General features: G+C 50.0%; 1 protein-coding gene and 1 long non-coding RNA gene across 22 annotated transcripts; one reads left to right on the forward strand and one right to left on the reverse strand.

The window, feature by feature from the left end:
- The first annotated feature begins 8,164 nt into the window (after positions 1-8,164).
- LOC119250095 (uncharacterized) lies at positions 8,165-49,054 on the forward strand. 13 transcript variants are annotated; one of them, XR_008552613.1, is made up of 5 exons: positions 8,166-8,202; positions 8,647-8,749; positions 9,260-9,409; positions 29,081-29,133; positions 30,810-36,301. XR_008552613.1 is itself a non-coding variant. In XM_037517798.2 (5 exons), exons 1-5 carry the CDS (start codon positions 8,701-8,703, stop codon positions 42,320-42,322), a joined length of 384 nt encoding a protein of 127 aa, XP_037373695.1. In that variant the 5' UTR covers positions 8,308-8,700; the 3' UTR covers positions 42,323-44,311. The 13 variants fall into 13 exon arrangements, 5 of the variants coding, with proteins under 5 accessions (XP_037373695.1, XP_037373691.1, XP_037373692.1 ...); XR_005126225.2 differs by lacking the exons at positions 8,166-8,202; positions 30,810-36,301 and adding exons at positions 41,960-42,372; positions 48,734-49,054 and having other exon boundaries at positions 8,308-8,749; XM_037517798.2 differs by lacking the exons at positions 8,166-8,202; positions 30,810-36,301 and adding exons at positions 41,960-42,086; positions 42,318-44,311 and having other exon boundaries at positions 8,308-8,749.
- Positions 41,613-57,799, reverse strand: LOC119250125 (uncharacterized). Of its 9 annotated transcripts, none has more exons than XR_008552622.1 (7): positions 57,608-57,799; positions 56,531-56,753; positions 50,795-52,068; positions 49,752-49,852; positions 49,604-49,659; positions 48,869-49,060; positions 41,613-42,539 (listed from the first exon to the last, which is right to left on the reverse strand). It is a non-coding gene; the product is annotated as an uncharacterized LOC119250125 (long non-coding RNA). The 9 variants fall into 9 exon arrangements; XR_008552620.1 differs by having other exon boundaries at positions 56,531-56,788; XR_008552624.1 differs by lacking the exon at positions 57,608-57,799 and having other exon boundaries at positions 50,795-51,582; positions 51,876-52,068; positions 56,531-57,597.
- Between the last annotated feature and the right edge of the window lie 12,851 nt (positions 57,800-70,650).

Here is a 70,650-nt window from a genome sequence, read left to right on the forward strand (position 1 = left end):
ACAATGTGGATAAAAGTCCAGAGCTTACAGTGTATTTATTAGTGTATTCAACAAAAGAGGCAGTAGGTGGCCAAGCATGAGCAAAAGAATCAAGAAAACATGCACACGCAATCACTAATAAAATTACCTGCAGCTACAACTTGTCATAACAGACACCAAGCCAGCTGCAGGTGCACACTGAGGTGAGGTACAATATTGGTTGGTGACAGGGGCTCTGAGCCACCTGATTGTGATGCATTGTGCCCCCTGCACCTTCCTGTGTCCTTTATCCTTGGTGTAGGACCTCCATCTTAGGGTGTCACCTGACTATGTGTCTTCATGGAATTGACAGGACCTGGCTAGTTAGCATAATTTCTACCTGCCTTGCAATGTGGTGTCCTATGTCCTATGTCAAACATCGTATTTTTGACATAGGATATAAGTTAAGGAAGCTCAACTCTAAGGTCTCTGATATGTCTCTCCCAGTAAGTCTTATAATAAATATCACACTGCAGGGCCTCCCTGGTGGCACAAGGAATTAGGACGCAACCTACGAAGCTTTGCGCAGCCACTGCAGCACGAGTTTGATCCCCGGCCAGGGAGCTACCCACATGGCACAGCAGACCTCTCCTGACTCACCCGCTGCTCCCCTCAGCAGTGTATTTTAGACAGTCTGCCTGTTCTGTTCCCCACTCTGCCTCTGGTGAATCCTCTCACTCTCCACATCTCTGGCCTGAACCCCAGCCCTTGTATGCATAAATAAATAAATCTTTAAAATAAATAAATAAATATCACACCACATTTTCTCCTACTCCTGGTACCCCTCATACCACAGGGTGTTCCTAGCAGTAAGATCCAAATAATTGCTTCTGCAGCAGCCTGAACCTGCTGTAAGTCTCTCCCACCGTGTGAGACCTGATCGTTAGTGGCCATCTTTCATGCAGACAGCAAAACAGCTGGAGCAGAATACACAAGCATGGGAGACACTGCCTCTTGCGGCGAGGAGTCCTACCGGGCGGTGTACTTCCTTTTTTGAGGAGGAGATTCAACCTCCCGTACTCTGCAGGTTACGCGACAACATGCCCCAACTCTCTGTATTTCTAAAAGCATCCTTGATGTGTGGCTCCTTAATCTTTGTAGTTTATCTCCCTGAGTCAGCATCACATGTGTCTTGCCAGGGCCTCCCACGCAGCTGCCAATTCTAGACCATCTACTCTGATGAATAGCATATCGTTGGTATTGAGGGCCAGTGAATGTTTTTAGGACCAGCAGGAGCAGAGAAGATCACTTACAGCGTATTTATAGAGAAGATGCAGAAACAAAACAAAGATATTATTTGACTGACTATAGCTTAAGCGGATGCCTTTATTTGGGTAAGTCTAGTTGGCAGTTCCTGACTGGTTGCTATAAAGTTTCATTTTCTCAGATTTGAGTACATTTACAATCTACTCCAGGTCTAGTTGGTTTGCTTACCTCGTAGACTGCAAAGCATTAACATCACCTCAGTCAAATGGTCTCCTGTTTAATCACTTTAACATTCTCAACCAGGTGAACACAGCTCAGGGCTTTTAGACTGAGGATAGGGCAGAAGAGCCTTGCGGCACAAGTGTCACTGTACACACCATATCATGTGAACGTGACCTGCTTATAGTTCTCATTCTTTTTTTTTAAAAAAAAAGATTTATTTATTCATACATACAAGAACCGGGATACAGGTCAGATGCACGGGAGGGTGAGAGAATTCACCAGAGACAGAGAAGGGAACAGAACAGGCAGATTGACTGAAATACACTGCTGAGGGGAGCAGCGGTGAGACAGGAGAGGTCGGCCGTGCCATGTGGGTTTCTCGCTGGCCGGCTGGGATAAAACCTGTGCTGCAGAGGCTGTGGACAGCTTCACAGTGCTGTGCCACCAGGGGAGGCCCACAGTTCTCATTCTTTTTTTTTTAATTATTTTATTTTATATAATTCTTACATCTTTTTCCATTTTTGCGCAATGTATGCATTTTCATTTTGGTTATATTCCCCATACAATTCCCACCCCACTTTATTCTGACCTGAATCCCTTTTCTCCCCCTCCTTCCCCCGCCCCCACTGTAGTGTGTCTCTGGTCTATAGTTGCTTGCAAATGAGACAATAATCAAAACAAAGAGAAACCCCACCGACTGGGAGAAAATTTTTGTACACGACCCTAATGATAAGGGACTGATCACAAAAACCTACAAAGAGCTGATGAGACTCAACAAAAACAAAGAAAATAATCCAGTCCAAAATATGGGCAGAAGAGCTAAAAAGACACTTCTCCAGAGAGGAAATACAAGTGGCCAACAGGCATATGAAAAAATGTTCAACATCACTTGTAATCAGGGCTATGCAAATCAAAACTACAATGAGATACCATCTTACACCAGTGAGAATGGCACATATTAGAAAAAACTAGCAACAACAAATGTTGGCGCGAATGTGGAGAAAAAGGAACTTTCCTGCACTGCTGGTGGGAGTGCAAACTGGTCCAACCACTATGGAGAGCTGTGTGGAGATTCCTCAGCCTACTAAAGATAGAGCTTCCATATGATCCAGCAGCTCCACTCCTAGGTATTTACCCAAAGGACACAGAAACATAATTCCAAAGAGCACCTGCACCCCTATGTTTATAGCAGCACTATTTACAACAGCTAAGCTTTGGAAACAACCCAAATGCCAAAAAATAGATGACTGGATTAAGAAGATGTGGTACATATACACAATGGAATATTACCCAGCAATCAAAAAAGACAAACTCATGCAATTAAAATTTTTTTAATTAATATTTTATTTTATATAACTCTTACATCATTTTTCATTTTTTGCACAATGTATGCATTATCATTTTGGTTATATTCCCCATACAATTGCACCCCCCCCCTTATTTTGACCATAGTCCTTCCGATCCCCCCCCCATGCTGTGTCTCTGGTTTATAGTTGCTTGTTGATTTTGATTTTTACTTTGTATTAATTAGTCTTTTTCCTGGTCCCTTATTAAGGTTTTCTAAATTCCTGCTATGAGTGAGACCACCTGGTATTTTTCTTTTTCTTTCTGACTTATTTCGCTGAGCATGATCCCTTCTAGCTCCATCCATGTTGCTGCAAACTGCATGTGCTTATCTTTTTTGATTGCTGACTAATATTCCATTGTGTTTATGTGCCACATCTTCTTGATCCAATCATCTATTTTTGGGCATTTGGGTTGTTTCCATAGCTTAGCTGTTGTAAATAGTGCTGCTATAAACATAGGGGTGCAGGTGCCCTTTGGAATTAATGTTTCTGTGTCATTTGGGTAAATACCTAGGAGTGGAATTGCTAGGTCATATGGAAGCTCTATCTTTAGTAGGTAAATAAATCTCCCCACAGCTCTCCATAGTGGTTGGACCAGTTTGCACTCCCACCAGCAATGCAGGAGAGTTCCTTTTTCTCCACAACCTCACCGACATTTGCTGTTGCTAGTTTTTTCTAATATGTGCCATTCTCACTGGTGTAAGATGGTATCTCTTATAGTTTTGATTTGCATTTCCCTGATGACAAGTGATGTTGAACATTTTTTCATATGCCTGTTGGCCATTTGCATTTCCTCTTTGGAGAAGTGTCTTTAGTTCTTCTGCCCATTTTTTGGCTGGATTATTTTTTTTGTTTTTGTTGAGTCTCATTAGCTCTTTGTAGATTTTTGTTATCAGTCCTTTATCATTGGTGTTGTGTGCAAAATTTTTCTCCCAGTCGGTGGGGTTTCTCTTTGTTTTGGTTATTGTCTCTTTTGCTGTGCAGAAGCTCTTTAATTTGATGTAGTCCCAGCTGTTTATCTTTGCCTTCACTATCACTGCTTTGGGCGATGTGTCTATAAAGATTTCTTTGAGGTGCATTTAATGTAGTGTTTCACCTATATTTTCTTCTATGTATTTTATGGTTTCAGGTCTTATGTCTAGTTCTTTAATCCATTTTGAGTTGGTTTTTGTGCATGGTGTGAGGTAGCAGTCAAGCTTCATTCTTTTGCATGTAGCTACCCAGTTTTCCCAGCACCATTTATTGAACAGATTTTCTTTGCTCCAGTGCATATTCTTTGCTCCTTTGTCAAAGATTAGTTAACCACAAATCTGTGGGTTTATTTCTGGTTTTCCTATTCGGTTCCATGGGTCCGTGTGTCTGTTCTTGTTCCAATACCATGCAGTTTTGATTATTATGGCTTTGTAGTATAGTTTGAAGTCTGGGAGTGTGATGTGTCCATTCCCTTCTTCTTTTTTTTTTTTTCAGGAGAGCTTTGGCTATTCAGGGTTTTTGGTGCATCCATATGAATTTCATCAATAATTATTCTATTTCTTTGAAGAATGTCATTGAAATTTTTATTGGAACAGCATTGAATCTGTAAATTGCTTTTGGTAGGATGGCCATTTTAATAATGTTAATTCTTCCAATCCATGAACAAGGGATGATTTTCCATTTCTTTGTGTCTTCTTCTATTTCTTTTAACAATGCTTTATAGTTTTCTTTGTACAGGTCCTTTACCTCTTTTGTTATGTTTATTCTTATGTATTTGATTTTTTTGTTTGAATAATAAAAGGATTTTTTTTTTATTTCTCCTTCAGATTTATTGTTTGTGTATAGGAAGGCTACTGATTTTTGCGTGTTGATTTTGTGTCCTGCCACTTTACTAAACTGATTGATTAGTTGAATTAGTTTTTCTGTGGATAAACTCATGCAATTTGCAGCAACATGGATGGACCTGGAAGAGATCATTCTCTGCGAAATAAGGCAGAAAGAAAAAGAAAAATACCGGAATGAAAAATACTGGTCTCACTCATAGCAGGAATTTAGAAAACCTAAATAAGGGACCATGAAAAAGACTAATTGTAATAAAGTAAAAATCAGCTGTCATTCTTAAGTAGAATTTACACCCGGTGGTTTGACTGTTAGGAGGGCTATCTACAGGGTCAATTTCCAACAAAGACCATCTTGGCATTGCGGTGTCGGCACTACCACAGACAGACACTAGGTGGCGCCACAGTACCGTGATTTAGGGCATCACCAGCGAGGACTCAGCAGATAGAAACCCTCAAGTTGGAGATTACATGCAATAAACTAGAACAGGACTTTCCAATTAATTTGCAGAGTAGCAAAATTAAAAAAGAAAAAGGAACAGAACCTAAGGAACTCAGAGGACATCAAGCAGAACAATACATACATTATGGGAGACCCAGATGAAGAAGAGAGATGGGGAAGATAGCCTCTTAGAAATGATAATGGATGGCAGCCAAGTGAAGGGCAGCTCGCCTTCTCCATATACTCACAGCTAAATTGCAGGCGAACAAAGAAAACATTACGTAAACTCTGTTTATAGTGATATCAGGACAGGACAACCCCCAAGAAGGAGAGGTGTCTCATGTTTTAGAGACCCCTACTGGGGTCCTTTGAATCAGGCATATGTCAATATGGGACTGGGACTCCTGAGACCCAGTACTTCAGTGTTGTTAATTTCACTCTTTTTTATTTGGGCCATTCTCAAGGGGTGAGGTGGCATCTCAATGTGGTTTTAATTGACATTTCACTTACAATAAATTAAGAGGAACATTCCTATGTCTGTTGGACCTCAGAATTTCCTCTTTAGCAAAGTGTTTATTTAGTTCCTTTGCCCATTTTTAATTGACTGTTGGTTGGTTTCTTGGATTGGGTGGGAACTTTATAAATTTTGTTTTTTTTTAAATTTATTTTTATTTTAATTTTTGTTATTTAAAGAATTATTTGTTGATGTATACAAAAGCTGGGGTGCAGGCCAGAGATGCAGGAGTGAGAGTATTCACCAGAGACAGAGTAGAGAGCAGAACAGTCAGATGTACTGAAATACACTGCTGAGGGGAGCAGCGGGTGAGATAGGAGAGGTCTGGCCAGGGATCAAACTCATGCTGCAGTGGCTGGGAATAGCCTCCTTGTGTTGTGTCTTAACCCCTTGCGCCACAAGGGAGCCCTGGGAACATTATAAATTTTGGAATGAACTCCTTGTCAGATGTGTGACGTGCAAATATTTTTTATATTCTATAGGATGCCTTTCTGTTTTCTGTGCTGGTTTCTTTTGAGTTCCAAAAGCTTTTAGATTTGGTGTTGTCCCACTTGTTGAAGTTTGCTTTTCTTTCCCTTGGTGTTGGGGTCATGTTCCCTAATACATTTTGTTGCAGTTGTCCTATGGTGTACCCCTTATTTGCTTTCAGCACTTCATGCTTTGGGCTCTTATGTCCAAACATTTAATCCATTTGGAATTAGGTTCTGTATGGAGTTTTGAATGGGTCTTGCTTCTTAGTTTTGCAAGTCACTATACATGTTTCCCAACACCATTTTTTGGGGAAGATGTATTTATGCATGGAAGAACTGGCATGTGGACCAGATGTTCAGGGGTTGAGAGGGTTCATCAGAAAGAAAGTAAGGAGCAGAACAGATAGATCCACTGAAATACACTGCTGAGGGAAGCAGTCCGGGGGACAGGAGCAGTCTTCTGTGCCACATGAGAAGTCTATGGCATAGCCTTTAAACATAAGTCAAAACTTACTCAAGATCAGAGAATTCATATTGAAGTAAAACATTAAAATGTGAAGAAAGTGGCCATGTCTTTAACCAGAAGTCAAATCACTCTAAATATCAGAGAATGTATACTGGGAAGAAACCTACAAATGTAAAGTGATGCGTGGTTTGTACTCATAGACATTTTGACATTCATAGAAATATGAAATATGAAACCATCATATTTTCATACTAGAATGACACTTTGAAGAAGTGAAAAAAAAGTGAGAAAGTAATAATAACATGAATACGTATCTAAAAATTGTAATACAGTAATGTCATTAACTTCTCAGATATTTGTTTAAATCAATATTTTTTGGAGTATAAACTAACATTAAAACACTAAGTATGTATTAGTGTAATTTAAATGTTAAAGGTGATGGTTTCAGGACAGATATATTTGTTTTCCATCTACTTTTTATCAGATATACTTGAGGTATTATGAACTGGGGATGAATGTCATTCAGCTCTAATTCAATCCATTCTCTGGCTTTCTCGCCTTGTGTATATGAAGCCATGTGTTTGCTTTATTGTTGCTTCAGACATCTGAGAGACCCTCCTAGTAGAGGGATTTGTTCATATCTAACTTGCAGTGTAAATTTAGGACAGTAATGTGCCATGTCTCCAGAAAATCTAAATGGATATGCTGCTTCTGGTTGACTCAAGATTGATCTGAATCACCAAGAATTATGGGCTACATTGTTGGCATAAAAGTCAGACAGAGGAACATGCTGAAGTTGAAATCATTTTCTCCTTAAGGGAAACACAGTTGATTAAAATTATGATGTTTCTTCACGGTAGTAATAGATGTCATGAATATTATTTGATGTTGTTGTGAAAAAAGTTCTTTACAGGCACGTGATGACGTTTCCATGACAGGGAATAGAATTCTGTGCATGCACATTAGCTAAGTAATGTTTCTCTCTGTTGACCACCAACTCTGAGATCCCTGTATCAGAAGAACAAGAATGTTTATTACATGCCTGCCTCTTGATTTTGACCAAGCAGCATACAGTGGTATCTGTATATTTAGAGTATATGTCAACTTGATATATGTGCTAATAAAGCTGATTTTTAAAAAGGATTTATTTATGCATACACGGACTGGGGTACAGGCCAGAGGTTTTTTTTGGGGGGGTGAGCGAATTCACCAGAGACAGAGTGGGGAACGGAACAGACAGATCAACTGAAATACACTGCTGCAGGGAGCAGCGGAGAGTCAGGAGAGGTCTGCTGCGCCATGTGGGTATCTCCCTGTCCGGGGATCGAACTTGTGCTGCAGAGGTTGTGGATAGCTTCATATGCTGTGTCTTAACCTCTTGCACTACCAGGGAGGCCCAATAAATCTGATTTCTTGATGTGGAAATCCTCATGTATATTTGATCAGTGTTTTTGTTGTTCATGGAAGAAATGCAGTGTAGGCCAGAGGTGGAGTGGGTGAGAGGATTCACGAGAGACAGAGTGGGAAGCAGACTAGGAGGAGGTTTACCTCACGAACTGCTGAGGGATCAGCCCCTGAGACAGGGGAGCACGCGCGGAGCCGCCCAGGGCTCCGGCATTGGGCTTCCGGGCTCGTCTGCGCAGGCGCGGCCCGGCCCGGCGCCCTCTTCCCGGAAGTCCGGCCTCCGCTCTCGCCGCCGCCCCGCGGGTGAGTGGACCTTGTCTCTGGAGGGTGGGGCTGGGGCGACGCGGAGGAGCCGCGGGGTGTGGGGAGAAGGGGAGGTGGGGTTTGCGGACAGTGTGGAGAGAGGAGCTTCCGGCGGGGACCTGCGGGCAGCTGTCGGGGAGGAGCCGCGGGCCTGTGACCGGGCGCCTGGGAAGGGGCGGACCGTGACTGGGTGTCGGGGGGCCCTGAGGGTAACGCAGGGTGAGCCCCTCCAGTTGACGGCCTTTAGTGTTTTCAGGAGTTCTCAGTGGGAATGTGAGGTTCTGTTGGTGGTTGTCATGGAAGTTAACAAGTCCTCGCCCACGGGGACTGTTAGAAACATGGAGTGCGGCGGGTTTACGTGGATCCCTGAGCGTTTTCTGTGTCAAGATCCACCCGCGTTCACTGCCTTTCACAAAACACGCCTGACCATTTTGTTTCTGGAAGTCGGGCGGTTCTGCATTTTGGGCTTTTCCCTCCACTGATGCTGGTGCTGCCGGGATGACGCAGGAGGCTGCAGTTCCCTGGTGCCCTGATGAGGCGGGTTGGGGTAAGAATTTCACTCTCTGCTCGGTGGGTTTATCGTGGCTCTCACTTGGCCATGTGCCCCTGACAGGCCGGCCGCGGGTGTCTTCCCAGGACGACGGCGGCCCAGAAGGGAAGCCCCCCTGGAAAGAGGTTTTCATTCTCCGCGCGTGCACTGATTCCCTTTGGCCCAACATCCCAGGGCAAACCCACCTCATTGTCAGAGGGGGGTGCACAAGGAAATGAATCCGGGGAGCAAGGCTCTCGGAACCATTTCTGGGAATGAGCCATTTCATTTCCTTTGAAATTGTGTCCAAAATTTTTTTGAGTGATTAATCATCCCTGAAGGTTTTTTTTTTTTTTTTTTTTTAGTTCTTAGCATGAACTGTTATTCAATCAGTAGAAAGTATCAGTTTTTATTAACTTATGGTAAATTGTTAACCTAAATTCTACTAATAAGGGACTTGGTCCTTTCCTGCCCCTTCTAGAAGTGTAACACAGCTGTCACATGAAGTGACTTTCTGGTCTCTCCCAGGCAGTGTGTTGAGGGCTCTGGAGAGGAGACTGGACAGGGCCCAGGTGCCAGCTGCCTCAGTCCTCTCATGCTGGACCCTTCTACCTCTCCCAGTGCCACTCCAGAGTCCTTATGCATTTCTGAGAGCAGCAGACAATGAATCAATCTCGGGTGAGTGAATTGCTTTTCTTTAGCTTGTGGTCTGTACACTGACTTTATGCACTTTATGAGAGTTCATAAACTGAAATGCAAAAGTAGAAAGGTATAAAGTTTTCTCCAAGGAAACATACATCAGCAAGACAGAGATGTCATGGAGATACATGCACGGAAATTGGCCTTTTCCATGATGCCGTGTCATAGAGTGAGATGCGTGCTCCCTGATGAGACCAGACCCCTGGGGGACACTGTGCTGATTGTGGTGGGACCTGAGCACTTGCAGAGCAGAATCTGACACTGGTTCTTTATTGACTGAGTAGGTGATGACGTGGACTGTGGCTCTTCACCTGTCTGGAAATACACACTTACCTTGTTCTGCACTTGTCATGGTTACCTCTTAGATGCTAGGTAAAGGCCCAGTGAGAGGAAAGGTGGGTGCAGACCTGAATGCAGGTGTGGGTGCTCTCTTTAAACAGACACTGAAAAAACATAGTGTGTCCCAGACAACTGTTGGTGGCCCTTTCATGCCGGGATCAGTTTTGGATTGTGTGACAGTTGAATTCAATGGGGGGGGGCTTCAATAACTCCCCATGCTTTTTCTCAGGTTGTCTGTGCACCCACACAAGTTGCCCAGTGGACTGTTCAAAGTCACATTATCTGACAGTTGTTTTCACTGTTCCTTTGCATTTCTCCTTGATGCAGTCTCAAGTTGGACTTGTACTCCAGCCCAGTTACACGTCACTAACCTTTGCATTCCTCAAATTTCCTGCCACATTGATAATACTGTCTATGACCTTCTGGAAATTTTTTTTCAATTGTTTAAAACTTTTATGTACTTAATAGTTTGTTAGTTTACGTTCTTTACTTCTTTTTGGCTCAGTCTGTCTTTGACATTGTCGCACTACTAGCCCTTTAACTGAAATAGTGTGTTACTTTTCTCCTGCTTTCCTGATGGATTTGGCCCTCTAGCAAGCACCCTGGTCCATTTCCTGGCCTCTTGGTCAACATTATCTTCTTTTTGCCTTGCAGTTTTATTCCTACTGTTTTTTGTGTATAAATATTGTTTGTGTATTCATACACATGAAAGCTTCTGATATTAATCTTCATTTTTTTTTGTTTTTTTAAAGATTTATTTATTTATACAAGAACTGGGGTATAGGCCAGAAGCATGGGAGGGTAGAGGATTCACCAGAGACAGAGCGGGGAGCAGAACAAGCAGACAGACTGAAAACACTGCAGGCGAGACAGAAGAGGTCTGCTGCCCCATGTAGGTATCTCCCTGGCAGCCTGGAATTGAACCCGCACTGCAGAGGCTGCAGACAGCTTCATAGTGCTGCGCTTGATCCGCTGTGCCACCAGGGAGGCCCTCAGACGTCCTTTTTTCACTTATTTCACTCAATATAATCACCTCCTGGTCCACCCATTTTGTCCTAAATGCCACCCTTTGGTCTTTCCTCACAGGCATGTAATAATGCTGTTCAGTATGTGCTCCACATTTCTCTCTCCATTCACCTGTTGAAAGGCCTTCAGTTGCTGCCATGACTAGGCAGTTGGGAACAGTGCTGCTCTGTATGTAGGCATAGATAAATCTTTTCATACTTGCATTTTTGTACTATTTGTATAAATAACTGAATCACAGATATTGCTGGATCACGTGGAATTTCCATTTTTATTTTTTTAAGAAATCCCTATGCCATTTCCACAGGGCCTGTACCAACTTGCATTGCCACCAGCAGGGAGTGTAAGCTCTTTTTCACTGCAGCCCTCCAACGTTGCTAATTCCATTGTCTTTTTTTATTTGGACCATAATCACTGGAGTGAGGTGTACATCACTACTTTACCATATTCACTTAATACTAGTTTTTTACTAGTCTTTTGGTTTCTCTTAAGTATATTGACATGTGCTCTGTGAATCGTGGCAGTATCACTTTTTCTTTTCCAATTTGTATTTTTTTAATAATATGTAGGTAAGTTCCAGTTATTCCCGTTTTTTTTTTTTTTAAAGAAGACATTTTCAAGTATAGGGAATAGTTAGTTCTTTTTAAAAAATATTTATTTATTTATACAAGCACTGAGTACAGTCAGAAGCGCGGGAGGGTGATAGAATTCACCAGAGCCAGAGTGGGGAATAGAACAGGCAGACCGACGAAATACACTGCTGAGGGGAGCAGTGGGCGTGGCAGGAGAGGTCTGTTGTGCCATGTGGGACCCTCGCCAGGGGCTGGAGATAGAACCAGTGCTGCAAAGACGGTGGGCAGCTTTGCAGCCCAGCGTTCAACCACTGGGCCACCAGGGGAAGCCTTCCAGTTACTCCCTTTTTGTGAAGAATTCTTATCAGTGCTGTTTGAACATATGTTGAGATGATCATGTGGTTTTTGTCTTTTTACTCCCCTGGTGGTTGACAGTGGCTGTTTTGCATGTATTGAACTAGCCTTTCCTCCCTGGGATGAGTCTACTTGATCGTGAGCCATCACTGTTTGGTATGTTGTTGTACTCAGTTTGCTAGGATTTTATTGAGGGTTTTTGCATCCATGTTCATCAGTGATAGTGGTTTAAAATTTTCCCTTTTGGGGGCCTCCCTGGTGGTGCAAGGGGTTAAGACGCAACCTATGAGGCTGTCCACAGCATCTGCAACACACGTTCGATCCCCACAGTCTCTGCAGCACGAGTTTGATGCCCGGCCGGCCAGGGAGCAACCCACAGGGTGCAGCAGACCTCACCTGACTTGCCCGCTGCTCCCCTCAGCAGTGTACTTCAGACATTCTGCCTGTTCTGTTCCCCACTCTGTCTCTGGTGAATCCTCTCCCGCCCGCCCCCCCCACCACCTCTGGCCTGTACACCAGCTCTTGTATGCATAAATAAAAAAATCTTTAAAAATTAAAAAAATAAAATAAAGTTTTCCCTCTTTGTTTGCTTTTGGCATCTGGAGAATGTTGATCTCCTAGAGTGTGTCAGGGAGTTATCTTCCATTTTCAATTTTTTGGGAGTTTTAAATGTTTTTGTATTTGCTTCTGTCATGGTGTCTCTGACAATTTCTTCTCCATTTTCCTGAATGCTTGTATTTCTTCTGTTCCTGAATGTAGCTGATACACATGTTCAGTTCTAGTCCTCTTCACACTGCAATTCTCCTGACTGAGTCAAGCCACTGTGGCTTGGCAGTTCTACTGCCACTCACAAGCTCAGTCTCCCGCCCAGTCACAGTGCCACAGGCTCAATTCCCTTTGGCACCAGGCCCGAGTGTGGTGCAAAAACACAATTCCATGCTATTTTCTTGTCCCTTTGTTCATATCTTCAATAAAAGTTTGCGCTGGGAGAGTGAAAGTCAGAGCTACTCTCGATGGCTCTCCCATCAGGCTCCCCCCACCATTGCAAATTCATTTATTCTCCGCGTCTTCATTAATGGCAGAGAACTTCATTGGCTGTCCTTCTGCAGCAGTGGGTCCGAACAGGGTTACGAACTCTGCAACCTCAAGGAATGAGCATGTGGTGTGTTCTCTAGCGAACCTCTATAGTCATGGGTCGCAGCTGACTAAGGGGATTAGCTAAGGTTGGGGAACAAATGGGGCAGAATTTGACTCATCATCGTTATATAACCCTTTAAAAATGCCTGTTAGAACAGAGTGGAGCCACTGTCTCCACCCACAGCTCAATGAGCTGTTAGATTGGGTCCTTCAGACCTCTCCATGGTGCCTGGATGAAGGTGTTTTGGATATAGAAACTTGGGTATGAATTGATGAAACTGAAAAGGCATCCTAAACAAGGTATGAAAATCCCTGCTCTAGTTTTTTCAGCATGGGTTTTGGTATGAACAGCTCTGGAACCTTTTCAAGAAACTTTAAAAAAACACAAATGAAATGTAAATATGAGGTTCCTGGAACTTTTTGGCTTCTGATACCTTCAGCACCACTAAATTAAAAGGAAAATGGCTGTGAAAGTAAAAGCCCTGAAGGTCAATGGTCCCATAATAATCCTTTACAGAAGGAATCAGTTGTTGGTATAACTCCCATAGCCAAAGCTGTGAAAGAACAAAAGACAATTTTTGCAGAAGACCCAGAAATGGCTTTTCCAGTACAGGAAATGCCCGATCCTAATGTTATCCTACAGTAACTTCAATCTTTTGACCTCCAACTTTTAAAATCTCTAAGAGACAGTGTTCGAGAAAATGGAGTCCAAGCCCCCTTCACTTAGGCTAGCCTAGATACTTGTCAACAAATTTGCTTGCCTCCTTTTGATTGGCACAGGCTTGCAAAAGCGAGTTTAACTGGTGGGGCATACTTGCAATGGAAGGCAAGTGTTGGAGACTATGCACAAGAACAAGCCAGGATTAATCAGCAAAATAACTTCAATATTTCTTTCGAGGGCCTCCCCAGTGGCACAGCCACTGGGCTGCAAGGCTGCCCGCAGCCTCTGCGGCACCGGTTTGAACCCCGGCCACCGGCGAGGGTCCCACATGGCGCACAGACCTCTCTTGCCACGCCCGCTGCTCCCCTCAGCAGTATACTTTGTCAGTCTGCCTGTTCTGCTCCCCGCTCTAGCTCTGGTGAATTCTCTCATCCTCCCATTCTTCTGACTGTACCCAGTGCTTGTATAAATAAATAAATAAAATCTTTAAAAAAAATTAACCCCTCAGGTCAAATAAAGTATGACTTCATTAGTTATTGTTATTTTTTAAACACCAAATGCTTTTCATTTCTGTGAAGTATATTATCCCAGATAATATTAGTATAATGGTGTATAGTAAGAACTCACTCTTCTATTACTAAAAGACATTTGATGATTCTCCATGATATATAGACAATTTTACCTGCCACTTATTTTCACAAGACCCCTCTCTCACTTGTTGTCTTGTTACAGGGCAGGGAGAGGAGCACCCCACACCCCACAAACCTGCCTGCTCTAAATAGTTTCTGCCATCCGCCGCATCAAGACAAAACATGAGACTTTAATGGGAAGGAAGTTTAATACAATTAGTAAACAACACAGGAAAGGCAAAGAATATAGTTTCTAAATCAAGCACCCAAAGTTACCCATCATCTTGTGGCAAAAGTCCACCCAAGCAAGATTGGCCCAGAGCAAGGCCTGAAAGCCTGCCACAGGTCTAAAGCACCTTCCAGTGGGGACCCACAAAAAAGGATCAGAAACAACCAGACAAGTCTGGAAGGAAAAGAGCAAAATCAAAATCACGACAAAAGCTGCCATCGTCACCTCCCCACGAGTCTCACCCACATCTGTGTCACCCAGCCCATGACCAAAAGGCAAGTGCATTTTTTTCATGTGTCTCTCAGCTCCATATGCCTTCTTCAGGTCTCTTTCTGGCTGCATCCTGCTTCCCTCCTTCCTCAGTCTCCTCTGCAGCTTCTCTCTCTGCTCAGCTCCACCCTCCTTTTGGGTGGGGCATGAAATCTGGAACCTCCCCCCTTCCTGGGGACCACCCTGTTACAAGAGGAGTTAGTGTTCGGCTGTCCTGCATGGACTGAGGGGCTCAGGCCAAGGCTACTCTTTGGCAGGCCCTAAAATGTGGAGGAATGGCCTTCCAGTTGCCCTAGGCCCAACTGGGTGAACGCCTCTTGCCTCTCTGCCTCGCTACCTTGCTAATCTGTGTCAGTCGAGCCACCATTCCCTCTCTGCCTTGGGAAAAGAGCTGGCTCCTGAGTTCTGTTTTCAAACCAGGTCTCAGTCTTGCTGCAAAATATAGTGGGTATGGTTCCACCATGTAAGAGGCCACTAGGGCTGGCTGCCACTTTCTAGAAGACTCCCGTGAAAGGATAAGTTGACATGCACCCCGGATTATCTCTAGTCCCACCAACTGCAAGAGAAAGGGTGCAGCAACACAGGAACTCATAATAAGCACCCACATGTCCCACCCCGCACCTCTCCACCTCTTAGGATTGGAGAAACGAGACCTGAACCTGCTTTTTACAACCTCTCATCTACTACTGCTCTTTCCTAACTTGAAGCACAACCTTTCACTGCTTTCCTTTTCATTGTAATCAGCTGCAAGTCCACAAACTGTAAGTTTCCAGTAACCCATCCAGCCTTTTTCTTGCTCAAGTAGAGCTCCCTGTCGTGGAGTTCCCCCCTCAGAGCTCCCGCTCAGAGCATCCCCTCTCTGAATCCTTGTCTTTTAAGCACCTTAGTACATCATTGGTACACCTTAGTACATCATTGGTACTTCCCTTGCTGTGGAGACCAGATTTCCTGTCCTTGGTTAAACATTCTTCTATCTGCCTTAACCTTAAGCCTCGTGCGGGACTAAGACCACTCCAGTCAGCTGATTTAGACCCTACCGTCTCAGAGCCAGGTTTCTCATCTTGTGCCACACCTCCTTTTCAGTTTTTTCTATTCCTGTCCTCCATCACTGATGATCACTCCAAAAGGTTAGTTTCCATTCATTGTCACATAAATGACTTCCTTGCCCCAGGCCACCCGGCCCCTCCTCCTTGCCCCCTGGAAACCACCATTTCTTCTAATGATGTTAGAGTTTGTTTTTGTTTTGTTTGTTCATTTTTTTTAATCTTCCAAAGATGAGTGATATGACTTAATTCACATCACCTAATACCCTCTAGTTCCATCCATGTTGTTGTAAAATGGCAAAATTCCATCGTTCTTAGAGCTGAGTAGTGTTCCACTGAGCAGATACACCACACCCTGTTTACCCAACCATCCATCATATTCTTTGCTCCTTTGTCAAAGATTAGTTGACCGTAAATCTGTGGGTTTGTTTCTGGATTTTCTATTTGTTTCCATTGGTTCGTGTGTCTGTTCTTGTTCCAATACCATACAGTTTTAATTATTATGGCCTTGTGGTATAGTTTGAAGTCTGGGAGTGTGATACCTACATTCCCTTCTTTTCTTTTCAGGAGAACTTTGGCTATTTGGGGTTTTTGGTGACTCCATATGAATTTCATCAATATTTGTTCTATTTCTTGAAGAATGTCCTTGAAGTTTTTATTGGAATAGCATTGAGTCTGTAAATTGCTTTTGGTAGGATGGTCATTTTGATAACATTAATTCTTCCAATCCATGACCAGGGGATGTCTTTCCATTTCTTTGTGTCTTCTTCTATTTCTCTTAACAGTGTTTTATAGTTTTCTTTGTATAGATCCTTTACCTTCCACCCTCCTTTTGGGTGGGGCAGGGAACCTGGAACTTCCCCTTTTCCTGGGGACCACCCTGTTACAAGCATGCAACCAGATTTGGAGGTGAGGTCTTTAAAGAGGTGATTTAGGTAAAATGATACATTAAGGGTAGGTCCTAATTCACTCTGACTAATGTCCTTTTAAGAAGGGGAAATTTATGGGGCCTTCCTGGTGGCTCAGCGGCTAAGGCTCAGTGCTATCACTGCTATGGCCTGAGTTCAATATCTGGCCAGGCGCATGGTGGCCACATGGTACAGCAGACTTGTCCTGTCTCGCCAGCTGCTCCCGTCAGCAGTGTATTTCGGTAGATCTGCCTGTTCTTCTCTCCACTCTGTCTCTGGTGAATTCTCTCACCCCCTCCATACCCCTGGCCTATACCCCAGCTCTTGTATGCATAAATAAAATTGTTTAAAAAAAAGAAGAGGGAATTTGAGCACACCAGGACACCATGGCTGCTCAGAGAAGAAAGACCACATAAAGAGGCAACAAGAGGGCCCGGGAGACACGCACACAGCCCCGGGCTGCCGGTAAGCTTGCGCGGAAAAGCGGTGCGCTTGGCGCGCTTGAAAACCAAATGCAGACCGGGATCGCGGCTGCCCAGGTCCCCGCGCCTGCGACCTAGGCTTGCGGGGAGACGCGCGGAGGCCCTCACGGGGGGTGAAAGTCCCTCACTGAGTAAGCAGGAACCAGGCGCCCAGGCACGGGAGCGGGGTGCAAAAGGCGCCATTCCCACGCCACTGAACTGGGCTACAGCCCGCGTCCTGGACCTGAGGGCTTTGAACTGAGACCCGGGGCACGAAATTCTGGGCGTGGGTTCTCCACGACGGTGGGGCACAAGGCAGACACAGCACCCCAAAGCCGTTGAGGTTTACCCTACCATTCTCGCTCTCTGTTCCCTGTCCCACGGGGGTGGGGGGGTTGAAAAACAGCCCCCCAAGGACAATAGGAGAGATCTCTGGCGCCACCTAGCGACCAGAAAAAAAAGTCATTAACACCCCATAGAACAGGGAAATTTCTTAAGACTTCTTGAAAAGGGCAGAAGGCTTCTGGAGGACCCAGTGGCCAGCTGGGAAGTTAGTCCACGCCAGGCCCCTTCCAACCAGCAGTCTGAGCCCACAGAGGGAGCAGGCACCCACGTCCGGGGCAGACCCGGCACGCAGAAGAGTGTGCCTGAGACCGGATGCGCAGGGACTGCGTCCCGCTTCGCCAGTTTAGAACAGGGACATTTCTTCAGTAAAGACTGCCTAAAACCAGCAGAAAGCTCCCCCAGAAGCCAGAGATGGTTCCTGGAGGAGCCAGAGGGGAGCGGAGAAGTTCACCCAAGATGACGGCCAGTACGAGCAACACAGTGTCCCAATGCATACGACAAATTAGAAAACAGACAGTAGGGAGTAGAAGAACCACACACAACCTAACAACGCCTCAGGAAAGAAGCACACCACAAAAAGAAAACCACCCTCCAGATTGCAACGACAGTAACTTGGAAGAACTTCTGAGCCTTCCAGAAAGAGAATTTAAAATTGCCCTGATTAAAAAAGTGGCAGAAGTCATAAAGGAAAACAATGATCAGAAGAAGGAAATTGAGTCCCTAAAGAGGGAAAACAATGGTCAGAAGAATGAAATTGAGTCCCTAAAGAGGGAAAACAATGGTCAGAAGAATGACATTGAGTCCCTAAAGAGGGAAGTAAAAGAAATGCAAGAGATCAAAGAATTAATGGAGGAACTAAAGAACTCTGGGAAAAGCAATGAAAGCAGAATAGATGAAATGGAAGAACGAATAAGTACTCTTGAAGACACAGAAATAAAAAGAACCAAAACAGAAAAGGAAAGAGAAGTACGAAGGAAAAAGAACGAAGAAAGACTTCGGGAACTATCTGACTCCATGAGGAAAGGAAATATAAGAGTTATAGGAATTCCAGAAGGAGAGGAGAGAGATGTAGGAACAGAGAAAATATTCCAGGAGATAATTAAGAGAACTTCCCAAATGCGGAGAAGGAGCTGAAAGTTGATATACAAGAAGCAAGAAGAACACCAAACTTCCACGACGAAAGGAAAAACACAGCAAGACACATAATAGTAAAGCTCCCAAGAATCCAGGACAAGGAAAAAATAATGAATCTGACAAGAGGGAAAAAACAGATAACATTCAAAGGAAAACCAATCAGGCTGACATCAGACTTCTCTGAAGAAACACTATGGGCAAGGAGAGAGTGGAGGGACATAGTCAACAGACTCCAAGAAAACAGATGCCAACCAAGAATACTCTATCCTGCAAAGCTCTCCTTCCTCTATGAAGAAAGAATATGGACTTTCCCAGACAAAGAGAAACTCCGGAATTTCATTACGACTAAACCCCCACTCCAAAAAATACTACAAGGAATCCTAAAGCCAGAACCTCAGAGGGACGAATAACAACGAAAGAAGACCAAAAAAAAGTTATTAAAAGAATAAATAAATAAAATCAAAGGAAAGACAAACACAATGGCAAATACAGATGCTAACATATCAATATTAACTCTAAATGTAAATGGACTAAACTCTTCAATAAAAAGACACAGAGTTGCAGCCTGGATTAAGAAACAAAACCCAACCTTTTGCTGTCTCCAGGAAACACATTTAGCTACAAAAGATAAAAATAGGCTCAAAGTTAAAGGATGGAAAACAATCCTACAAGCAAATGGACCAAAAAAGAAATCAGGAACAGCTATACTTATATCAGATAAAACAGACTTCAAACTCAAAAAAATAAAAAGAGACCCCAGTGGTCACTACATTATGATCAAGGGGACAATACATCAAGAAGAAGTAACACTCATTAACATATACTCACCAAAAGAAGGAGCACCAAAATATATCAGACAACTGTTGTCCTCTCTGAAAACAGACATCAGAGAAAACACATACGTAGTGGGAGACTTCAACACACCACTATCAACAATGGATAGATCAATAAGACAAAAAATAAGTAAAGAAACTAAAGCTCTAAATAAGGACCAAGAGCATTTGGGCTTAACAGACATCTATAGAACACTAAACCCAAAAAAAACGGAGTACACATTTTTCTCAAGCACACATGGATCATTCTCCAGGATCGATCACATACTGGGGCACAAGACAAACATCAACAGATACACCAAGATTGAAATCATACCAAACATTTTTTATGACCATGAAGGCATCAAACTAGAAATAAACCATAAAAAGAAGGCAAGGAACTATTCTACCTCATGGAGATTAAAAACCAAACTACTGGAAGACCACTGGACTAATGAGGAGATCAAAGAAGAAATTAAAAAATTCTTTGAATTGAATGACAAGGAGGACACTAATATCCTAAATGTATGGGATGCAGCAAAAGCAGTAATAAGAGGAAAATATATAGCAATAGAAGCTCACATCAAAAAACAAGAAAGAACTCAAAGAAACAACCTAATCTCGAAGCTCAGAGATCTAGAAAAAGAACAACAAAAAAACCCCAAAACCAGTAGAGGAAAAGAAATAATAAAAACCAAAGCAGAAATAAATGAAATTGAAACTAAAAAAACAATCCAAAAGATCGATGAAACCAAGAGCTGGTTCTTTGAAAAAAATCAATAAAATAGACAAACCCCTAGCCAGGCTCACAAAGGAAAAAAGGGAGAAAGCACAAATAAACAGGATCATAAATGAAAGAGGAGAAATCACAACGGACACAGCAGAAATCAAAAGAATAATCAGTAACTACTATGAACAGTTATATGGAAACAAGTTCAACAATCTAGAGGAGATGGACAAATTCCTACAACTCTACAATCACCCAAAGCTAGATAAAGAAGAAATAGAACACCTAAACAGACCAATTACAAGCAGCAAAATTGAAATGGTAATCAAAAACCTTCCCCAAAACAAAAGCCCAGGACCTGATGGATTTACAAATGAATTCTACCAAAGACTCAGAGACGAATTAGTGCCTATCCTTCACAAACTCTTCCAAAAAATTGAGAAGGAAGGGACAATACCAAACACGTTCTATGAAGCCAACATTACACTAATACCAAAACCGAATAAGGACAACACAAAAAAGGAAAACTACAGGCCAATCTCCCTAATGAACACTGATGCAAAAATCCTCAATAAAATTTTAGCTATCAGAATCCAACAATGTGTCCATAAGATAATTCACCACGACCAAGTAGGATTCATTCCAGGGACACAAGGATGGTTTAACATCCGAAAATCAATCAACGTTATCCAACACATCAACAAAAAGAAATATAAAAACCATATGATAATATCAATAGATGCCGAGAAAGCTTTCGACAAAGTGCAACACCCATTCATGATAAAAGCCCTTGAAATTCTTGGGATACAAGGAACATACCTCAACATCATAAAGGCCATCTATGAGAAGCCAACAGCCAGTATCATCCTCAATGGTGAAAAGCTGAAAGCAATTCCATTAAGATCTGGAACAAGACAAGGATGTCCACTCTCACCACTGCTTTTCAATATAATACTGGAAGTCCTAGCCAGAGCAATAAGACAAGAGAAAGACATCCAAGGAATCCAAATAGGAAAAGAAGAAGTCAAACTATCACTATTTGCAGATGATATGATAATATATATAGAGAACCCCAAAAACTCCACAGAAAAACTAATTCAACTTATCAATCAATTCAGTAAAGTGGCAGGATACAAAATCAACACGCAAAAGTCAGTAGCCTTCCTATACACAAACAATAAATCTGAAGAAGAAGAAATAAAAAATACCATCCCTTTTATTATTGAAACAAAATCAAATATTTGGGAATAAATCTAACAAAAGAGGTAAAGGACCTATACAAAGAAAATTATAAAACACTGTTAAAAGAAATAGAAGAAGACACAAAGAAATGGAAAGACATCCCCTGCTCATGGATTGGAAGAATAAACATTATTAAAATGGCCATCCTACCAAAAGCAATATACCGATTCAATGCTATTCCAATAAAAATTTCAATGTCATTCTTCAAAGAAATAGAATAATTATTGATGAAATTCATATGGAATCACCAAAAACCCCGAATAGCCAAAGCTCTACTGAAAAAAAAGAAGGAAATGGAGGCATCACACTCCCAGACTTCAAACTATACTACAAAGCCATAATCATCAAAACTGCATGGTATTGGAACAAGAACAGACATACAGACCAATGGAATCGAATAGAAAATCCAGAAATAAACCCACATATTTATGGTCAACTAATCTTTGACAAAGGAGCAAAGACTATGCATTGGAGCAAAGAAAGTTTGTTCAATAAATGGTGCTGGGAAAACTGGGTTGCTACATGCAAAAGAATGAAGCTTGACCACTACCTCACACCATACACAAAAATCAACTCAAAATGGATTAAAGAACTAGACATAAGACCTGAAACCATAAAATACATAGAAGGAAATATAGGTGAAACACTACATGATTTGCATATCAAAGACATCTTTACAGACACATCACCCAAAGCAGTGATAGTGAAGGCAAAGATAAACAGCTGGGACTACATCAAATTAAAGAGCTTCTGCACAGCAAAAGAGACAATAACAAAAGCAAAGAGAAACCCCACCAACTGGGAGAACATTTTTGCACCCAACAGTAATGATAAAGGACTGATCACAAAAATCTGCTAAGAGCTGATGAGACTCAACAACAACAAAGAAAATAACCCAGTCAAAAAATGGGCAGAAGAGCTAAAAAGAAACTTCTCTGAAGAGGAAATGCAAATGGCCAACAGGCATATGAAAAAATGTTCAACATCACTTGTCATCAGGGAAATGCAAATCAAAACTACCATGAGATACCATCTCACACCAGTGAGAATGGCACATATTAAAAAAACCAGCAACAACAAATGTTGGCAAGGTTGTGGAGAAAAAGGAACTCTCCTGCACTGTTGGTGGGAGTGCAAACTGGTCCAACCACTATGGAGAGCTGTGTGGAGATTTCTGGACCTACTAAACATAGAGCTTCCATAGGATCCAGCAATTCCACTCCTAGGTATTTACCCAAAGGACACAGAAACATCAATTCCAAAGAACACCTGCACCCCTATGTTTATAGCAGCACTATTTACAATAGCTAAGCTTTGGAAACAGCCCAAATGCCCAAAAATAGATGACTGGATCAAGAAGATGTGGTACATATATACCATGGAATATTACTCAGCATTCAAAAAAGATAAACACATGCAATTTGCAGCAACATGGATGGCGCTGGAGGGGATCATGCTCAGCGAAGTAAGCCAAAAAGAAAAAGAAAAATACCGGATGGTCTCACTCATAGCAGGAATCTAGAAAACTTAAATAAGGGATCAGGAAAATGAATAACTATAAGAAAGTGAAAATCAAAATCAACAAAAAACTATGAACCAGAGACACTTTTTGGGGGGTGGGCGCCGGGAGGGGAGGGATTGGGGTCAGAATGGGGTATGTGCAGTTGTATGGGGGAATATAAAAATAAAATTTATTATTTAATAAAAAAAAAAAGAGGCAACAAGAGGGCCTCCCCTGGTGGCACAGTAGTTGAGCGCTGGGCTGCGAAGCTGCCTGCAGCCTCTGCAGCGCTGGTTCCATCCCCGGCCACTGGCGAGGGACCCACATGGCGCGCAGACCTCTCCTGCTGCGCCCACTGCTCCCCTCAGCAGTGTCCTTCTGTCCTCCTGCCTGTTCTGCTCCCCACTCTGGCTCTGGTGAATTTTCTCACCCTCCCGCGCTTCTGACTGCACCCAGTGCTTGTATAAATTAATAAATCTTAAAAAAAAAGAAACAAGAGCTCAGCCATCTACAAGCGAAAGAGAGGGGACTAAGAGGAAACTCACCCTGCTTGTCCCTGGATATTGAACTTTCAGCCCCCAGAACTGTGAGAGAATAAATTTTATTGTTTGAGCCACCCAGTGGGTGGTGCTTTGTTATGGCAGCCCTGGCTGATGAAAACACATACCTGTTGTTTAACTTGTTACTGGTGAAAGCATCCCTGATACTTTTCAGTTCTTTGAAACATATGCTGGGATTTTTTTAGAACCCAGTTTGAAAAAAGTCAAGTCTGACTAGTATTTTTTCTTAGTAGTCTTAACTATTTCTCCCTCAACCCCAATATCTTTAAACCTTTTTGGTGGTAGTTTTCTTTACAGCCTTCACAATGCTCCATCCAAAGTTTTCAGTGAAAGGACCATCACCCTAAGTAAATAAAAAGTAAATGACACCAGAATTGAATAAGGTACCATATGGATAAAATTTCGTCATTTAATAGCTTTCACAATTTAATTTCATCATTTAATAGCTTTCACAAAATGAATTAGGAAACTTGACAGCTGTTACCATGAATGTTAATGTAATTATTTAACTGATTTCTTCAAATACTCATCATTTACACACCAATATAATGGGGAAGAGAAGCAGTAATGGGATTTGACCTTGTCAAATCTGATATGCAGAAAGGAAAAGGGTCTGTCTGCAAATGCCAAAGGTTTCAGAGAAACATTATTCCAGGAATCACTGACTATGAGTTCACAACCACCACCTTTTGAAAGTAATGGTATAGATTGAAAATAGTTATAACTTAAGTTCTAAGAAAAGATAGTGATAGTTGACTTAAAAAGTAATCTTGATGAAGGAAATAATGAAGGAAAATATTACTAATTTTGCCCCCCCATTTTACTTTTACAAAAATAAGCAAAGTCAAAATATAAACAAAGGGAAAGTTTCTACCCACACATGAGCAAACATGGGCTTCTCCTTATTTTACAAAGAGCTCATATCAGCAAGAAAGAGGTAAACAATTCTATTGAAAAATAGATTATCAACAGTTCAATGACAATAAAAATGCAAGTAGATATCACACATGGGACAGCTCTCTCAGTTACATTCATAAAGAAATACAAATCAAAATGATGGTGCCGCGTAAATGATCATCTGTGTAACTCTAACACCAAATAAATGTACACAATCTAGTATGGGTGAGGTTTGCCTGGAGGTCTGGTGGGAAGGTAAATTTGCACAACATTTTGGTGCATAGTATCTGTCAAGATGTAAATGCATTTCCTTTGCCAGTCAATTTTATCTTATGGATATATTTTTAAGTACATTATATCTATCTCTATCCTCTATCTGTATTAATATTTGTATCATCTGTGTAATCTTAACCTATTTCTGTGCCTATTTGTAGCAGCGTTACTTATAAGGCAAAAAAAAACTAAAAAAAAGACGGGGGAGAGCTAAGTAAAACTCCTAGGTCTGTAAATAAGAGACTAGATAAATTAAGGCATATACATATTACGGAATATTTTGCGGTTATTAACAGAATGAGATAGATGAATATAGGCTGACATGGCAATTTCTGCAAGTCATATCACTACTAAGTAAAAAGCAAGATTCAAAGCCATATCCACAGACACACAGAAACACAGATGTGGGTATATATGTGCATGCAGGTGTGCTTCATATTTCTGTGTGTATATGTGTATTTTGATGATAGTTTCACGTGGGTATGAATTTGAAGATTTGTAGAATCATCTTTGTGTATCAGAAGGATGTTTAAGGGGAAAGGTTCTGAAGGGAATGGAGTTTGTTTGGGGGTCAAGGTGCCCTTCGGTCTGAGTCAGTCCTTAGCTCAGGAGATCTGTGATTGGGGAGGTAGATCCTTTTGGGCTGTGAGGTTGGTTTCAGTTGACATGAAATTGAAGCACACACTACAGTCTGTTACATATTATAATATAGCCTTTTTTATTAGATACCAATTCAATACCTGACGACAAAGCAAACCACACACACCCAGGTGAGTTTCATTGTCAAAACCATTGAAACTGGGGCCTCCCCGGAGGTGCAGCGGGTTGAGCGCAGTGCTGTGAAGCTGTCTGCAGCCTCCGCCGGCTAGGGAGACACCCATATGGCACGGCAGACCTCTCCCGCCTCGCCTGCTGCACCCTTCAGCAGTGTTTTCAGTCCGGTCTGCCTGTTCTGTTCCCTGCTCTGTCTCTGGTGAATCCTCTCACCCTCCTGCACCTCTGGCCTGTACCCCAGCTCCTGTATAAAAATAAATAAATCTTAAAAAAAAAAAAAAAAAACATTGAAACTGGCTTGGATCCATCTGGCAGCAAGGTGTTGAAAATAGGTCCATACCTTGCTACCTACTGATTGACTGAGCATCTCTACTTTCAGACTTTGTGGGGAAGGGTATACTTGGCACCTTTGTCTCTTGGTTTCTGATGTGCATCTCCTGTCTTGGCCTCTTGGAACCCAGACACACGGAAGGAAGCCGCCACAACCTGGGCCTTCCAGAACGTGGTTCCTGAGATTCTACCAACAATGCCTGAGCGTCCAAAGAGCACGTCCACAGGGCAGTCCACAGAGAGGGTTTGGGAGACATTACTTGCTGCACCTCCCCCTGCAGTGACCTTTAGGGCTAACCGGCCCTAGGTCCAGCTGGGCAACCAGCGCGCAGGGGAAGAACAGCAAAACCCTACCTGCTGCACCTCCCCCGCAGTGATCTTTAGGAATGGCTTTCGCCACGGTCCCTTGATCCGGCTGGGCAACCAGTGGGGGGTGGGGGGGTGGAGAACAGCCTGAAGCAGAGGAAGTTCAGCAGAAGTTCCCTGAAAAGGCAGAAGCTTATCAAAAGATAACGACCACCAAGAACCACTACAAGAATGCTAAAAATCTTATCCCGTCTTTCTAGAACTACAAACTTTAATCCCTTATCTGTCTTTCTAAACTTTCTTCTTTCTTCTATAATGGTCATTGTTTGTTATGTAGATCACCTCCCTGATGGTGATAGACTGAGCCCATGAGCAAGCTAATTTCTTTGATATTCATTCCTGTGCTTTTGGAAAACATATATATACTGGTCACAAACTCAGAGAAAATTACACTCAGATTTTCACTCTTGAAGTGTGTCTGTTTGTCATTTCTTTCACCGACGCCCTGACCACCCTGCATGCTTCTCTCAACCCTGAGGTGTCCTCATCGTCTACTGCTGTGCTGGTCCGCGGCAATTACTGCCGTGAAAAAATTAAGTTTGCCGGAGCATATTTAGTTTTGTCGTGTCCCTAAAATTCTCCAAAGAAAGTGCTTGTCTTCGCTCTAGAATGGTAAGAACATTAAAGTAAATTTGTCTTTTTTCCATCCTTCCTCTCTCCCTCCCGCGTCTTCCTTCCTTGTCTCTTCTTCCTTCCTACCCTTGACTTCTTTCACTTGCGTGAGGACACGCTATCCATCTTCTCCACATGGAAGACTGCCTGGGCGTTTCCCCTCTTCCTTCCTGAGGGAACCCCGATTACGTTGAATAATATAGTAACTCTAGGGAACATCTCACAGTTGGCTCCAAGTGCACGAGTCCATTCCCTTACCAGGGGTGGGTCAAGGAGAAAATGTATGACCCGGTGTTGGCCAGCGTGTGTGAGAGGAATTCTGCTGGTGCTACTTGGAAAGAAAGGGGTAAGAATAGGCTTTTTGCTTCTCTCTCCCTTTTTCGGTTGTGACTATTGGGCTGTCCCATGACGCCTGCAACTGGGGCAGCCGTCCTTCCACATCCCAGGGTGCTCCCTTGGCCCAGAGCCAGTGATAGCAGAGAAGAGGACAGAAAGAGCCTGGGATTGGAGCAGTCCCAGCCTTCTCGAGCATTCCTAAGTAAACTAGAATTTTCCTAATGGTTGAAGTCGGGTTTTTCTGTGACTTGTACCACAAAAGCATTTCCCTGTACACCTGGGCTCTAAAATCAAGTGGAAAGCTCTACTACATTAAATAGAAAAGTAGTCGTGTTAATTATGATGACAGAAATATGATCAAAGAGCTTTGGCTGCACCCAAGACTGATAGTAGCACTGCTGGAAGGGGCTGGGGAGAGCGCCCCATTCTGCCTCCCGGGAGGAGGAGCGGGTGTGGTGAGGCATCTGTGGTCACTGCTAAATCAGCCTGAGCAAGTTTTTTTAAATTTTTTAAAAGATTTATTTATGCGTACAAGAACTGGGGTACAGGCCAGAGGTGCAGGAGGGTGAGAGGATTCACCAGAGACAGAGCGGAGAACAGAACAGGCAGACTGACTGAAACACACTGCTGAGGCGAGCAGCGGGGAGACGAGCTCGCGCTGCAGAGGCTACGGACAGCCTCACAGCTTGCGTGTTAACCCCTCGCGCCCGCAGGGAGGCCCTGAGCAAGTTTTTAAATCCAAGTAGACCCGTTTTGCTGTTTTGGTGGCTTCCTGGCGTTTCCGTGGGCGTATTTTTGGAGAAGACAGGCCTATTTGCCTCCGTTAGAGCTTGATGTTCCAACCTGTCGGGCTGCAGCGGGCCTGCGCAGTGGGCGTGGCCGCCCCCACCTGCCGCACCTGCGCGCCCCACCTGCCGCACCTGCCGAGCCCCCTGACCACGCATGCGCGCAGTGCAGTCGCGGCGGCGGCGCCCCCGCCGGCTTCCCCGACCTTGGGGGGCGTGGGGGTGCGGGGACCCGGTCTCTCTAGACGCAGCGGGAGTCCTCGTCCGTGCGGTTACCGGGGTCGCCTCGGGCCGGCAGGGGAGGAGCGAGCCGGGCGGGGGGCGGGCCGTCGTGGCGGGGCCGGGCTGCGCGTCCTTTGAACAGACACCCCCGCGGCGGCCGCGGACTCGACGCGAGGGGGGAGGTGCGGGCCGCGGGCGAGAGGAGGGCGGCGTCCCCCAGGTCCAGTGCGCGGACACGGTGGGGGCCGTGTCGGCGGCTTCGCTGTGGGAGGAGTCACCCCAAACCCCGTGGCTTCGGGCAGGCCCTGCTCCTGCGTCTGCGGCCACGGGGGGACGGCGGGGTCCCCAGCGCCTCCCGGCAGCGTCTGGGCCGAGCTCGCCCGCGGCTCCGGCCAGGAGCCCCCCGCGCCCCCGACGCGGCCAGGCCTGACGGGCCCACGGAGCTGCGGGCGGGGCCGGCGGGGCCCGAGGCGGGGCGGGGGACACGCCGGAGCGCGGGGGGCGGGCCGCGTCCCCGGAGCCGCCCACGCCGCGGGGTCCCGGGAGACGGCGGGGGGCGCGGAGGGGCGGGGTCTGCGGCCTCCCCAGGTCGTCTTTTGCGCGCTGGGAACCCCGGGGCGTCTGAGGGAGGAAGGGGCTCCCCTGTTTCAGGCTCTGGCCGGGCGGCCCCGCTGGGCCCATCGCAGCCTCCCCGGAACTGGGGCGACGTCTGGGGAGTGTTGGGGTTTGTTTTTGCGGGGGGGGGGGGCGTGTCGCGTCCTCGCGGGCTGCGGCTCGGGCTCCGGAGGGAGGCGGGTAAGTGGACCCGAGAAGCGGGGCCCCCCCATCCGCTGACGCCCTGCGGGCCGCGGCCGCTCGCGGGGTCACAGTCTCCGGGAGGCCCCGCATCGCCGGGGTGTCGCGAGGCCCCCTCCTGCCGCTCGGGTGTGCTGGGGCGCGGCGCGGCCGGCAGGGGCTGTGCGGGGAGGTGAGGGGCGGACACGAGGACACCCGGGCCCCGCGCCCCTCCCAGCCTGGAGCTCGCGGGGGGGGGGGGGGGCGAGCAGGGGAGGGCGCGGCCGAGCACGCCGGCCGCCCGGTCACTCACGGCCTCTCTCTGTGCCCCCAGACCTGCCTGCTCCGGACGCGCGTTCCCCCAGGCCCTGGTCTGAGGACTCCCAGGTAAGGGGGCGCCCTCCCCTCCGCAGACGCCCCGCCCCGGGAACCCCGCCCCGTCTGCCCAGGAGGGCCCCGCGGGACAGGACGCTGGCTCGGGTCCCCGGGGCTGATGCAGCGGCCTCTTGGTCCCCGCAGCCCTCACGCACGAGGCCTCGGCCCAGTAGACCCCCCCCCAGCCCCTCATCTCTGCACCCGGCCGTCCCCTCCCCGCCCCTCCAACCCCGACCTCGTGCTCCCGGCGCCCCCACCCGTGTGGACCCAGGTGGTCCCTCAGCCGTCCCCCGCGCCCCCACCGTGCGCCCTTGCTGACCGTGGGGAGGCGCCGCCGAGCACGTCCTCAAGACGGTCTTGGGGGCACAAGCCCTGGGCGTGAGGGGTCGGGCTGCCCGCAGGCGCGTGTCCACCCCCTGCCCCGCGCAGGCGCCCCCGCCTCTCGCTGGACCCGGCTCTGATGTTCGAGTCACAAAGGGACTTGGGGCGGGGAAAGGCCCGGGGGTGCGGACGGACATGACTCCACAGGCTTGTTCTGGGGCCTCCCGGAGAGGCCAGAGCAGGGCGGGGGGGGGGGCGGGGGGGGGGGGGGGGGGGGGAGGGTGGCGGGGGGGAGGGGGGCGGGGGTGGGTGGCGGGGGGGGGGTGTCTCCTTGGCGCTGCAACCCCGGCCTTTGCTGCAGGAGGGCCGCGGGGGGTCCGGGCGGCGAGGGGTGTCCTGTCTGCTGCGTCCACGGCCCCTCGTGGCCTCCTGTGCGCGCGGGGGGCTCGGGGTCAGAGGGGAGCCGAGGTGGCTCGTGTGAGGTGGAGGGAGAGTGTCAGGGGGCGAGCGGCCCCAGCGCACCCCACCCCGCACGGGAGGGCGCGGCAGGGCCAGTGCCTGCTGTGAGGTTGGGTCCCCCGCTCCGTCCCCCGGCCCCTCCCGAGGCGCAGCCACCCCCCGCGGGCGGCCTCCTTCCAAAAAGTGGGGGCATCTGCGGTCGTCCCAGGCGGGTGGGTTCTTCGTGGGTTCAGGCAGCGGGAAGAGAATGTCGGAGCCGGCGTCACCCCGCAGGTCAGGGACAGAGGCCCGCAGGGACTCCCCGCGCTCTGCGCCGCGCCCTTTCGTGGCCGCCCTGTGTCCCCGTCCCTGGGCCCAGGCCCACCCGGCCCCCCCCCCGCCCCCTCCCCCGGGGCTCCACCACCCTCTGCGCCTCTCCCTACCCCCCCCCCCCCCCGCGCTGCCTGCTTGCGGGGGTGGCCCCGAGCCGAGCCCCACCCTGCCCGGCTCCCGGCTGAGTCGCCGGGACAGGCCATCGGGTCACAGGAGCTCAAGCGCGTTTCCTGCGCCGGGTTACTGGGGAGAGGCTTCCTGCGGAGAGCAGGACACGGGGTTGAGAGTAGGGGAGCTGGGCAGCCTCGGGGTGGGGGGAGGCGGCAGGTGGGGCGTGGCCTGGAAGGGCCCGAAGCAGAGATGAGGGGATGTTGGAGGGAGCTTTTGGGTTGAGGCGGAGGGATTTGGGGCTACTTGGGCTCCGTGAAGGGCAAGAAGCCCGTGCACTCCCCGGGGAGAGGCGGGAGCCAGACGCAGCTCAGGAGAGGGTTCGGTGGAGAAACTTGGGGTCAGAACGGCCTCTAGCCTGGCGAGCCTTGCTAGTGGGGAACACGCGGAGCCGCCTCTTAGGGACAGTCTTCCCTTCCCTCTGCCAGGGCGCTGTGCGATGGGGTGACCCTCGGCCCCCCAGGCAGCGTGGGTGTGGCAGGACCGTGTGGCAGCACCTTCCGCCGGGCACCCTGGACACGGCTTGTGTATCTGTCACCCGGCTTCGTCCTCCTGATATCGCAGCAGCTTGGCACGTGCCTGGCCGAGCCATCCCTGTGCCTAATCCTCGTCCTGCAAGCGGCCCCCCCCAGCCGTTGTCACCCACTCTTCTGTCTCAGGGACAGAAGTGGAGTGCCCCAGCAGATGGCCATCGTCCTGGTGGTGTGTGTGCTCTCCCTGCTCTTGGTGGTGACCGGGAGGCCCCTGGTGCTTTTCCTCTGACCACAGCACCACCGCCGCTGAGGGTTCTGCGGGTCAGTGAGGAGGTGACCGGGCCAGCTGAAGGACAGGCCACTGAGGCTGACCAAGTGCCCTCCCAGCACCTGTTGGGACATTTGTTGCATTTAACGTTTTGGTGAGGCTTTGCACCCGTGTCCCTGAACGAAGTCATCTATGCAAACGTTTTCCATCCCTCTGGGGGGGGGTGGCCAGTGCTAGTAGCTTCCTGACCTGTGTCCTTGGGGCGTAGGATACTTCTCCACATACTGAACCGCCGTCTTGTTTCCAGAGGATTCTCGTGTCTGTCGAGTTCGGGGTCGTGGCTGAGGACTCACTCACCCTTTCATCTGCTTGTAGAGTCGGTTCCTTGACATTTGGAAAGAGGCTGCCGCTGAGGGATCACATCCTGTAGCGAGGGAGGGCCCACTCTTGGCTCCAGTGCATCTGTTGTAGTTTTTTATTCATCCTGATGACGGATTTTGTTGCTAGAAAATCCTGCCACTCAGCCGTTCCCATGTTTGCCTTAATTTATGTTACCCTTCCCTTTTTGGGTCATTTGTAAGGGAGCAGTTTACTCTTCCTTTTTCCAAATAAAGAACATCAGGATGGGTTTATATGCATTTCCCTCCAGATTTTGCAATGTGTTTCCCATTATTAGGTCTTGGGTTTAAGAAAATGTTTCTACTCTTTGTGTTAATGTTGGGGTTGAATCCTTTGTGTTGTCTGACTACAAATTATCCAGTGGTAGAACCAGCTTCGGCAGCTTCGTGAAGTTGGATGCCCCATGTTTTTTATGTCACACCGTCCTGTTTGTAAAGCACAATGACTGGACAGAGTCAAAAAGTCATTTTCTTGATTTCTGGCTTTGTGAAGGGAATGTGGCCTCTCTGCTGCTTTCCCAAGCTTTCTGGAAGCCTTGGCTGCGGCCTGCGTGCATCATGATGTACGTGTGTGTGTGTGTGTGTGTGTGTGTGTCGGACATTTGAGGCTGATTTTCTGTTTGTAGAATCCTGAACTTGGCTTAATTGCACTGTGCACACCTTTTTTTGGCCTGCCCTTGTCCCAAGCTCGTGAAGGTTATGGGAAAACCTCTGAGGATGAGTCTATTTTTCTATTTTTTGCTCTCTGAGCTCAGAAGCTGTGACTATACAAAGTGTTGCTCTGCTGAGAATACGGGATTCACGCAAGAAACCCCAAATAAACGGTGAAAGTGAATCCCTTCATGTCTCTTGACTGGGATTCCAAGGCCTTTTCGTGATAAATGCTGGAGAAATGAGCACATACAGGCTTGAAATGGGGGGGCTTCCCCACATTGTGCTCCTGGGGTGCAGTCACCCCAAGAAGGGGCATCTAAAGGGAAAGGACACAAATCTGATAGGGTCACTGTATCTGTGTCCAGTTGCCTCCTGCCCCATCCACCAGCAGCCTGTTACCACCCACCCTTTTGTGGCCTGCCCATACTGCTGTCACACCCCATTGTGCCCCCATCCCACTGTGGCCCACCACTACCACTGCCACCCTGCAGGGGGGGGGGTGGGTCCTGGGCCAGCCAACTGGTCGACCTCAGCATGGCACAGCAGCAGCCACCAAACCTCCCCCCAGCCCCCAGTAAGGAGAAGGGACCTTACATTCCACCAGCCCCCTGCAACCCAGAATAAGGCAACACACACCCCAGCCCTGAGGTGTTCATTCTGTGCAACCTGGGAAGGAAAAAAGACAGCAAAGGAGATGTGCAGTGGGGGGAGAGGGAGCATTCCTACCCCCATAGCCCCTACCAGGGGACAAGTGGGGATGTGGGACTGGATTGAGGGCACACAGCTCCCTTTTATTGGCAGCTGAGCGTCCCCCTGGCCTCAAAGTCCTGCAGAAGTGACCACCCAAAGACATGTGGAACATAAAAGCACAAAGCAACACCCTCCAAACCACATGTTGCTGCTTTCACTAAGGCATCAGGATATGGGGATCAGTCCCCAATCACCACTGGGGACAGCCCCACAGAGGAGCAGAGAGTCCCCCACCCTTAAAACTGCACTTGGTCTTTTGCTCATGGACTGGGTGACACAGATGTGGGTGAGATCCAGGCGAGGTGACAATGCAGCTTTTATTTTGATGTTGATTTTGCACTTTTCCTTCCAGACTTGTCTGGTTGTTTATGACCCTTTTCTGTGGGTCCCCACTGGAAGATGCTTTAGACTTGTGGCAGGCCTTGGGGCCTTGCTCTGGGCCAATCCCATTTGGATGGACTTTTACCCACGAGGGGACAGGTCACTTTGGGTGCTTGATTTAAAAACTATATTCTTTGCCTTTCCTGTGTTGTTTCCTAATTGTATTAAAGTTCCTTCCCATTAAAGTCTCATGTTTTGTGTTGATGTGGCAGATGGCAGAACCCATTTAGAACAGGCAGGTTTGCAGGGTTCGGGCTGACCCTCTCCCTGTCCTATAACAGATTTGGGGCCCCACTTAGGGCTTGATATAAGGCCTAGCCAAGCCACAGCTTGAGAGAGCTAGTTCTGTATAAGCATTGTGCTAAACACCATGTGGCCACAGGGTCCACCCTCAACAGCACACCCTCTTAAGCAGGGTGGCATAAGGCTGCAGCCCAGACCCTCAAGGCAGGTTAGGGCCACAGGAAGCCACTGCCCTATTTTCCAGGCAAGAGCCCATGGCTCATTTTAGTCTTGAACCAGGCCCCCAACATGTGGGGCACATTATAGGCACAACCCACTCCACCAGGTCTTGGGAAGCCTGCAGGCAAACTTAGAGCCCTGCCCCATAAGCAATGGCCTGAGTCACCACCACAATCTCATCCCACTGATGAGCACAGGCATAGCACAGTCAGCCCAGCCCACACCACTGGTTGGGGTTATCCTGAGTAAAAATGGTACCTTGTAAGGTGCCATGTGAGATGTGGGGCCTGCAGACAGGAGCCACCACCCCCCTCAGCCAAGCAGTGACAGGACTCCCTCTCAACATACACAAGGCACCCCATTAACCACAACTTCCAGAGTGGTCCAGTGACAGTGGAACAACCCTGAAGTACACAGCAACAGGGGACAGAGCCACTAAGCTGGATAGGGGCAAGCCCCACAGCAACAGCCCTCCATGGCCCCTCTCCTGCAAGCAGCAGCAACACCAGCCCCACAGGTAGAACAAGGCTCCCACAGCCACCCCCCATGGATGGCCACACTCTAAAGGCAGTTGGGAGCATAAAGCTGGCCCCAGCACCTGTGGACATTGCCTGTCATGCCCCCCCAGTCTTGAGAGCTGAAACCTCTTGTGTCCAAGCTATAGCACTCACAGCAGGGAATACACCACTCCAGGGGCTCTTGGTACACAGGACTCAACCAGCACTTAGCACTTTGCATCAGGGAAGAATAGCCATCTTAGAGGCTCAGAGCTTTCAGCTTCTATTTACCAAAGAACCCCCACTACTTGACAGTAACATTGGACCTATGCACACAGGCAGGGCTCAGCAAACAGCCAACTGCTTGGTTAATAGTCTTTGGCACTTCAGGCACCTCCACTGCCCACCCAAACTCAGCTCAGTGATGAGAGGGCACTGACCCATCAAGCAAAAGCTACTGAGCTGGGTCTCCACCTGCCCACCAGGGGCACCCCCCATATAGGGCCCAACAACAGGGCTCTAACTCCAGAACCAGCCACGCAGGACCCAAAAGGCACCAGGCTTCTGGTGGGCAAACAGTAGTACATAGATACTACTGGCAAACACCCAGAAACCATAGGCTCTGACACTCAGGCAATCCAGGGACCACCAACTCCAGGCCCCAATGAGCCACCCCATTACAAACCTTTGCTGGATCTACTGTAATGTACCCCCCATGGGGTTATGGTAGCCTGGGTACTGCCCAGGGGGACAGGTACTCAAGAGACCCCACCAGCACAAGCTCCCCCTGCAGACCTACCAGGTCTCTCTTGCACACTAGAGTCGCACCATGGCTCATCCTTTCTCTAGCATCTCCAACAGCACCACACAAATGCTCCTCTAGCCCCAAAACACCCATGTGCCCATGCGGTGTCAAAGCACTGACTCTTTCCAAAGTGAATGCTCCAAGGTAGCAGGATACCCCACTAAGAACCAAGGCAGTATCCACCAGGCTACACCAATTAGCAGCCACAGGCACCCACAGCTCTGAGAGCAAAGACTGACCCCAAGCCTCACCTGGGGTCCACCTACAACCTGACTGCTTAGTGAGCATCAACCATAGAATACAAGGGCCTTGTCACTGCATCCCAGGTGGGTGGTCACCTTGGGCAGGAGCCCAGAGACCCTCACACAGTGTAAGCCAGAAGGCAGGTGCCTGGTGGTGGTCAGAACAGCACAGAGCATGGCCACAGAAGACCAAGGCAAGATGGGCTACAGGCTCTGAGGGCCCAACTCTGAGGCCATAAATGCACAGTAGGATCAGCTCATGATACTAGCAACTGCATGACTGACCATCCAAGAGAGGACAAGCTCCCTAAGGAGCTAACACACCACTGGTATATTTGCGGGCACTCAGTCAACCCCAACTTGGTCTGAGGCCAGCAGCATAGCAGGGGGCCCCACCTATTACCATGGCTCATTTTCACAGTATAAGAAGAGCAAGGCACATGGGGGGGTCAGAACCTTATAAACCGGAACACAGAGACTGAGCAAGTCCTGACCCATTGGGACACTCAGCAGCAGCATCTCCACGGAAAACATGCACCCAGCAGGACACCTGCATCCTCCTCCCAGCCACAATGTGCCAAATTCACAGCATGGGCAGCAGTCACCAGCATTTGGTGGTGCAAGGCCTGAACCAATAGCAGCCTGAGACTTGGAGAGCTTTCTCTACACAGCCACCTGCACCCACTTTGTGGGCACAGGGCACCCCCTCACAGGAAGGGCCAGTGCAGGGCAGAGCTCACCGTGTAGGTGGGGGAGTGACACCTGTCGTAACAGTCTTGAAACAATGCGTCCAACCCCATTCAAAAACTACTCCCCTCGCCAATTCCCCGATGGGGGGTGCATTGTGAGTCCAGTGTACGCATCACGCATGAGGCACAACTGCTCTTGTCAGGTCTTGTGGCGTCTGCGGGACACTCACAGTCCTGCCGGGCAAAAGCTCTGCTCACCAGCACCCGGAATTGCTCCAAGACCCTCTTTATAGAACTCCGCGTTTTCCCACGGTGAAGACTGGTTTTAGTCACTGCGTTTGCTGCCCCTTGAGACACGCTCACCCCGCTCTTAGAAAGAGGGAAGTCCCCGTGGCGAAGCCGTGCGCGGTAACAGGTTTTGTTTACACCGCGGGTTGGTGCTGCTGCCCGGCGAGGTGTGGGGCTTTGAGGCGCCGTAAAAGGCGCACGGGCTCGCGCAGAAACTCGAACGCTCAGGCGCGGGTGAGGGGACACCCAGGCTCCGGCTGAGGAAAGGAGCTCCTGACACTCTGGTGGCAGAAAGCGCCGATTTTGGGCCAGAAATACCTCGGCGCCCAGGGGCGGGGCCGAGCCGCAGGTCCCCGCGGGCCCCTGGTGCGGCGGCCCGGCCCCCGGCCCCCGCGCGACCCCTTTCCCCCGCCCCGGGGCTTCTGGTCGACCTCGGGCGCGGGGAGGGGCCGGGACCCCGTGGCGGGGCCGTCCAGCCTCGGCTCTCCCCGCGCCGGGGGCGCTGCCGTCCCGGCTCCCCGCCGCGGCCCTCCCCGAGGGCAGCTCCGGCCCGACCCGCCGGAGACCCGCGTCCTGCGGCTCCGGCCCCGGGATCCGGCCCTGGGACCCCGGCTTAAGGCCACGGCCCCAGCCCCGACACCCGGCCTTTCCGCGGGCTTCTGCGCGCAGCTCGCACCCCGCGGGTCTCGCCCCCGTCCCCCGCGACCCCGGCGCTCGGCCCCCCGCGAGCGCCCCTGCCTCGGGGTCTCGACCCGGCTCAGCTTCCCCGGCCCCGCCCGCGGCTCCGGCTTGGCGACTCGGCCGCTCTCAGCCCCCTCACCCGCGGCTGCTGTCCCGGCGCCGGCTCCAGACACCCAGGCTCGGGGCCCCTGCCCGACCCCGGGGGCACCGATCCCGGTTCATTCGCGGCCCCCGACCCCGCAGCTCCTGCCGGAGACTTGGGGCGAACAGCAGCGGCACCTCCGACCTCCGGGCACGGCAGCGGCTGGAGCGGCCTGGACCCCGGTCGTCCCTCGCACCCCCGGGGCTCCCTCCCCCGGAGCGGGGCGCGGCAGTCGGGCTGACAGAGATGCACCCCCGGGCGCGAGGCAGCCGCTGCCTCCCTCGGGACCTGGCCGACAGATGCGCGCCCCGCGCTGGGCCGGTCCCGCGGGCTGCGGGGGTCTCGGACGCGCTGCGTTTGTACCGGGCGCGCTGGGCGGCCCAGGCGGGCTGCGGGGGTCCCGCGCGTGGGGCCCCGGCGGGCTGCGGGGCGCTGGTCGACCCGCGCAGGGCGCAGCGCCCACCCTTTCATGCGAGCGCGCTGACCGCCTCCCCGTAAGCCTGCGCCCACAATCCCCCGGCGTCGGGCGCCGCGCGCACAGCCCGCCCGACCGGCCCGTCCCGCCCGCGCGCCCCGGCCTCCTGGAACCGCGCGCCGGGCGCCGCCGCCAAATCCGCCCCCTTCGCGGTTCGGCGTGCGGGCGGCAGGCGCCGTCTATGCGGCCGCCAGGGGGCGCCCACGCCCCCCCACCTCGCCCGGCCGGCTCCGCCTCGCGCGCGGCTCTGGCGGGGAGGCCGCGCTCCCGGGAAGACGCCGAGACCCGGCGGCCGAGGCGAGGCGGGGGGTCGGCGCGCACCAGCACGAGCCCCGCAAGGACGCGGGACACGACCCAATGGCCCGGCCCTGGGAAGCGGGGGCGGAGGCGGCGGGGTGTCCCTTCCCCGTGGCCGGAATTGGGGAGCGGGTGTCCGGTGCCCGTCTGGGGCCTGGGGGCGCAGGTGCCCCGAGGTCAGGCCTCCTGCCGGATGGCCGCCGGCGGTGGCCTCGGTCCCTCCCCTGGGGTCGCTCCGCCTGCGCAGCCCCTTCGCGCGCGCCTCTGGGAACAGGGCCGCCCTCTGCACCTTCCGCTCCCACCGGAGACCCCTCGGCTCGGCTTATTCGGGGGATGCCAGGACCCTCCTCTGACGCCCGGCTTCGCAGCGGCGCGCAGGGTCCCGGGGCGGCCCCGGGGCGGGACGGCTCCTCCGGGCCCTCCCAGCGGGCTCAGGAGGACCTACTGGGTGCCAATGGCCGGGCGCAGGAAAGAAACGGAACTCTTGCCTTCTGACTTGGAGAAACCCCAGGGCTAGTGCTGTGGATGCTCACCGTGCGTCCCTTCACCCCAGGACTCATTCTTCCTGAGGGCCCACTGTGTGCTGAAGCCCGACATCCAGAGTACAGGGGAGATTCAGACCCCACAATTCCTGACCTGCTGGGCACCAGGGCCAGGCCAGGGCTTTCCCCACTTACTCATTTCCCCGGATGTTTTCTGGGGACCTGCTGTGTGTCAGGGCCAGTGTCGGCGATGCCAGACCAGAAGCAAAACGTCCGACAGTCCCTGGTTCCTTCGCAGAACCGAGCTGAGCTGAGCTGAGAGGCCTCCCGGGTCTGGGCTCTCCTCCTCCAGTTATACACCCGCAGATCACTTGTGCTTAACTTATTTTCAAAGAAATCATGTTTTTCAAACTTTTGGGGTAGGAACAAAGAAACCTGAGGATGGCTTGGACAAGGATATGAAGAGATCACTCCGTTGGGATGATGCTGCAGCTGTTTAGGAGATGATTTTGCTTAGACACGCAAGCGAAGGTATTTACCAGTGAAGCGAGGTCAGATCTTATAATTTATTTCAAAATAAATTTGGAAACATAGACGTTTCCATGATCTATTTCAAAAGCAGTTTTCTATTGTAGAGCTTAGTAAACTCTTGTTTTTCTTGGTGTTGTTTAAAATGTCAAGAGTGTTGGATTAGGGAATGCACCATGCTTTATACTTTTCGGTGTAATTGGAAAATCTTGTTTTTCTTTTAAACGTGGGGTTTTTGTGCAAACCTGTTGTCCTAGGCACAGGGCAATTCGTCAGTCGACGTTGTGCCCAGACTGTGGGCACCTCGGGTACGCCGTGTGTAGGGTGTAAAAGAATGAATGGAATCCCCAGGGGCCCACCCGTGTGGGGGCGCATTCAAGCAAATGAGCGAATATTCACAGGAACCCTCCCTTACCGGAAATAGGGCAAAGGCAGCCAGGGACCACAGACAATGGTGCCTGGGGGTCCCCTGGGAGGACTCTGGGGGGACTCGGTGCCTCTGGGGGGGACTTAGTACCTCGTGGGGGTTCGGTGCCGGGGGAGGGGTGACTGGTTATCTTTTTGATTGCACAAGTTGCCCACCACGGGGCCGTGAGTGGTGAGACAATGTTGGGGTTCTGCTGTGATTATGGCTCCGAGGGAGGCCGCGGCGGACCTGCGCCCAGTACTGCGGCGGCGGGGCGCCCCGAAGGCAGAGGCTCCTGGAAGGGGGGTCCTTTGGTGTGCGGTGCCGGCCCCCGTGCCTCCAGGGCTCCCCGACCCCGCGGCCGCGCCGTCTCCGCCCTCAGCCCGTGGGAGGCGCGGCGCGGCCAGTCTCTCCGCTGCAGAGTCCGGCGGGGCCGCAGCCCGTGCATCCTGCTCCCGGCGGCTCCGCCGCAGTCTCGGTTCCGGACCTGCAGGGCAGAAAAGGGAAACCCGAGCGGGCGCCCTTTGTCTCAGGTGCCCATTGTCGTGGGGAGCTGGCGGAGCGGGGTCGCGCTCAGGTCAGGGGGTGCCAGGCCGGGGTCGGGCTGGGAGGCGAGCGGGGCCCAGGCCGGGGCAGGGGCGCGGTGGCCACGCGGGCGAGGGTCAGATGGCGCAGGGGCTCGGGCGCTGCGGACGCGGGCCGGGTGTGGGGGCCCCCTCGTGCTGGGGGCCCCGCGCCCTCGGGCTGCACCCCTCTCCCGGGGGCGCAGCGGGCGTCGGGGGGAGGAGGACGGAGGGGGCGGCGCGGGGGTCGCCCCGCCTCTGCACCGCGAGGGAACAGACGCGCACTCGGCGCAGCCGCGCCGTCCCCGTCCCGGTCCAGCTCCGGGGGCTTTGGGCGGCCTCCGCCGGGCGCGGCGAGTTCGGGCCGCGTTGCCGCGGCCCCAAAACCCCCATCCCGCCGCGGCGCGGGAGAGCGACGCATCCTGGAGGCACCCATGCCGGGAACTACAACTCCCAGAAGGCGCCGCGCCGCCGAGACTACAACTCCCAGAATCCCCAGGCGGGCTGGGGACGGGGCGTGCCCGCGGGGGCGGGGCCGGCGCGCGGACCAGAGAGGCGGAGGCGCCGGCCCCAGGTCACGCAGCGGCCCGCGGCGCCCTCAGCCCACAGGCGCCCCCGCGCGCCCCCAGCTGCGCGTCCAGCCCTCGCCGGTCGCTCGCGGGCTCGGCCGATTCCCCGCAAACGTCGGGGGCTCCCCAGTGCGAACACGGGTGACGCCGACAGACCCGCCCGCGCCCCTGACGCCCGCGGCCCCCACGCCTGTCGCGCCGCCGGCGGGCCCCGAGGGGGCAGAACAGGGGGCGCGGAGTCTCCGGGGAAGGAGCCCCAGGGGAGCCCGGGAACCGTCTCAGCGCCGCGACCTCGCGCCCGCAGCCCCCGCCTTCCCGCGCCCGCCGCGGGGCCTGTCCAGGGCCGGGCGGCGCCTCCGGAGCTGGCGCGCGGGGAGCGGGGCGTCTGCGCCGGGGAACGTCTCCCCGGAGCCCCGGGGTCCCCGCGGGCCTCCCCTGACGGCACGAGCCCACCGGCGGCCGGGGTCGCCCCTCGGGGACGGGCTGACGGGCACGAGCGCACTGGGGGGCCGGAGCCCGAGCAAGCGCGGGACCCCCGGCTCGGGAGGCGCAGGAGGGGGAGGAGAGCGGGGAGGGCCCGGCGGGACCCCCCAGGCTGGGGAGGGCGAGGAGGGCGGGGAAGGGCGCGGGCGCGCGCGGGCTCTCGGCACAGTCGCCAAGTCATGTTGGGGTGCGGAGGGGCGCAGGGGCTGATAACCTGCGCAGCTCGCGCCCCAGACGCGCCGAGGGCGGGCGGGTCGGGCTCCCGGGCCCGGCGGGCGCTGGGTCTGGACAAAGGAGCAGCCTCGGCCGAGCTTTCCGGGGCCAGAACGGGGTGGGGGTGGGGGGTGCTCGTCGGCCCCGAGCCCGGAAGGCAGGGGAGCCCCTCCCCGGAGACCCGCCCTGGCGCGGGGTCCTGGACGCCGAGGCCCGCGCTGGGCAGGACGCGCTCCGGACCCCCGAGTCCGGCGCCCGCCCGCGGGCTCCCCAGGGCCGGCCCGCGCTGTCCGGAGACGGGGCGTCGGGGCGCGAGCAGGGTCTAGCGCCTGGGAAGGGAAGGGGGTGTCGAGGGCCCGGACTCGGCCTCGGGCTCCTGACCCCGTGGCGCCCCGGCTCCTGCTCGCCCCGCCCGGCGTCTGTCAAGGCCCTCCCTGCACACTTCACCCCTACTCTGCTCCTCCCCCTTCATCCCCGCTCCCCTCACTGCACCCCCAAGGCCCTCCCTGGCCTGTCCCCAATGTCATGAACTGAAAGAGCAGCTGATTCGTGGGGCCCACTTCCAAGTGGGGACCCTCCTATCTGGAGGCCTTGTCTATCACTGACTCTGGGGGCCTTGATGGAGATGATGGTGGGTACCTGAGGCTGCTGGTACCCAAAACTCAGCCCTAACCCTGAGCACAGCGTCGCCTTCCTCTCTGGGAGCACTGCCCTGTGCACCCCCCTTCCCAGATGTGTCAACCACTGTTTCCTGCCCTCCCCTTTCTTCTGGTGAAGTCCCAGTTGCTCTGTGAGTGCTCCCCGAGTCCAGAGCTGCCCCATCTGATTGCAGATCCTGCCCGGGCGGGAGCCTCTCGCCAGGAACAGAGACCTTGGTGCAGGGGAGTGGCTCCTTTTGGCAGAAGCTGCACAGCTGTGGAGCAGTGAGTCTGAGAACCCGCGGGACCAGGTCGTGCTGGGTAAGAGTGGGAAGGGGAACCCGGCCTGTAGGATTCCTGGGGTGCAGAGTCAGGTCACTGGAAAGGGACACGGAGTGCCCCCCAAAGCGGGACAGTGGGAGATCTGTACAGTTGTTGTGATCTTTATAATAACCTTTTCCTGAGAAATGCCCTGTACCTTCAGCTGGAGCCTTTTCTCTTTTGCCTGAAAACGCTCATATAATGGATCCCGTGATGTGTTTTCTCTTTCAGGCTAATGAACAGCACCCCTGGTGTTGACGCAGCTCAGGGTGACCGGGAAGCTCGGGTAAGTGACACTCAGATGCAAGAGCTTTGATTATGAGGCATAAATGAAAAATGAATCCGTGTTAATAAAAACCATGATTGATGTTGTCATCGCCTCTGGAGATCATCTCATTCGTGGCTCCCCACACGAGTATCTTCTCATTTTGAGAGAAATACTTTATCCCAAAACTGCAATGAAATAAAATAAATTGCATACAGGTAGCGAGTCCCCCCTGATATGTTACTTTTTCCTATTATGGAACATTCATAAAACAGAGCATTAAAAAAAAACCACCTTGGTGTTATTTTTCTACAAAGACACATTAGATGTGTTTGGGGAAGATGAAGAGAGAATATTCCTGAGATAAAGCCAATTTATCATGTTATAGAGGACATGGTGTTATAATAAGGCCACTGTGGAGCTACCACAAAAGTTCAGGTGAGTGTTTTCATGCCCCCGGCTCTCCTACTGCCTGTGGTGTCTCCACTGCATGAAGCAGGGTTTGAGCTCTAGGAGAGACAGAAAGTGAAAGCCACAGTTGAACTATCAACTATGATCTCTGCCAGCACACTGGATTGATACCAACCTGTGACAGCTTCAGCTGGACATGGGAATTCCATTCTATTCCATTCTTTTTTCTTTTTGTAAAGGCAAGGAACTAGTCACAGGGAGAAGCTTTCAGCTATACAAAATTTTGTTTTATGAAATATCCTGGCCCCATGCATTATCCTGTCCTGCTCCTCTCGTACGTGTAGACAACTTTCAGGACTCTTGTGTTTGGAAGCTGGAAGGGCACAGACTTTGAAGTAGTGTCTTGTTTTCACTGCTTTATTTTTAATTAAAGCTATATACAGCTGGGGATTAAATAATAAATTTCTAAATTTAAAAATGAAGAAAAAGGGCAAAGGATGTTTATTTGGGTTTAAAAGCTAGCCGGAGCACAGGTTCAGGCTAGAAACCCAAACCCCCTCACTAAAAAAAAAAATGAGGTGACCTTCACTCCCAGCGCTGCTGCTCTGTCCTCACCTGCGTGACTAGCAGGAGGCCATGTTTCATCCTCAAATGTTTTTCTGTAACCACATGGAATTCTTAAGACTTTTTAAAAATTACTTTTCCCCTGCCAAGGAGCAAGGAGGTCATTTTACCACTGGACTCTTCATCAGCTTCTGTTACTGGTCCAGATAATGATAGGGAGTTGTGTATATGATAGAAAATGTGAAGAGTAGAATAAAATAGGATGAACAGTATCAAAAAGTACTCTTATGACTTAGCACGTTTCCTTCCTAGTTTTTTCCCCCATATTTGCAATTGTGAAATAGAATGCCTGTGTAGGAGGTGAGCATTAGCTTGAGACTCAGAAAATGAGCTTCCATTAAATAGGCCAAGAAATGTAAAGTCACATCATATGATCTTTGTCCATAAGGAAGCCCCTATATGGCTGTCACTAATTTTTTTCTTTGCTCTTCACTACATATCCTGGTATGTTATCACTGCATGTATCATTAAAATGTGATTTTAATTTTGTGTGATGCTTAATCTTTAAATTAATCATGTTGTTTCTGTCTGGGATGTCACTCAACAGTATGACGGCAAGACTAGTCCACATTTTGGATGCAGCCAGACTGTTTATTTTTGCTGCTGTTTAACAGTCCACTCGATGCTGTTGTTTACATTGTGTTCCACTCGGGTAAGGGGTAAGGAGAGGCTGGTTCATTAATATTTTCCTTCTGTGGTGGAATGACAGCAATGCCTGAATCCCCCACTTTCAACATTTAATACTAATAGAAGTGCTTTCCATATCATTAAAAACTCTTCAGCATTATTGTATCTAGCTTTTACATTTAATTCTGTATATATTGGCGGTTTTTATTTAGATAGTTTCAAATCACTTTACTGTAAATAAAGTGTTGGTGAACATTTTTACACGTACGTATTTTCTATCTGAATTTGGAAACATTTCTTTAGGTCATTTCCAAAAATAAAATCACTATTTCCATTGAAAATGTAAGTATTTTAGGGCCTCCCGGTGGCGCAGCGGGCTGAGCGCCGCGCTGTGAAGCGTCCGCAGCCTCAGCGCCGGGTCGATCCCCGCCGGCCTCGGAGCAGCCCGCAGGGCGCGGCAGACCCGCCTGTCTCCCGGCTGCGCCCTCGGCGGTGCGCTTCGCCAGGCGGCGGTTCCGCTCCCCGCCCTGTCTCTGCGGCGGCCTCGCCCCCTCCAGCGCCCCCGGCCCGTCCCCGCCATTATATAAATAAAGATTAAAAAAAAAAACGGATAATGTGAGTATTTTAAATTCAAAGCTCCCCGCAGAGGTTGCGAACTTACTTCCCAGGAACAGTGAGGACAGGTCTCCTCTCCTGCCGTCACTTGCTCTGTCCCGCTGTCCTGGTGAAGCCTCCCGCCTTTCCCTGCGTCGCGGCGCGTGAGTCTCAGCTCCGCCATTGCCCGGCGCGGCCAGCGGCGCTCTCAGGCCTCCCGCCGGTCCTTTATCAGCCCTTTGCTGTATTGGCCCTTTAAGAGCGCCCTTGGCAGTTACGTCATCACTCTGAGACTCCCAGGATGCACCAGGCGGAATGTGAGAGGCCGCGCCAAGAGCGGCTCCCAGGGGCAAATTAAAGGAGCGAGACGAGTGAGTGTCGCCGCCTTGTGGACTGGGGTGGTATCGTGGGAAAATCGCGGCTAGAAACGGGTCTGGAAGTGGCGCCAAGAGCGGCTCCTGGAGGCAAAATAAAGGGGCCAGAGGAGCCAGTGTCTCCGCCTTGTGGACTGGGGTGGTATCGTGGGAAAATCGCGGCTAGAAACGGGTCTGGAAGTGGCGGCGCCAAGAGCGGCTCCCGGAGGCAAAATAAAGGGGCGAGAAGAGCGAGTGTCGCCGCCTTGTGGACCGGGGTGGTATCGTGGGAAAATCGCGGCGCAAAACGCCAGCTGGACCAGAAGTGGTGGCGCCAAGAGCGGCTCCCGGAGGCAAAATAGAGGGGCGAGAGGAGCCAGTGTCTCCGCCTTGTGGACTGGGGTGGTATCGTGGGAAAATCGCGGCTAGAAACGGGTCTGGAAGTGGCGGCGCCAAGAGCGGCTCCTGGAGGCAAAATAAAGGGCCAGAGGAGCGAGTGTCTCCGCCTTGTGGACTGGGGTGGTATCGTGGGAAAATCGCGGCTAGAAACGGGTCTGGAAGTGGCGGCGCCAAGAGCGGCTCCCGGAGGCAAAATAAAGGGGCGAGAAGAGCGAGTGTCGCCGCCTTGTGGACCGGGGTGGTATCGTGGGAAAATCGCGGCGCAAAACGCCAGCTGGACCAGAAGTGGCGGCGCCAAGAGCGGCTCCTGGAGGCAAAATAGAGGGGCGAGAGGAGCCAGTGTCTCCGCCTTGTGGACTGGGGTGGTATCGTGGGAAAATCGCGGCGCAAAACGCCAGCTGGACCAGAAGTGGCGGCGCCAGGAGCGGCTCCTGGAGGCAAAATAAAGGGGAGAGAGGAGCCAGTGTCTCCGCCTTGTGGACTGGGGTGGTATCGTGGGAAAATCGCGGCCAGAAACGCGAGCGGGTCTGAAGTGGAGGCGCCAAGAGCAGCTCCCGGAGGCAAAATGAATGAGCGTGAGGAGCGAGTGTCGCCGCCTTGTGGACTGGGGTGGCATCGTGGGAAAATCGCGGCCCAAAACGCCAGGTGGAACAGAAGTGGTGGCGCCAAGAGCGGCTCCCGGCAGCGGAATGAAGGCGTGGGTGGGGCGGGTGACGCCGCCTTGTGGCTCGGAGGGGTAATGCGGGGAAACGCAGACTGATGATGGCAAGTGGATGGGTAAGGTAAAGCGCCTGGAGGGGTGAAAGAGATGGAGCGTAAGACGGGAAATGGGGCGGGGGGGGCGGGGGAGGTACGAAGTAGCGGGCCCAAGCGCGGAATAATGTGCGGGCTGGATTGTGAATAAGGCAGAGACGTGTTTCAGAGCAATGGAAAGGGCGGTGAGGAGCATGTGAAAAATAACGGGGAGGGCGCCGCCTGGTGGCCAGCAGTGGCGAGACAGCGCATCCCTGACAAGCGGCCAAATGGGAGGAGAGGCCCAGGTGGCCGAGCTCGGGGACCACGAGGGGGCCTGTGGGACAGAGTCGAGTGACGGCAGGGAACAGCCATGATGGCCACAGGGAAGGGACGGCCAGTGCAGAGGCAGGAGCAGCAGAGCATGGTGGGAATTTGCATCCAGCAAAACCGGACAGAATAAAATGCTAGTGAGACCAGGAAATCTGTCCTCAATATTCCTGAGAAATAAGTTCACAACCCCTCTGCAGTGAACTTTGAATTTAAAATACTTGAATTTTTAATGGAAATAGTAATTTTATTTTTGGAAATGACCTAAGGAAACGTTTTCAAATTCAGATAAAAATCTTTATGTGTAAAAATGTTCACCAACCCTTTATTTACAGTAACATGATTTGAAACTATCTAAATAAAAAACCCCAATATATACAAAATTAAATGTAAAGGCTGGACAGATACAGTAACACTGAATAGTTTTTTAATGCTGTGGAGAGTACTTACAGTGCAGTGTTAAATGATGAAGTAGGATATAAAATTTTAGCGATGATGTAAGCATACTCTCCTTAACCCTTATGTGTGAGTAGAACACAATGTCAACAACTGTACACCGAGTGGAATATTATACAGCAGTGCTAATAAAAGCCTCAAGCTGCATCCAAAATGTGGACTAGTCTTGCCTTCATACTGCTGAGTGACATTCAAGACAGAAACAGAACATGATTTAATTTATTTAAATATTAAATACCAGACAAAATTAAAATCACGTTTTAATGATACATGCAGTGATACATGCCTAGGATATGTAGTGAAGAGCAAAGAGAAAAAGTTATACAGCAAAGAGAAAAAGTTATACAGCCATACAGGGGCTTCCTTATGGATGAAGATCATGACATGTGTGACTTTACATTTCTTGACCTATTGAAAGGAAGCTCATTTTATAATTCTCAAGCTACTACCTACCTTCTACACAGGCATTCTATTTCACAATTGCAAATATGGGGGGAAAAACTAGGAAGGAAACGTGCTAAGTCATAAGAGTACTTTTTGATACTGTTCATCCTATTTTATTCTACTCTTCCATAATATACATATTCTATAATATACACAATTTCTACATTTCCTATAATATACAAACTCCCTATCATTATCAGGACCAGTAACAGAATCTGATGAAAAGTCCATTGGTAAAATGACCTCCTTGCTCCTTGGCAGGGGAAAAGTAATTTTTAAAAGTCTTAAGAATTCCATGTGGTTACAGAAAAACACTTTAGGATGAAACATGGCCTCCTGCTAGTCACACAGGCGAGGGCAGAGCAGCAGTGCTGGGAGTTAATGTCAAGGCCAGCTCATTTTTTTTTTTTTTTTTAGTGAGGGGGATTGGGTTTCTAGCCTGAACCTGTGCTCCAGCTAGCTTTTAAACCCAAATAAACAACTTTTGCCCCTTTTCTTCATTTTTAAATTTAGAAATTTATTCTGTTGAATCCACAGCTGTATGTAGCTTCCATTACAAATAAAAGTGAAAACAAGACACTACTTCAAAGTCTGAGCCCTTCCAGCTTCCAAATACAAGAAAGTTGTCTACACCTAGGAGAGGAGCAGGACAAAATAATGAATGGGGCCAGGATATTTCATAAAACAAAATTTTATATAACTGAAAGCACCTCCTTGTGACTAGTTCATTGTCTTTACAAAAAGGAAAAAAAAAAGAATAGAACAGAGGGGCCTCCCTGGGATGCAAGGGGTTAAGATGCTGCACTGTAAAGCTATCGCCAGCAACTGCAGCACGAGTTTGATCCCTGTCTAGGGAGCTGACCCACACAGGGCAGCAGACCTCCCCGGTCTCCCCGCTGCTCCCCTCAGCAGTGTGTTTCAGTCAGTTTGCCTGTTCTGCCCCCCACTCTGTCTCTGATGAATCCTCTCACCCCTCCATCTCTGGCTTCTACCCCATTTCTTGTATGCATAAATAATCTTTTTAAAAAGATTGATTTATTTATGCACACAAGAACTGGAGTACAGGCCAGAGATGTTGTAGGGGGTGAGAGGATTCACCAGAGACCGAGTGGGGAACAGAACAGGCAGATCTACTGAAATACACTGCTGAGGGGAGCAGTGGGCGTGATAGGAGAGGTCTGCCATGCCATGCGGGACCCTCTCCGGCTGGCGGGGATTGAACTGGTGCTGCAGAGGCTGTGGACAGCTTCACAGCGCTGCATTCAACCGCCTGTGCCACCAGGGGAGGCCCTGTTTTAATTACAATTCTTAACACACCTCACTTTATTTGCATTTAGAGTTAAGACGTTCTACCTTTTGATTTTTAGATTGTAAGAGGTTACAGGAGAATTTTGTCTTTATTTATCCCACAGGCCCAGAGGTGATCTTTTTTCCAAAGTCCGAGCCCTGAGCCATCGGGCTACAGAGCACCCATCTCCCCAGCAGGGGCTGATTCACACCTTAAAGCAAGCAGGGGGTAGAGAAGCAGGAGACTTCCAAGAGCTCACCTGGTCATCTGGGGCGCACAAGTCAGGCTCCTGGCCAGAGAAAGTCCATCAGTCACTTCCTGAAACTTTTAGTCCACCCTCAGGCCTTTTCCCAACGTAACTCCAGCTAATGAGCAGGTCACAGTGGGCTGTGGCAGGTGGGCTGGGGCAGGAGGCACAGGTGGGTCTGTCACAGGCTCCGGGACTCTCAGCCTTTTTAAAAAAATATATTTTATTTTATGTAATTCTTACATCTTTTTTCATCTTTGCACAATGTATGCATTTTCATTTTGGTTATATTCCCCATACAATTGCACCCCCCCTTATTTTGACTCTAGTCCTTCCTTTCCCCACCTCTCCCTCCCCCCACCCCTCGTAGTGTGTCTCTGGTTTATAGTTGCTAGTTGATTTTGATTTTCACTTTCTATTGATAAGTCTTTTTCCTGGTCTCTTATTTAGGTTTTCTAAATTCCTGCTATGAGTGAGACCATCGGATATTTTTCTTTCTTTCTGACTTATTTCACTGAGCATGATCCCTTCTAGCTCCATCCATGTTGCTGCAAACTGCATGTGTTTATCTTTTTTGATTGCTGAGTAATATTCCATTGTGTATATGTACCACATCTTCTTGATCCAGTCACCTATTTTTGGGCATTTGGGTTGCTTCCATAGCTTAGCTATTGTAAATAGTGCTGCTATAAACAGGGGTGCAGGTGCCCTTTGGAATTACTGTTTCTGTGTCATTTGGGTAAATACCTAGCAGGCTCCGGGACTCTCAGCCTTTCACCAACAGCGTCCACCGCAGCCAGACCCTAAAATATCCACAAGTCATGAAAACAGCAAACAAGGTTGCTTGAATTTCTGGGAAAGATTTTTTTTAAATCATTGTTAAAAATCCCTTTACCCGAAGCTGACATAAAAGCAAGGCTTGGGGCCTCCCTGGTGGCGCAGGGGTGAAGCACCGCACTGTGAAGCCATCCACAGCCTCTGCAGCACGAGATCCATCTGATGGAGGACAAGAGTGGAGAGACTGGAGAGACTGGAAAGGAGGACTCACAAGACTAAAACCTGACTCACGCAAGGAGGTGGGGGTCGAGGGGAATCACACGACCTTTAACCCAGCTGTGGAGGTTGGACCCTCAGGCGCCAGTGCCTTGTCACAAGGCAGGAGACCCGAGCAGGATCAGATGCTCTAGGGAGTAGCGCACAGGCCTGAGGGGAAGGATATGGAGATTGGGCCCACCCTGGAACCTCTGGTCCCTTTCTTGTGTTGCCTGTTACCCAACATCAGCAACAAGCAGCCACTCCACAGAGGAGTGACTCTCCCAAAGAGAAAAGGACTGTATCGGGGCAGTCTCTGCACAGGCACGGGGCAGCACTCCCACTGCACACCCGTGACTATGCAGGTGCCTCTTTTCACCAACTCTCTCCCTCTGCAGGGCAGCAGCCTCCTGCCTGCCGTGACCTGTCAAGACTGCCCGCCTGCAACCATGCAGGCCTCTCAGCAAAACCTGTCGCTTTCCCTAATAAACCTGCTCTTTAAATATAACTAATGTCTCTGTCTCATGGAGAAACATGCCTGGGGAACTCGCCGGATGCCGCTGAAACGGGAGCTCTGGGGACACCTTTGCCAGAGTGAACCCCAGGACCCGCACGCACTCTACAACCTACAACATTTTGGCAACCACGAAGGGACTCGTCACGTCATCTGGTGCCAACATCACATCCCCAGCTAGGAAGGTGACCCACAGGGTGCCACAGACCTCTCCTGTCTCCCCGCTGCTCCCCTCAGCAGTGGATTTCAGTCAGTCCACCTGTTCTGTCTCTGGTGAATCCCCTTACCCCCACCCCCGCACCTCTGGCCTGCACCGCAACTCTTGTATTCATAAGTAAATCAATCTGTAAAAAAATAAAATAAAATAAAGGCATGACTAAAATGTCATTTACCTGCAGATCCTGAAATGGATCCTATCGCAAACATTAAAAAGCAGCTGTTATTCAAAATACATTCTGAGAAAAATGAAGGCTCTCGGCTCCACATAGAAGGTTTCTCTTTGCACATCATGGTGCGGCACAATACACTGTGGCCCAGACTCTGACATCCCTGAATCTGCTCTGTGGTTTGGTGTGATATTCAGCATTGAGCCGGGAGCTTTGGGTTTTGTTTCCTGAGCCGAGGCTGGCCTCTCTCTGCCTTTGGATGGGTGAGTTCAATAGAGGATCTTCTACTGCCACTTTGACTTTAGTTTTCTGGTTCTATTTCCCTGCTCAGCTTTTTCTTTTTTCTTTCTTTCTTTCTTTTTTTTTTTTTTTTGCATTTTCTTCTCTTTAAATTATACAGGAGATTTTTTTTAACATTTCTTTCAGGGAAGATCTAGTGTTAGTGGACCACTTCTTCAGCTTTTGTTTGTCTGGGAAGAACATAGTACTCTCTCGTCTCTATAGGACAATCCTGCAGGTTAGGATATTTGTGACTCGTATATTTTATCTCTATTCTGAATACGTTATTTCATGCTCTCCTTGCCCTACAGTCCTCCAGAAATGTAAGTTGGGTCCATCCCCACATATGCATGGTCCATGACAGAAACTTGTTAAGAGGTGCTGGGATCTGGACCTCGTCCTGGCACCATTACCTGAGCGTTCTGAAAGGATAACTCACAAACCTACAGCCGTAGATATCACCTACAAGGCTTTCCATGAAAACCAGCATCAGGCTCATCATCAGGACACTCCACCTATAGACCAGAGAGAGAGAGATTGGAGAAAGATGAAAATTTCAATAGAAAGCAGTCCAATAAATCCAGAAAAGAAAAAAATTATTATATAAGGAAAACATAGCCAAGATCACCAATTTCCTGGAGCACAAGGACCACAGAGAAAGCTTTGGGTCTGGGGACATTGCAAGAGTCGTGCCTACCGTTGGAGCGCCATGCAAGAAATCCCAGGTCCAGACATGCAAATGAGCCCTCTTACTTTCCTTTTACTTTGTGAAATGAAATTATTGTAAAATAATCTCCTTTGTACTCACTGAGTATTTCTGCTGGGAGAAAAAGATGAAAAGAATAGGTCAGGGGCTACCAGCAAACACTTCCATTTTAAAGCCATTTCAGTGACTCATACAGAGCTGCTGCCGTATAAGGCCAAATGTGGCATTTACTCTTTGAAGCTAATTCATTTCCTGCATGTTTGCTTGGGGCATTATTTCATTTCCCTGGATGTTCCTGTAAGATTCAGAATAGAGAATATTATTCAGTGTATGCAAAAATATAATGGGTCTTTATAATGTAGTAAAAAATGATATTTTAGGGTATCATCACTGTGAATGTTACATTAATCTCAAAGTCTAAAATCCATTTACCTTATTCACAGAAATTCATGCATTCTACATGGATATAGAATATTGAATTGAATTGTTTCCTCTGTTTAGTGCAATAAGCTCTATAGACTGACCACATTTTAGTGGATTTATTTCATACACTGTTCCCAATATGAGTTACTTTGTATTTGGGGCTTTATATGTACCTAGTTGGCCAGAAAACTGAGCAGGCAAAATATAAGCAGACCAAAAATACCACAAAAATAGCAACAAAATACCCTCTTATGTTCAGAACAACTGAATAGCAACATTTCTCTATATCAAAGACAAGAAGCTACCTAGAAATCATTTTTTCAACTCTATAATATAGTGATAGCCTGAAATTAATGAGGCAGAAGGAGCTTTCCCAGATCCCACACAGTTCTGAGTGATCATGTGACTAGTTCTTCCCAACAGAAAGTGAACGGATGTGGCAGATGTCACCTCTGGACATGTTAAGAAACTCATGTTCCTTCTCAATGAACTCTTAGTCCACACCCAAAGAATGGATGTGATACGCTATGACATTTTCAAGGATACTTGATCTGTGAGCCAGAGGTTGCTAGTATTCTTGCAAGACCCCGTGCTGCAGGGGGTCTTGTTGCCCCAGCCAGATAGTATACTGACAAGCAGAGAAGAAACAATTTGGCCCACTTGACAATGGGAGATGGTTTGTTGTGCATGCCTGACAAGCAATCCAGCACAACTATTATAGTAAGTCCTTCTTTTGCTTTTTTAGAAGTTCCTTTTTATTTAGAAGTTTCCTAGGAAAGCTTTTATATGAAGTTAACTGTGTTAAGAAGTTTCTAGGTAGAAAAAGTTCTGATAGCTGAGTAGCAGCTGGTCTCCAGCTGAAGGCCATATGAATAGAATAGTCTTTTGATGCTTAGGCTTTAGTTGATAGGGATGTACTGGCGGCTATCCACTATCTTAGGTAATTGTCTAGCTGAAATAATAAGTTTTAGTGTTAGGTTTGGTTTTTTATCTATTAACCTTGACAGCTACTGTCTAGCTGAAACCTGTAGGAGCCAGTAGTCCATGGGAATAAAATACACTGATTGTCTCTGCTTTACACATGATGCATTTTTTTTCCTGATTACTAAAAATGAATAAATAAAGAACTGCTGAGTCTCTCGGCAGAAGATACTAGCATCTCACCAAGTGTCAGGGTCTCCTCATTCTATCTCATCCCCTTCCCCTCAGCCCTTAAGTTTCAGCCCCTTACAGGTCACCCTAGGCCGTCTCATCCTTTCAGGAACCCCTGACACAACATTTTGCTGGAGGCTGGTCCCCGGCAACCTAGCAAGATAAAACTGGTTCCATCAGAATTGTTTCTTAGAAAGAATCATTTTTTAAGAAAAAAATGTTTTGGGCCTTCCCAGTAGTGCAGCAGTTGAGCACTGGGTTGTGAAGCTGCCTGCAGCCTCTGCAGCGCCAGTTCGATCCCCAGCTGCCAGGTGAGGGTCCCACGTGGCGCGCAGATGTCTCCTGCCGCCCTCTGCTCCCCTCAGCAGTGTACTTTGTCACTCTGCCTGTTCTACTCTCCGTTCTGGCTCTTCTGAATTCTCTCACCCTCCCACACCTCTGACTGTACCAAGTGCTTGTATAAATAAATAAATAAATCTTAAAAAATGTTTTATTCTCTTGAACTGTTGCATTTAGATTTAATTATCACCACAATCTTGTGTGTCTTCACTAATCTTTATGATGAATATACTCTCTCCTATTGCTTACAAATCTTTACTATTTCCAGAGATCTCAGTCTGTGTATCTCCCTAGAAGCTCTGTAACTTCACCTATTTTCATTCGCGTGCACATACTCTGTGGGTATTGCATTGTGTTATCGACTTTACTGGGGAAGGGAGCAGTTGGTCATATAGATTGGTATGAAATGAAATTGTTACTGGAATGATAACCATGACATTAACAATGCCTGTAGATAAGTAGTGATTTGCCACTTCTTAAAAGTAGAACTACATCCCCTTAAATTTAGCCAATACTATTTGCTGTGCCCATGAACATTCTCTGACAGGTGTGATGAGACCGCACTTCCTGCCTTCGTTATTCAGACAGAAAAAGTTGTTTCATGGAACACGTGTTTTAGATGAAAAGGAACAGGTAGGAAAGAAAACTATAATGCAAATCTAGACCCATAGCAGGATAGTTGACAGCTGTATGTCTGCAGGAAAAAGAGAGTCAATATTTTCTGTGAGGATAGACTGAAATGGGATTAAAGTACAGCTGGATTTTATCTGATGTTCCATAACAGTACACATTTCTCTCAGACGTAATAGTAGTATCTGGATGAGTTTGACAACTTAGACTACTCAGTAATCACAAATTCTATCAATTTTTTTGTATATAAATATTGATAATTTTCATCTAGCTAATGTGGCAGTTCAGAAATACGAACGCCTTGCTAAATACTGTTGTAATAGATTCAGGTTTGCTCAATGATGCCTATGCAATGACCTCTCTAAAACCTTACCAAAATGATGTACACAATTCATGACCTTTTTACTAGATTGAGAAAGATACAACCCTGTGATCTCAAGAACTGTATGATGCTGTATGCACTCAGATTCTTCTAGAAATTTCCTAATTATGTTTATATATGAGCTTGATCAGTATGTTTGAAATGTTATTCTGAAGAAAATAGATCATATATATTATAATATACTTTTCATTAAACTATTAACTGTTCTTTAATCAACATTCTGTTAATCTTATGTATCAAATAAACCACATTCCCAAATATTTTCTTTTGTTTTATGCTTGTCGGGCAGAATTTTATGTTCGATTTTTTTTTATTATATTCCTATGCATAATATGAAAGTTCCTGTCAAAATGCAGAGGTAATTCATACCAGCAAAGACTTTTTTTGGTGGGGGGGAGCAAGGGGTTAGACATTTTAGTTATTTAAAAAACACAAGAGGGCCTCCTTGGTGGCGCAGGCGGTTGGGCCCTGCACTGTGAAGCTGTCCGCAGCCTCTGCAGCGCGGGTTCGATCCTGGCCGGCCAGTGAGAGTCCCACATGGCGAGGCAGACCTCTCCTGTCTTGCCCGCTGCTCCCCTCAGCAGTGTATTTCATCAGTCTGCCTGTTCTGTTCCCTGCTCTGTCTCTGGTGGATCCTCTCATTCCCCCCCCCGCATCTCTGGCCTGTACCCCAGTTCTTGTTTAAAAATAAATAAATCTTTAAAAAAAAAAACACAAGAAACTCTTAGTGTCATCCTGTAAATGCTATGAAAGCTAACAACAAGGATTATAGTGATATCCATTACTCTAAGGACAAAGAATGAAATTTAGCCTGGCCCACAGACCCTGGATCATCTGTACTGGATCTTCCTTTCTTAAAATAAACAGAAAGATATGCCCAGCTCATGGGTTGGAGGAATCAACATTGTCAAAATGGCCATCCAACCCAAAGCAATTTAGAGATTCAATGCAATCCCAAAAAAAATTCCCAATGGCATTCTTCAAAGAAATAGAACAAAGATTACTGAAGTTCATCAGAAATCACAGAAGACCCCAAATAGCCAAATCTGTTCTGATATCAAAGGGGGTAAATGAAGGTATCCCATCTCTGATTTCCAACTATGCTATAAAGCCAGAATAGTTAAAGCAGCATGGTAATGGAACAAAAACAGACACACACACTAATGGAATAGAATTGAGAGCCCAGATGAAAAACCACATGTTTATGGACAAGTAATATACAAGACAGAAGCAAAGTACAGACACTGGAACAAGGAAAGCCTCTCCAATACATGGTGCTGAAAAATAGGAACTGCCACAAGCAAAATAAAGAGATTAGATCATTATCTCATGCAACACATTAAAATCAACTCAAAATGGATAACTGACTTGGCTATGAGACCTGAAACCACCAAAAAACAAAACACAGGAAAGAATAGGACAGAATAGAATGAAACTCCTAGGTTCCAAAAACTTGCCCCTTTAATAGCCATCCCCAGGGTCCAGCCCGAAGGCACGCTGTCATTTTCGGTCTCCTCCTAGAGTTCAGATCCTGATGCTGGTAGCAGAGATTCCAAAGTCAACAAGAAAGATGGTGGCAGCAACATAGAGCGTTCCACTTTTGTGGAAATGCAGCCATGGGCTGACTTCCGGGCAGGCTTGCCAACCCTACGAGGCCAGAAGCATCGTCAATTATTTGAGTGCTAAGGCTCCAATGAAGCAATGAGGAAGGAAAAACACCTCTAGGCATAACCAGAGCCATGTCAAGGAGCTGCAGGAACGCCAACATCAGTGTTCTCCACCACAGAGTAGGAGTAACATCTCTATAGTGTCATTAATGGAGATCACTCACTCAGTCATGCGTGCACTGCAGGGCTTCAGGTCACCTCCAGCAGGTGCTCAGTAAACGCGATTCCTTTCTCCTTCCCTGAGGAGCCCAACTTCTCCTCATAACGGGGATTTGCGAGGAAGGAGGTAACATCACTTTAACACATTAGAACGGTTAAGAGGCAACGTGGCTTATCTACAAAATGCCCAGTTTCCAGAGGAATGAGTCAATGTGGCTGATGCAGCCCCTGAAATAGGAGGGATCCTCTTGGCACCAGGTGTCCTAGATAAAAGATCTCAAGAGCTCAGGAGAGGGCCCTTCTGGATCTCAGATGATCCCCCATGAAGAACTTAGCACCCCTGGTTGATGACAGCCCCTGCCTTCACCTGCTGTGTTTCTCGGCTGGGTCCTTTAGTGACACAGAGAGGGTCCCTGCTCTCACTACACTGACTCTGTTAATAATAATCCATTTTAGAAAACCAAAGACTTGCAGCCAGAGTGTGGCAGGCCATAGGGTTCGTGGTCACTCAAGGCTCAGGAAAGCCTGGATTCTATTCAAGGGTTATTGTAAAGTCGCCTCATGAGGCAGTTTCCGGGGTCAAATCCCCCTTCAAGGCTCTGAATGGCCACATCACCTGCACGACAGGGAGTGACCCCTCGGCCCCCAGACATGGGCCCAGGCCCAGCACAGGCAGCATCTGAGACCCCATGAGAAATGCAGAGCCCTAGGCACCACACAACCCACTGTGTCAGAACCTGCACCCTGGGAGACTGGGACTCGACTCTGCCCTCCTGCCTGCTAGACCTGGCGTGGGGAGGGGGGTGTCAGCCCCAGAAAAGTTTACAATACATTCCCCAAATTATATTTTAAGTCCACAGAAATAAAACACACAGATCAACGGAACAGAACGGAGAGCCCAGAAAACCCAACCGGGGGTTGATCAGTGCAGCAGGGAGGAGTCGGGAGCAAACACAGGGGACGTGCTCTCATTCGGGGGTGCCGGACACCCACAGGGTCACACTCAGGAATGTCCTGATCCCCATTTTCCCGCGCAGAGCTCTCCACAGCCCGCCCGCCTGGCCCTGGGTCCCCTGACTCACAGCTCTGCAGGCAGCCACCGGTGGGGAGATGTCCTCACCCTCCCCTCGCTCTGGGGTGGTTCCTGAAGAAACCGGGTTCCTGCAGGCAAGGACTTCACCCCACCTCCAGAGAAGCCAGTGCCAAGGGGAGCTGGGCCACTGGGGAGGCAGGAGCCAGTGTTGGGGCGGGGAGGGGCTGCAGGGGCTAGGAAGGGGCGGGTCAGCAGGAGGGGCGGGGCTGCAGGGAGGGGGCGGGCTGCAGGGAGGGGCGGGGCTGCAGAGAGGGGCGGGGCTGCAGAGAGGGGCGGGGCTGCAGGGGCAGGGGAGGGGCTGGAGAAGCAGGGGTGGGCCTGCAGGGGTGGGGCTGCAAGGAGGGGGCAGAGGGGCTGCAGGTGCGGGTGTTGGGGGGGCGCTCCATTGCCGGGGGCAAGCGGGTCGGCCCCGGGGTGCTCGCGGGGGCGCCCCCGCCCGTCCTGCTGCGGCTGAAGTTTAGAAAATCAAGCGGACGCGGAGGCGAAGAGCCCACGTCTCTGAACATGCTGTGAACCTAGAATTTCCACAGCCAGTAAAACAGCAGATCGTGTCCACGTGCATCACAGACACGCGGGGGACACGGACCCGGGCCACAGGGGGCCCCGAGCCCGCCGCCCCCCACAGTGAGAGAAGGGGCGGCCCGCTTCGCCCGCCCCGGCCCCGCCCCCGCCCCGCGTCTCCTCATAATTCCCCGCGAGGCCGCATTCCCCGCCTCGCCACCAGGCGGCGCCCCCCCCCCTGCTCTTTGCCCCCCAGGGTTCTCCTTCCTCACCTCGCCCGCGCGGGCAGGGGCTCCGCTGTCCACCACTTCCGCTCCCACCGCTGCTCCCGCGTCAGCGCGCAGTGCCGTGACGTCAACACGCAGGGGGCGGGGCCGGGCCGGGGAAGGAGAGGCGCCTGGGAAACCAGGGGCGGAGCCGAGAAAATGGAAATCACGGGTTTTGTCCGATTTACTGATGCACACTTAGGTGAGGAACTGTCAGGAAGGGCAGGGAAGTCATTGCAGTGAAGCCGCCTAGTCCTGCTTCCTGGGGAGGAAGATGATGACGCCGTGGGGTCTTAGGGTTCTGCACCCAGTAATGGGGGTTCGTTTTGTGATTTTAAATTTTCCCCTGCGCAGTCTCTGTCCTCGCTGTGGACGCGGGTGTTTAGTTCACAGTTCAAAATATTGGCAAAGAGGAAGAAGTACGCTAATTCTTAAAATTATCTATTTTAAAAAGATGTGTTTATTTTTATGCAAACAAGAACCGGGGCCTGGGGCAGGGGTGCAGGAGGTGAGAGGCGTCACCAGCGACACACCGGGGAGCAGAACCGGCGGGTGGACTGAAATCCACGGCCGAGGCGGGCAGCGGGGAGACGGGGAGGTCTGTGCGCCCTGCGGGCTGCTCCTGGCCCGCGGGGGCGGGGGGGGGGTACTCGCGCTGCAGCGGGGGCCGGGGCCGCCCCGGCCAGACCTCTCTGCCCAACCGCCCTCGGCAGACGCGGCGCCGCGCAAGGCCCCCGCCGGCCGGCGACCCTGAGACTCCAAGGGGGGCTCCAAGCAGAGCCAGGGCACACGCACCCCGCCCGGTCCCCGATGTCCAGCTGCGGCACCTCCAGGACTCCCCGAATCCTCCTAGCACCCCCTGGCCACACGAGCCGGGGGGTAAAGGACACCTGCACCCTCCGCTCCACGCACACCCCCAGGGGCAGGCTGTGCCCCGAAGACGCCCTCGGTGGAGGCGCGAGGTCACTGTCAGGGAGGACACCCCCCCACCCCCGGAGCCACACAAGCGGCGACCGCGCCCCCTGCCAAAATCGCAAATAGGCCCGCGCGCAGCCCGGGGCAACCCGCATCACTGAAGGGGAAGAGGCCTCACCTGCCCAGCAGCGCTGAGCAGCCCCAGGCTCCGGCCCAGGTGAGCCAGGCCCGCCCGCTTGACTGCGCAGGCGCAAAAGTGACTTTTTTTTTTCAGAATCGCCGGTAGGGGGCGCGGTTGGGGGCCCCGGAGCCCTCTACCCTCTTGGGGGCGCCCGGGACCCCCTACCCCCATTCCCGGTACCTTATTTCCAGCGGCGATGCTCCGGTTGCTCCTCTCCTTGCTCTCTGCCGCAGCCTTTGTTTTCTCACCACCACACCCCCCCCCCCCGCTCAGGGGTGCCGCGTACGCCTGCCCCCCCACTTCCTCCAGGTGTCCCCTCGGCGGCCGATGCAAAGCCCACGCTCCCAACGGCCCCCAGTTTCCCCAGCTGCAGGTTGCCATAAGGGCGTTGGGCGCAAACCCCAAAAGGAAGCCATCTTCCCGTACCCCTCCTCCACCCGCCCTTCGCTGTCTCCGGACAGGCCCCCCTGGTTTCTCAGGCCACGGGACCCTGCGGCCGTGACCCGCGCAGCTGAGCGGCGCCCCGAGCGCACATCACCGCAGACACCGCGGAGACCCGCTCCTTCCCGACGGGGCGCCCCGAGGGCGGAACGAGGCGCCCGTGTGCAGGCCCCCCGCGCTCGCTCCCGACGCCCCCACAGCCCCGCTCCCCGCGGGGGAACCGCCGCTCCGTCTGGGCGGCCCCCGCGGTCCGTGCAGGGGCGTCCGGCTCCGGCCTCTCCGGGCCGCGGGCTCAGCGCCCGCCACCCCCACCGCACCCCACCCCCAGCCCCCGCCGCGCCCGCTGAGGTCTGAGACGCCCAGCCCCGGGGTGCTCACTGCCGTCCCCGCCGCTCCAGTCTCATCCCCCCGCCGCCGGCGGCCCCTGCGCCAGGCCCTGGAGACCAGCTCCCCGCGGGCCGCTCCAACCCGCTCCGCCGCGGGCGCCCCCACGGCCCCGGCCCCGCCCGCCCGGGAGGCTGCGGCCTCGGCGCCCGCCTCCGCGCCCGCCTCGGCTGGTCAGAGCGGCTTTTTGAGTCTCTCCCGCCTGTTGCGAAGAACCCCGCCCCCCAGGCCACTTAAGGCCACTCCTACTCTCCTCTCCGGGGGCACAGAGGAGCCCCTCGCTGCCCCCGCCCCGTCCCCAGCCTGTGGCGTGGCCGTGAGCCCCGCCCTCCGTGGGCTGCCCCGGTGCGCCGGGGAGCGGGGTTGGGGGGCGTCGGGCTCCTGCTCCCCCGCTGTGTCTGCAGCTCGGGGTCCCGGGCGGGTCCCCGCCAGCAGCTCGGCCTCCCCCCAGGTCTCCTCAGGCAGCTCCTGGGCCGCGTCCGCCTTGTGGGGGCCGCGGCGCCTCCAGGGTCGTGCCCCCCCCACGGGCAGAGCTTGAGGGACGCTCACCCCAGACCTGCTCTGAGCGGGGCTGAGTCCATCCGCAGCGCCCCAGCCTTGCGCACGGTGCCCCGCGGCGCCGGGTCAGGGACTCAGAGAGGAGCCACGCCCCTCGCTCCCGCCCCAGGCCTTGGGGGGCCGCGTCCGGGTCCGCTCCGGGTCCTGCAGCCCGGGCCGGCCGTGGGGCGGCTGCTGGGCCGGCTCCGGGCACACGGGCAGAGGGTCCTGGGGCTCCGGGGCTGGCGTGGGTCTTTCTTGTTCTCCCCGACAGCGCAGCTGGGCGCCCTGGGGCAGGGAGGGCGCAAGGCCCCAGGGAGAGGCTCGCGGGCCCCTGAGAACCCAGACTCTCCGGAGGGGCCGGGTCCCGGGTGAAGTGGGGGCTGCAGGGCGGGCAGGCCCCGGGGCATCTGGACTCTCCTGGGCTCTCACAGCATTTCCCGCGGGGTCTGCTCCACTCTCGCTCTTGCTTTTGCGGAGCAAGCAGTTCCTGCTCTTGCTCTGCTCTTCGCGGAGACGCCCCCTTATATGCGCTGCCCCGCGCCCCAGGTGTGCGCCCTTCAGGCCCCAGCGCCTCCCGCGCTCCAGGCCCAGGTGATGCCTCAGAGGCCCGACCCCCAAGACCCCCGCTCTGGCCCTGAGCCCCACCACCATGCCTGCCGGATCTGCTCAGGGCCGCCCCGCAAAGGGTCGCAGTGTCTTGTGTGTTTCGGGAGACACTTTGGAAAAGTCACTGACCCTCAGGTGACTGCAAATGCGCGGGGACTTTCCCAGGAGCACAGGTGCTCTCCCTCCACTCTCAGAGCCCCTCACCGCCTAGGTGACCGCACCTGCAGCTCTGCCGTGCTCTCATCGCAAGCCTCCGTTTCGCGTTTAACAGAAATATTCCAGGGACCCAGCACATCGCCTCCCAAAATAAATCATCTGGGTTCCCATGTGGAAGTCCATTTCAACCCTCAACACCTGCTCCCACAGGTGAGAACATCTTCCTCCATCTGATCGACTTTGCTCTTGGGCACCTCTTCCTGACACGCTCCTCGTTTTCACACCATGGTAGGTTCAGTGTGTGTCCCTGCCTGCACTGTGGGGTGTATGAGAGGGGGTGATTTTCTCTTTTTTCCAAGAGTTATTTATTGTGTATACAAGCACTGAGGTGTAGACCAGAGGTGGGGGTGGGGGGCGTAAAGGATGCACCAGAGAGAGTGGGTCAGAACAGGCAGATCTACTGAAATTCCCTGGTGAGGGAGCAGTAGGGAGACCAGGGTCTGCTGGGCCCTGTGCGCTGCTCCTGGCCACTGGGTCCATCTCTTGCTGCAGTGGCTGGCGACAGCTGGATGGGGCTTTCTTTAAGAAATGATCTAAGGAAATGCTTTGAACCCAAATAAAAATCTATATTCGTAAAAATGCTAACCAGCACTTTTTTATACTAACAAATACTGGAAACAATCTAAATCAAAACCCCAGGAAACAGTCAAATAGATGACAATCAATGTAGCAATTAGGTACAATCATTCTGAATAGTTTTCAATGACTTGAAAAATACTTATAATGTGAAATGAAGGAGGAAAGATAAAATTGTAGACATAGTGTTATTCCAGATAGAAAATGAACTTAGGATTGATTTAAATTTTAAATACCAGACAAAATTGAAATCATGTGTTATGTATGCATTTAGTGATACACACTGAGCTGATGAATTGTCATGAAGGGCAAGGGAAATAATTATGACAGCCATATATTCCTGCTTAGTCGGGGAGGAAGATTATGATACAATGTGGTCTTAGGTTTCTTCACCCAGTGCATGAAAGTTCATTTTGTAATTTTAAATTTTCACATGTATAGTCTCTGCACTTACACACAGGTGTTATAGTTCACAATTCAAAATCTTGGAAATTATAAGGAAGAAAGTAAGCTAACTCATGAAATTATCTTTTAAAAAATGATTTGGATAGGTCTGCTCTGCCTTGTGGGTCAACTCCCTGGCCAGGGATCAAACTCAGGCCACAGTGGCTGACAATAGCTTCATAGCGCTGAGATTTTAACCCCCGTGCCATCAGGGAGACCCTAGAAGTATTTATCTTTTGATGAAAAAAATCACAATTCACTGTTCCTCATTTTATTTTATTTTAATGATCAAATTTTCTACAATGTACACAAGTCCCTTTCAGTTTCAGAACCAGTCAACCAAAGCGAATTAAACAATTGGCGCAATCAGTGGTGCATTTATCCTCGGCATGTGAAAAGTAACCATAGTTTTTTTTTAAAGAAAGCCTTAAGAATTCTGTTCTGGTTATGTAAAAGGGTGGTGCCCAGGAAAAGGGTAAGTTTCAGGTTCCTTGCCCCACACAAGGGAGGGTGGAGCTGAGCAGGTGGAGACAGTACTGGAGAGGAGACTGGAGAAGGAAGGAAGTAGGGTGGAGAGCCAGAAGGAGACCTGGAGGAGGCACATGGAGCAGAGAGAGACACGTGAAGAAACTGTGCTTACATTTTGGACCTGGTTGAAACAGACGTGGGTGAGAGCCTTGAGGGGAAGTGTTCAGGTTTTATCTTGATTTTGATTTTGCTCTTTTCCTCCCAGACTTGTCTGGCTATTTCTGACCCTTTTCTTTGGGTCCCTGCTGGAAGGTGCTTTAGACATGTGGCAGCTTTCGGGCCTTGCTCTGGGCCAATCCCATTTGGCTGGACTTTTACCCAGAGGGTATGGGTAAATTTCAGTGCTTGATTTAGAAACTATATTTTCTCTTTTCTGTATTGCTCTCTAACTATTAAACTTCCTTTCCATTAAAGGTTTTATATGTTTTCTCTTGATGGGGCAGATGGCAGAACCTATTTAGAGCAGGCAGGGTTGGGGGTTTTGGGGTGTCCCTCTGCCTGCCATGTAATAGTTACAGAAAACTTTCTAAGGGTGAACATATGCCCTTCCTGATAGTAAAGCAGGGGTGGGCAGAGCAGCCACATATCAGTTAATGTCAAGGTCACTTTGTTGGGTTTGTTGTTGTTGTTGTTGTTTTTACTGAGGGGTGATGGATTATTGGAGTAGAAAAATTTAGAAAGGAAGATACTGTAAGGACAATTTATAAATCTTTATTTACCCAACTATGGAGGGTTCCAGCAATCTAAGGTGGGGTCAGAAAAGATGATCAGCCAGAGGTGGGGGCAGAGAGGATGATCAAACTTAGAAGACCAACCCATTCTGACCTCAAAGCAATAATTTCCACATGCATTCCATCAAAGAACATTATGAAAGAACACCCCTTACCCTGGCAAAATGCAGCTTTTGTTCTTTCAGAGCCTATCTGTGTCTTTCTTTCCTCCTCTCTTTTCCTCAATCACCTTGTCGTGTGCTGATGACAGGGAACATTACTGAATGATTTGTCAGAGGTATCCAAAACCCCCCCCCCATATTGAACCCCATCACCTGAATTCCAAGGTGGTTTCAAGTTTTAGCTTGAACCGAGGCTCCTACTCATTTGTCAGCCCAAATGAACACATTTTACTCTTTTTCAACTTTGAAAATATGTATTGTGTTTAATCAACAAGCTTCATATAATCATAGGTAAAAATATGAAACAGTGAAAATAACAAGGCACTAATTCAAAGTCCGGACCCTTCCAGCTTTCAAATATAAGAAGTCTGGGGCCTCCCTTGTGGTGCAAAGGGTAAGTCTCAGCACTATCAAGATACTGGCGGCCACTGGGGCATGAGTTCCATCCCCAGCCTGGGAGCTGGCCCACATAGTGCATTAGACCTCTCCTATCTCACCTGCTGCTCCCCTCAGCAGAGTATCTCTGCATCTCTGGCCTACAACCCCAGTCTTGTATGCATAAACAAATAAAAATGTAAAAAATAAACAAATACGAGAGGCCTGCAATTTGTACATAACTATGGGAAGAAAAAGACAAAATTTGAAATAACTGATAAAAACTTCCTATGACTAGTTCATTGCCTTTACAAAAAGAAATATAGAACATAATGGAATGAATGCCTATATTCCAAGTCAACTTACACAGATCAATATAAATCTAGTATCCTGCCAACTGAACACTTTCATTTTCTGTCTCATCCTAGAAACGAAAACCTGATTATTTCAGCAGAGGTTCCATCATTGACAATTTATATTGATTCATTTGTGGTAGTTCAACAGTGAGCTTATTTCTGGGTAAGCCTGCAAACCGTACAGAGTCAGAAACATCATAAATGAAAAGGGTGCTAAGGCTCCAGGAAAAGGAAGAAAGAAAAAAAAAATCAACACTGGGAATAGCAAGAGGCATTCAAGGAACCAAAGAATGCCAACATTTATATCACATTTTTTAAAAAGGGGATTTTATTTTTGTTTTGTTTTGTTTTAAGATTGATTTACTTATACATACAAGAACTAGGGCACAGACCAGAGGTATGGAACAGTGAGAGGAGTCACCAGAGACAGAGGAGGGAGCAGAACAGGCAGACTGAAGAAATCCACTGCTGGGGGGAGCAGCGGGCAAGTCAGGAGAGGTCTGCTGCACCATGTGGGCAGTTCCCTGGCCAGGGATGGAACTCACACCGCAGTGTCTGTGGGCAGCCCCATAGGCTGTATCTTAACCCCTTGAGCCACTAGAGAGGCCCGGATTTTTTTTTTTTTTTTTGGCTAAAGAGGTACCCTTTAGGGCCTCCCTAATGGTGCAAGGGGTTAAGCACAGCACTGTGAAGCTGTCCGCAGCCTCTGCAGCACGAGTTCAATCCCCCCCCACCCTCGGCCAGGAAGCTACCCACATGGCGAAACAGACCTCTCCTGTCTCCCCCACTGCTCCATTCAGCAGTGTGTTTCAGTCAATCTGCCTCTTCTGCTCCCCACTCTGTCTCTGGCGAATCTTCTCACTCCCACTCCCACTTCTGGCCTGTACCCCAGATCTTGTGTGCATAATAAATCAATCTTTAAAAAAAATAAAAAGGTACCCTTGAAATGAATTTTGTCCACTGTCAATGAAAGGAAGCCACTGACACAGAGCAGACGGCTATTGCCGTGTCTATCCGTGACCTTTATTGTTTCTGACATGGTGACTTTCAAGGTAGCAACGATGGCAACAGATGTTCTAGTCTCAGCCCATTCGAGCAATGTTGAAGTGGAACTGCACGCAGGCCCCACCAAATGGACATCCTCCCCGACATTTCCACCCCAGACATGGGGACACTCAAGCCTTCCCCATTCATCTTACAGTTTTCACACTGTCACCATCTTTGAAGGACACGTGGGCTGCTTACCTGTATCTCACCTTGAATTTCCACACCGTCGTGATGCAGCGGGACCATCGGGCGGGTGTGGCCACCGTGAGTCCCGTCCCCTCCCGTCCAGGCTCCCGTAAGACTTGGAGTGAAGTCCGGCCTGGGCCTGCGGGGTCAGGGGTGGAGGGTTAAGGGGGGAGCAGGGCGGCCAGGGGTGGGGGCAGGAACCCGGTCCTGCGGGACCCAGCGGGGCGGCACCCTCTGCGCTTCCATCTGGGCAGGAGGGGAGCCCAGAGGGAGGGGAGAGTAAGGAGCATCTCCTGAGGGCGGCCGATAGCAGAGTGGGGGGCACCGGCCGGGAGGACCGGGGGAGGGAGGGCTGGATGTGGAAAAGCACCAGGCGCTGGCAGGTGGCGTTGTGGTTCACTCCTGAGCAGCCCGCTGGGTCAGAACCGCACTGTGAGGGGGCCCAGGAGACCCACGGGCACGTGAGGGTCTGATCCCTGCTGTGCTCCGAGGGGAGACTCAATGGAACGAGGTAAAAACGCACCGCGGTCCACCCCGGAGCTCGCCCTGCATCTGTGTCCACCATGCCCGGGTCCCGCCGGAGCCGGTCGCCGCCTGGGACGGAGGCTGCACAGACTCCCTGACACCTGCGCCCTCCCCGTGGCCGGAGCCCCGCCCTGGGGGTGCGACCACCGCCCCCTCCCCTCACTGCCCACGAGGGGTGAGCGCCCGTCTGGCAGCGTCGCTCCAGGCATCGCGGCCCCTGACAGCTGAGAGAGAGGCGGGTGGGGCTGTCCCAGCATTTCCCCCCCAGCAGGTGCCTGGTCTGTGCTTCCACCTGCACCGGGTAAGGAGAGAAAGGAGCTGACAGGCCAGAGCCCCGAGACTACCCTCTCTGCCAAAACGGAAGGTTCTAGGCTCAGGCAGGCCCAGGGGCGGGGAGGATAGTTATTTCCTCTAATTCCTGAGCCTCCGTTTCCTTATTTGTATGAGGGAAAGTATCCCCTCGACTCCAGAGGTGGACACCATCCCTTCACCAGTTTTTGGCCGAGCGCCCATGTCTGCTAGATGCGAGGACAGGAGCCAAGCCCAGCCCACAGCTCAGGACACCCTCAGGAGCAATCAGGACACAAGGAACCTCAAAAGATGCTGCGACAGACACAACAACTTGAGACGCCACAGCCTTCCCTGGAAGGGGCACCTGACACACTCCTGGGTGAGGCGGCATCAGGCAGGGCTGCTGTGGAATGACCCTTGAGGTGGAATGGGTCAGGTGAGTGGGCGAGGGGGAGAGAGGGAGGTTGTCAGAGAGGGTCCGCAAGCCTGAGACAGCAGGAGCAGATGGCAAGACTCTCGAAAGCTTGTTTGGAGGCTTGGACTTCAGCCTGAGCGCAGGCAGTGGGGGCCACTGAAGAGCTTTTTGAGGCTGTAAATAAATGACGTGACACAACAGGTTGTCTTTTGTGAGGGCAGCGAGGACTGCGGGAAGTTTTATACACAGAATTCACAAATTTCTGTAAATGATTAAATAATTTTGGAGTTACAGACAAAAAAGTATACTATCTCTCCCATTTATGGGAGCCATGAGTGTGTGACTGCCATTGTTTTCTTCCTAGCTCAAGATGGGTTCCACCAGGCATAGGAGACCCCAAAATTCTTACACCATAAACCATGACACCTGAGGTAATTAGATTAACTACTTTATATGGTTGCAAAAACTGTCTTAAACAAGACTTTTTTTCTGTTTCTTTTTTTTTTTTTTACAAGAGCAAACATTCAGATTATGGCCACATATTTTCTTAATACTACTGAGAAGCACCTCACTAAGCACATGGGGTTTATAAAGGTGCCCAGTCATTACATTACCAGCAGGATGACCAATCCGGGAACCCACAGACACTTAGTTCACTGAGTGCAGGAGAAACTTAATACAAAAGCTCTGGCCACAGTTTACAATACTGCTTTCTACATCTGTGTCTTCAAATAGGCTGTATCCTTGTCCTGAAGCAATTTCTTATCTCTTACCATAGAAAACTCTTCCTCATATTTCTAATTGAAATATTATAGTACCTGCCATCTATCCATTCTCTGAAACTCACCCCAGATATTACGGAGTGCATGTCTGTGTCCTCTACAGAGAAGTATGCAGTAGCAAAATGTCATTCATCACACTACCTCTAAATATCTATTTCCAGCTTTAGTTCTTAGGAACCATAGTCATTCACAACAGTGTAAACTGCACACTGGAAATCGACAAAGATTTGTTTAGGAAAGCGTTAATCGCAAGTGGGGCCTCCCTGGTGGCGCACGGAGTTAAGACACAACCTATGAAGCTGTCTGCAGCCACAGCAGCATGAGTTCAATCCCGGCCAGGGAGCTACCCACATGGCGCAGCAGACCCCTCCTGACTCGCCTGCTGCTCCACTCAGCAGTTTATTTCAGTCAGTCTGCCTGTTCTGCTCCCAGCTCTGTCTCTGGTGAATCCTCTCACCTCCCCCACACCTCTGGCCTGTACCCCAGTTCTTGTATGCATAAATAAATAAATCTTTAAAAAAAAAAAAAAGACACTACCCACAGAGTAAAAACAGCAATCCCCGAAAATGGGAGAAAATATTTGCCAATCATACACCTGATAAGGAATTAGTATTCAGAACATAATAGAGAATTTTTAATTTCAACAACCAAAAAAATAACCCAATTGAAAAATGGGTAAAGACTTTAATAAACTGTCTAAGAACATGTATGAATGGCTAATTAGCAATAGAAAAAGATTTCCAATGGTACTAATCATTAGGAAAATGCAAATCAACACTACAAGTTACCACCCCACACACAGTACTCGAAGCAAGGAAGGAAGGAAGGAGGAAGGAAGGAAGGAAACAAGGAAGGAAGGAAGGAAGGAACTAATTGCCGGTGAGGATATAGAGAAATCAGAACCCTTGTGCCTCGTTAGAGCAAATGAAAAATAGTACAGCCACTGTGAAAAACAGTGCAGTGGTTTCTTTAAAAATTAAAATATCACATGATCCACAGTTCTACTTCTGGGTATTTTCCCAGGAAAGTTGAAAGTAGGTCCTGAAGAGATATTTGTACTCGTGTTCATAACAGCATTATTTGCAATGCTAAAACACAGATGCAGCCCAAGTGTCCATCAACTGTTGGATGGATTAGCAAAATGTGCACCCAGTCATGCGTTGCTTAATGAAAAGGATACATTCTAAGAAACATATAGGTAGGTGTTTTCATGTTTGCGTTAATGCCATGGAGTGTGCTGACACAGAACTGATGTGGTGGAACTTACTATCAATCTGGTATCTACACGGGTGACTGCTCTATATCCAGTCTGTGTTGCCTGAAACACCGTGTGACAAACAACTATGTACATGCGATGGAATATTATCCAGCTGGATAATATTTAAAAGCTGGAAATTCCTCAATATGCTACAACATGGATGGACCTTGCAGACATTATACTACATGGGATAAGGAAAACAGACATGCTGTATGATCCAGAAAGACAAATTGTAAAGGTGGTTTCCACGGACTGGGCTGAGGAAAATGATCATTAAATAGGCATAGGGTTTCACTTTTACCAGTTGGGAAGAGTTATGGTGATGAAAAAGGGTGATGGTTGCACACAATGTAAATGTATTTAATGCCACTTACGCTTAATAAAGGTGAAAATGGGGCCACCCTGGTGTTGCAGGCAGTTGAGCACAGCACTGTGAAGCTGTCCGCAGCCTCTGCAGTGCCTGTTCGATCCCCACCGGCCTTGGAGCAACCCACATGGCACAGCAGACCTCTCCTGTCTCGACCTCTGCTCCCCTCAGCAGTGCTTTCAGTCTGTCTGCCTGTTCTGCTCCCTACTCTCTCTCTCTCTGGTGAATCCTCTCACCCTCCTGTGCATCTGGACTGTGCCCCAGTTCATGTATAAATAAAATAAAATCTTTTTTTAAAAAAAGGTGAAATGGTAAGTTTTGTGTGTATTTTACCATAATGAAAAGAAAATAGCACAAAATGCAGCGAAAAGTCATCAATAATAATAATTATAGCTAGCAATTCCTTTAAATACTTTTTAGATGCCACTATTGTAATGAGCACTTTGCATTTGTAATGACCTGGCTAGTAAGAGACAGTTAAACATACTTTCTTAGGTTGCCAATTACAATTGAGAAATCTAAAGCAAAGTGGGGTTAAGTGATTTTTTGGATATATTTGTGAAATGCAAGATGTTAAACTAGAAGATAAACCACCTTTGCCTCTCTTTAAAAACAAGCTTTTAATCATTTGCTTTACTAGTTTCATTCTTATAAATATTTTACCTTTGAAATGTTAGGTCACGCATATTCTGATTTTTTGGTTACTGACAAAACCATACTGAAACCCAGTGTTACCCAAGGTCATACAGAAAATAGAAAAGATTAAAGAAGAAGAATTAAGAAGTACAAAGGTAACAAAAGCAAGTACACTTATGGAAAGCAATGAACTCTTTGTGCCTCAGAGAGGCAAAGGGGCTGAAGGAAATGATCCGTGTTGGCAGCAGATTCCTAGTCTTTCGTAAGCCCTTACTCTGTGTCAAGCACTGAGCTCTCACCATTT

This window comes from Talpa occidentalis, unplaced genomic scaffold, assembly GCF_014898055.3.
Source record: "Talpa occidentalis isolate TD23 unplaced genomic scaffold, MPIMG_talOcc4v2.1 talOcc4.17, whole genome shotgun sequence".
Taxonomy (NCBI): domain Eukaryota; kingdom Metazoa; phylum Chordata; class Mammalia; order Eulipotyphla; family Talpidae; genus Talpa; species Talpa occidentalis.

Coding starts and splice junctions, on each gene's coding strand:
- LOC119250095 (XM_037517797.2), top strand. CDS start 8,701: ATGACGCAGGAGGCTGCAGTTCCCTGGTGCCCTGATGAGGCGGGTTGG. Junction 9,410..29,080: donor AGACAATGAATCAATCTCGG/GTGAGTGAATTG, acceptor CTGTGCCCCCAG/ACCTGCCTGCTCCGGACGCG. Junction 29,134..30,809: donor CCTGGTCTGAGGACTCCCAG/GTAAGGGGGCGC, acceptor TCCCTCTGCCAG/GGCGCTGTGCGATGGGGTGA.